Source organism: Dendrobium catenatum, unplaced genomic scaffold (genome assembly GCF_001605985.2).
Source record: "Dendrobium catenatum unplaced genomic scaffold, ASM160598v2 fragScaff_scaffold_662, whole genome shotgun sequence".
NCBI lineage: Eukaryota > Viridiplantae > Streptophyta > Magnoliopsida > Asparagales > Orchidaceae > Dendrobium > Dendrobium catenatum.
In genome coordinates, this window is record NW_021319124.1 from 13,464 (window position 1) to 81,236 (window position 67,773).

General features: G+C 35.7%; 1 protein-coding gene across 1 annotated transcript; it reads right to left on the bottom strand.

The window, feature by feature from the left end:
• Window positions 1-30,778: 30,778 nt before the first annotated feature.
• On the bottom strand, window positions 30,779-52,182 carry LOC110107578 (UDP-N-acetylglucosamine--N-acetylmuramyl-(pentapeptide) pyrophosphoryl-undecaprenol N-acetylglucosamine transferase). Its single transcript, XM_020837853.2, has 4 exons — window positions 51,136-52,182; window positions 50,749-50,857; window positions 33,456-33,591; window positions 30,779-31,189 (listed from the first exon to the last, which is right to left on the bottom strand). The coding sequence occupies exons 1-4, from the start codon at window positions 52,116-52,118 to the stop codon at window positions 31,071-31,073; spliced, it is 1,347 nt and encodes a 448-aa protein (XP_020693512.1). The 5' UTR covers window positions 52,119-52,182; the 3' UTR covers window positions 30,779-31,070.
• Between the last annotated feature and the right edge of the window lie 15,591 nt (window positions 52,183-67,773).

Consider the following 67,773-nt stretch of genomic DNA (forward strand, 5'->3'; position numbering starts at 1 on the left):
ACCTAGAGATTTCACACTCATTTTGCAAGGACTTTATGATCTGGGTTTTGGTTTCCTATAGGCATAAGCCCCTATAGTTAATTACCCCTCCCGATAATGAGAGAGATCTTTTGGTTAAGGCTAGTTGTCGATCAGATACATAGAGATACATAGATATATAATATTAGGAGTATAGTAGTAGCATGGACTTGGATGTTGAAAATTTGATTTTTTAAATTTGAAGTTGCACAATCTTGCACTTAAAGTGAAGGATGGGGGAATGAATAATGGACCCGATAGAGATCCTATGGTTCCGTCATCTCGAGCCATCGTGGTCCCTGGTCTACTTAGTCAGAGGAGGTAGTTAATCCAACCAAATAGAATGATCCTTAACGACAGCCATGGGTTACTTCGTCTAAGGGTATCTTGTATATCTAGGGTGGATGTTTATCTAAGGGGAAAATTTTAAATCCACCTTAGCTAATAGAGGGATTTGTACCCTATCGATTATATCTTCTTGATTCATATCTCAAGGATTTCATGCCACTAAGGAATGTATTGGCTCTGACCATAACCGTAATTTAGTGGGGCTATTTGACAGTAAAATCACTAAATTCAAATAGCATCAGGTCATAACCGTTTATTCTCCAGTGCCATTTGGAGGTAAAACCACCGGTCTGAGGACACGTACCACGTTCTTATTGGTAGAAGTTTTTTTAGAATGGATCATAATGATATTTTTTACTAGGTATTAGCTTTGTGTGAGCTAAAGTAAATTTTAAGTTGTTCACCCCAATAAACTATTGGGGAAGATGGATGGATTTTGCTTTTATTAGTTTAAATATTTTAGATTTGAATGATTTTTTTGGGATTTTGGACTTTGTGAATATTTGGGATGACATTTTTGAAATATTTGAAATAGACCCCTCCGGTTGAGATTTGCATTCAATACGATCATCATCGAGATATTTTGGGGTCATTTCCATTCATGGTTGAACCTTATAAACTCTATCGAGATATTGATAGAGGATTGAGTTTCATAGGCTTTATGTCTTTGTTGATGAATTTCTCTGTTCATAGGTCTTGAATGTCTTATATGAACGTATAAAATAGATATTAAGTGCGACACTCTGATCGTAGTTTTTTTGATAGTTCGAGCCATGTTGACTCCTAGCAATCCATATAGAAGGACCAAGTTCGAACTACATCTACTTATTGACCCGCACAACATCCCTAGACATCACGTGTGTATCCAAAACACGCTCGCTGGGGCCATGCGGGTGTTTGGGGGCATTTTATAATTATTTGATGAACCTTGTCAACTTTTATTTATCTGTTTAGGAGGATCGGGTTAAAATTTATTAACCCGTACAACATCCCTAGACATTACATGTTTTCCTATAACACGCTCGCTGGGGCCCATGCGAGTTGTGATTATACATGTCCTTCTATATACCTATGTGCATACAAATTATGGTGCATATGCGAAGGCATTTTGGGATATTTGACGGGTATTCTGTAACAGTTCGTAGAAGTTTGTGTTTGTCGCAGTACTTCAATATTTATTTGTAGGAGGTATGTTGGATGCACGTTCATTATTCATCAAGAAACATGCAAGTCTCAATAATTTTATCTAACTCAATGTTCAAAATCTGGTTGAACTGAGATTAACTCCATAATGATTTGACATGGCTTTCTTTTCCCATAACTCGTATAAGAATTAATAAGCCATCATCATCATTTTCTATAGTTGGCTTAAATAAAGAATCAATCATTTCAATCTTGGGTGATTGTATTCTTACTGATGTCCAGTACCTTGACATTGGTAACCATTGCCTTGAATTAACAACTTGTTATTTTTACTTCATATCAAACTCTCCTGGTTATGACTGACACGTTAAATGTGAAATGGTCCTTCTACAGTATCATTTAATGTTTCTATTTATGGGGTATCAATGTATGTCATAAGGTGCTGCATTTATCACCTATGTATGTTCGTAGGAGATTACCTTATATCTGTGACATCTATCATCAATATTCAATGTAGGTTCACATTTACTACAATTTTCCTTATATTCGCTTGTAAGTAGTATGTTGCTTGTATGCCAGACAATAATTCGACGAATTATAAATGCTTACATTTGATGTAGTTTAACCACCACTCATTTGCAAGTTATCAGCATATTAGGTATCTGCTATATCTTTCATAAGAGTTAGCAGGTGTTTGTATATCGATCGATGTTGGCGTTATAACTTTTGTCGTCAATGGAGGTTCTGAAAACTTCTTGATTGTTGCTCTAGCAATAAGCTATAATTTGTCACAATGAAGATTATGGTTTCCCACATTAACAAATGCATGGTCATTGAGAAGTTGCAAATAATCACCATTCTCTAAGCTCTATAATGTTAATATTTCTTTCTCCTTGTAGTGGATAGATAAGTATACTTGCCACGGTTTCATTGCCAATAATATAGATAATTATCATCAGCTTTCATACTCACCATGGCTTGTAGAGATTTTAGATCTCCAAGCTTTACTTATGACCATATCATTGCACCACTCATGGATGAATCATTGTATGCATTTGGAATGACCATTTTCAAGATTTCTACGAGCATAATCCTGAAGTCCTACCTGTAGTGCATTGAATGCTTTCATCATTTACCATATTTACAATCATCTTCTCATGAGAATGATATACGCGGTCATTATGATTTACTCCTCATTGTTCAAATAATCAATGCCAAAATGAATGAGTCTTTTCTCATTTATTTTGTTTTTTATTATGTCATTCTTAAGATCAATTAATCGCTCAGAAATTTAGGTACAAGAAGAAGGTGTCACATCTTGAATGTTGAATTTTAATTCCTTGCTAAATCCCATTCATATTCAAGTTCCAAGTTATTTTATTCAAGTTTAAGTTCAACTTGTTGTTGATTTTTCAAGTCAAATTAAAGTTTTGTGTTATTCCAATTTAATTCAAGTATGAGTTCAGTTTGAGTCCAATTCAAGTTCATGTCCACTGTGGTCCCAAATCAAGTGTTGTGTATCCTGGGTCCTCGGAGGCGAAACAAAGAATCAAATGAAATCAAACCTGTCTGAGACGGGCTTACAAGATGGTATGTTGGACGAAGGTGCATATGCCTTTCGTGATACAGCATTCCGCGTTTTACCGCTTTCTTAATATCTATATCCGGCCGATAGCTTTCGCTTCGCGCCTTCATTTCTTTCATGTACCGAGGTCTTTCTCTCAATGAGCTCTTCGCCTAAAGCTCAACCAACAAGTGAAGGGTAGTCAAAGGCTTAACGAGAGGAGGCGCTAGAAGCCTTCTTTCATCGAAATATGCCCTAATATGAATATTGTCAATTAGCTCGTGATCGAAAGATCATTTTTGTCCCATGGATAATCAGAAGCCCGATCCATCCACTCGCAGGGTTGGAATAGAAAGATTTCTTTCTTCTTCTTCATTAAGAAATTTCTTTCCAAGCTCGCGCTGGAAAAAGAAGTTCACGAAAATTGAAAGACTGGGTGGAAGGTGGAACGATTGCGACAGGCGTGGGGCCGGAACGGAAACGAGTAGGATATCCGCTCTCTAGCTTAGCTGGTTCGCTTCTCATGATGATAGGCGATAGGTAGCAAGAAATCTCGTATAAGAATACCCGTTCCGGTATACGTTATTACTTGTAAGGAGAGCCTAGCAAACTCGGACTGCGGACACTTAGCTAACTGGTTCTTCATTAGCCTAACCTAATTCGGTGTCAAATTCGTTAAGCCGTTGGGATACCGCTGCCTCATTGGCTAAACCAATGCACTTTGCTTAACACATAGAATTTGACCTCAGAGGCTATAAGCTTCTGGGCGATGTTGTGCGCTTTCACATAATGCCGCGTCGAGTTGTTTTCAAACAGGAGTCAGTCTTTCTGCATACTCCTCTGGATCAGTTGTGTGGCAAGCCGACAGATTCTGCTACTTCTTCTCTTCCGCTAACCCAGTTCTATCTGGCATGCGAGAGCTTGCTAAGTGTATGGAACGGCTATCTCTCTTGGCGACCTACTTACTACTCGCCCATCTTGTCTCTTCATTCCAAATTCATAGGGAATGGATGAGACGTCATACCAGCCTCAAATCCCAAAAGAGGAACCTAGCGATGTGGAAGACTTTGAGTTACACGTAGACAAAGCCCAGATGAATGTGGTAAGGTGCATGGTCACACAGGAGAAGAAAGAGGAAGATTGGAGGCGAACTTCCATCTTTCATACTTTTTTGAAGTGATTGAACCCGGTCTTGGTGGTCAAATCTTATCCGCTCCTAAGATCCCTTTGTCAGATAAAGGGAAAGATGTTGTCATACCTGATCTTCCTGGGGAATCTGATAAATCCATTCCTTCCTCATATAAGCAGTATCATCTTGAGGAAATTACCTGCTTTGTTGAGTATCTACGATGCTCTTATGATGTCTCCCGAGATGAGACAGTCATTGATTCAAATTCTTCTTGAGCCCAAGACTTTCAAAGTTGCTCAAGAGAAACTCCAACAACCTCTTCCCGAATCAGAGGTCATTTCTATCTGAACTAAAAACTACTGATCATAATAGGCCATTGTATGTGACGGCCACCTTTTATGGCAATCTTCTGAATAGGATCCTAGTTGATCCAGGGTCCTCAGTCAATGTTGTTACCACCAGAACTCTTGATATCCTGTCCTTGAGTTCTAAAAAATTGTGTTCTGCTTCAACGAGAAAGGCCAAAAGACATTGGGGTCCATTACTCTTCTTGGCACTTTCAAAACAGAAGTTCATGTCATTGACGCCAACACTTCTTTTCGAGCACTCTTGGGCCGTCCATGGATCCATGAGTATGGTATGGTTATGGTGCCTTCCACCTTGCACCAATGCATTAAAGACACCCGTAATGGTGAGGAATATTCCATTCCTGGAGATCAGCATCCCTTCACCATCAATGAAATCGGTCTTTATGATGACGCCGAATTGTTTGTTTCTAAGAAGAAGCCGGTAACGACAGCTTACCATCATGTCTCCATCATATAGAGGGGGGAGAATGTCTTCTCGCGGTAGGGGGAGAGGAGCTGTGAAAGACGGAAAATTTCCCTACCTTACCAAATTCTTCTGAGTCTTCTGACGAATCATCCGATGAGTCAGTCGACAACATTCAAGTTTCTCTCGAACTAGAAACGAACTTGAATTTGAAGTGCTTGATAGCATGGTGATTTCCCAATCACCAAGATTCTCTTCACACCAGTTATCTGCTCGTCAGATTCATATAACGCCGCTCCCTTCATGCTGTTCTAAGGAGCTACAAGGATTATCTACTCCTGTTATTCAATTGAACCTAAAGATGAATAGAAAGGAACTTTGTTTTACTCTGTGCCTTCATTTTTCGCTGTAGAGAAATGAATTTGCGAATCTGACTATACCAACGATATGCAAGACCTGCATGTTTCATACTTTGATTCGCCATTAGTTTCTAAATGGCTGAAAAAGAAAATCCTACATGGACGGCCCAAGTTTGTACGAAACAATCATGCCCGAGTTTGTACGAAACAATCAAAAACATTATGGTCTAGGATTCAAACCTAAGACCTATGCCTCATGCTTCATGATTTCAGAAGATGAGGACGTTGATAGTCAAGTAATTCCTGAAATCGGGGATTCTACCATAGATGAATTACTTGAAGTATACCTTGGTGAGGACAATTCCCGTCCCACATAGATTAGCAAGTCGTTATCCCCAGAGCTTGAAGGGGAGCTTCGTACCGTGTCTAGGGTCCCAAAGACCCGTCGCTGGTTGAGACACTGGTTACTTAATCATGCACCTAGTGGCATATGACCTTACCCTCTGAAGTTTTGGTTATTACTTCCTGAAAATGGAGTAATAGACTGTTACCAAGAGGGGTTGTTGAGGTCTTACATCCTGGGTGAAACCTAAGGTGCGACTGTAAGGAGCAGAAAAGTGAGCATTTCACATTGATTACGGGGAGCCCCTTGCCTACCCCCTACGGAAAAAGAGTACCTGTCGTCAAGGCTACAATATCTATCGAACAGCTGATCCATCTGCACTCTGGCGCTCATTCCTAACCGTGTGCCTGTACCCCACTACCGATTTTCCGCGGAGAAACGGTAGGGATCCTCACTCCTGAAAGACTTTGTGACACTAATCCATCTTATAAGTCTTCGGACTCTTCGAATAAGCAATAAATTACCGCCCAGAAGCAAGGATTGAACCTCTCCAAATAGACCGTACTCAATATCCCCGTCCGCCGCCCTCTCCATCCATACCAGACACGTGGCATAGGCAAGGATCATGGATGGTTCAGGCGCAACGCAAGAAGAAATGAGAGGGGACAGAAGTGTCTTGAGAGACCAGCTAGCCGAGATTGTGATCTTGCGGGAAGGAAGAGCCGCTATAACAACGCGATAGAAGCCCTAAGCTATAGCAATAGCGCTATTCTAAAAAAGATTGAAAGTCTAATGCGACAAAGGGCGGTGAGTCGGTCTAGATGGCAAAAGAAGGTAACCGAAGGGAGGGGAAGGTGGCTAGCTTCTTTTCAGTTTAGCTTGGCTTTTCAGCTTGTTTCAAAGCATTTTCAGTGCGCTGAATTCTTTTCTTTTTCTTATAGTAGAGTGCGACCAAGATAGAAGAAGAAAAAGCACCCAGGAGAATCGTAGATTTAGGACCTTTTATGGGATGTGTGTCCTCTTCCATCTCATTTTTTTTTTAGATAGGCGCCACACACTAGAGGATATAAGAAAAAGAAACGAGCTAGCACTCAACTTACGTACGAGCTTAGGCGGGAGCCTGAGCTTTCACCTTTCAGAGTCAGGTCAGCTTGTCTTTGCTCGACTGAAAGGAGAGGAACGAAGTACTCGAGCAAAGCGAGAGGAGACAGGCTCGACTGAAAGGAGAGGGAAGCTAGGTCGGTCAGTAGCATCTTTCACCGGTTGAAGAGTCTCTTTCTCTAGATCTAGAACTAGTCGACCTTTCAAATTGAAGCAGAGGCAGTTGAAGATCCAATTGCAGATCATGTGGTTGAGGTAGAACCAGCTCCACCGATAGCATAGACTCGTCGATCCGATTTGATCATTTCGATAGCAGAGACAGAGATAAACGCTTCGTCAGCAGAGACGAGAGCAGGGCCTGAACTCTTCACTTTAGAAGAGGGGCGAGAATCAAAAGAAGGAAAAATTCAACAAAGCCGCTCGAGAATGCGGATACACAAGTCAAAGCAAAGGGCCCTGACTAAAGGCGCGCAGCGTTGAACTTAGACAAGTTCAAGGCGAGAGTTTCTTCGAAGAAAGTGGAAAGTTTTCCTTTCATTCCAAACCGAGTTATGGGAAAAGGAAAGCTATTGCCTTGTCGCAAAACATAGGCGTGGGTGAGGACGAGGACTTATACCCATTTCATAGAAAAAGCATCTCAACTACTCATACTCAAATCGTTCTGATCTTGTTCTTTTATGAGCCATAGCGCGATACTCCGCTTCTGAACGAGCTATGAAACTTTGCTTCCAAGAGATGAGTTTTTGTCCAATTCCCCTGCCCAATCCTCTAAGTTGGAATAATACAAGGTGCGAGCAAACGCAGTATCGAATTGATAAGAAAGATCAAAAGACTAAATGAATCTGACCAAACTGGAATGAAAGAGAAAGAAGGTAGAATCATGTCCTTGTTAAGACCTTTGCATGATTGGGGAGGTCCTTAGTCGCCTTGCCACCGACGGGACTTTCGATCAACTTCTACCTGCTCAACGGAAAGATGCATTTGCATTCATTCGACCTTCAAGCTGCTACTGACACTTTGCCAGCAGTGCTAACAACATCTATGCTGATTGGCTTGTTCGGGCAATCCTTTGCCGAGTCATGGTTGTTTTTGATGACCGTGACCGATTTTAGGGTAGACCAAAGGAAAGAACACTTCTAACCGAAGAGTGTATCATTTCACAAAGGGCGCTAAGCTTCAAGATGTGAACAAATCGGATGTGCACATTCATGCAAGATCCGGTGCTCAACATTGATCCAAGTCTTTTTGTGCTCCAAGTCATCTGATTATGTTCGAGTTTCCTTTGAGTTTAATGTCATCTTTCAATGTTCATTTGGGTTTATTTTGCATAGATTCAAGTATTTTATCAATTATTTTGTGTCCAAATATAAGTCAAAGTCCAAGCAAAGTCCCCAGTAATTATCCAAGTTAGGTTCTCTATTTCACCAGAAAATTCGATAGCCCCCTGACATCTCCCCCGTTTAGGGGAAATCATGGGAAATTAGGCCATCTCACCACGCTACTTGATCATGTATGGTAGGTGTCGGAAGGCACCGGGCCGTACATCTTCCATCACGCACGCATGCAAACACGCATGCATGCACACATGCATGCATGAGCGCAGGTGAAGCCAGTGGAGGTTCGACGAGGTGAAGCTTGCGACTTTGCTATGAGATGAAGATCGTCCTGCTTGTAGGTAGGATCAGTTGAAGGAGTGGAGTTGCTTGCAAAGGCTACAGGTGTCGGGTTAAGGAGATCGGACCGGTGACAGGAGCTTTAGAAGAGTTGGGTCGGTTTGGAGGTTTGGGAAGTTTCAGATCTATAGGTAAGGGGCGACGGGTTGGTGCGTATCTAATGGAACATGTCGGGATGGATGGGGAGGCTTGAAATCGAGTGGAGGAAGAGGAGGCATCAGCTTCAGTCAGACTCGACCTGGGTGTTGACGTCGGACAAAAGAATGGAAGATGGCATGCTAGAATTGGAATCGGGCAGCAGGTTGGGACAAGTCGAAAGTAGCGACAAGATTTGGCATGGGGGATCGGAAGGAGATGCGATTGGCTTGGGTTGGGAAGTAGAGAGTGTAAGAATGGAGGAAAGAGCATTTGGGTTTCAATCTCTCGGTATTTAATGACATATTGTAGGCACAACTCGAGCAAGATTCCTGCATGCGAGAAGATGGGCGACTGCCCTGTGTTCAGACGACGCCGACTAGCAGACTTGCGACAGGATCTTGCATGATTTAATCAGGTTATCGGCATGGATACATGATTCGCAGAGGCAGATAATGATTTTAGTTTTTTTCTTCATTCATTTTTTGTTTGTTTCCCTTTTTTTATCTGATGTGGAGGTCAACACAAATGTAAGGAAAAATTAATAAGATGTTATTGAGACCTACAATGTTTTATGATGCAAATATTGGTCATTAAAAAACAATGACGACGACAACAACAACGACGACGACGATAACAACAACAACAACAAGCCTTGATCCCACTATGTGGGGGCAGCTAGATGAATACATTTTCTTCATTGTGTCCTCTTAAGAGTCACATTCTCATCTAAATATAATAAAGAAAGATCATTTCTAATATTTTATAACCAATCTTTTTAGGTCTATCTCTACCTTCTGAACATAAGACAAATTTAATGCATCACTTTGCTAACCGGGTCATCAGAAGGTCACTATTTTATGTGTCCAAACCATCTCTAAGGCGAATCTCTCTAATCTTCTCTTACACTAAAGCTACTCCAACCTTTTCATTTATATGCTCATTTTGTATATTTTCTCTTAAGGGTAAAAAACTCATCCACCTAAGCATCCTCATCTCTGCAACAGTTAACTTAATATTATGCTTCTTTTTTAATGGTGAACATTCTGCACCATAAAGCATTGCAGGTTTCACTACCATCTTATAGAATTTTCCCTTAAGTTTGAGAGGGACTTTTCTATCCCTTAAGTTGGTCGTTAAAAGAGAAGTATAAAATTAAATGGTGCAGAGATGAGGATGTTTAGGTGAATGAGTGACTTTAGTCTTAGATACACAACACAAAACGAGTATATACGTGAAAAGGTTAGGGTACCTCTAATGGCAATTATAGATGGTTTGGTCACATAAAACGTCGGCCTTGCATTGACCTGGTTAGGAGAGAAGGTGTATTAGATCTAGCCTATGTTAAAAAAGAATGAGATAGTCCTAGAAAGAGTTGGTTATTAAATATTAGTAATGGCCATTATTTTTTTAGATTTAAATGAGAATTTAACTCTTAGGTGTTGTTTGATTGTATTCTAAATGGGTGTAAAGGATTCCAAATGTAGAGATTTTATAAATTTTGATATTTGGTTGGATGAAAAAGAAACGCAAAGTAAAGTAAATGTAACATAAATCATTATAGTTTATTTTTGAGGTAAAATAAGCTCGCCAATTTTGGTCGAGAAAGGTTCACACCGTGAGCAAGCTCGTTTGACCAAAGCCAACATTCACCGACCACAACCGTTGGCCGCCATCACCACCCGCCACTGTCTCCCACCACCACCACCGACCATCACCGCCTCCGTCCACCACCATCGCCACCTGCCGGTCGCCATCTTCTTTAAACTTTACAATGTATTAATTTAACTTCAAAAAGAAATATTCACTTGAATTTACTTTACACTCATCCAAACAACTCCATAGTATTCCTTTTACACTGCATTTCTAGAAGTACAAGATGCGGCAATAGGAGGGGTGAATTGAAAATTTATTGCTAAAAAAAGATATTACTAAATAGGAGTTCTAATTTTTTCATGTTTTAGATTTTAAATCAGAAAATTAAATTAATGTAGAAGCTAATGCTTAAAACACGATTGCAATAATATGTGGTGAAATTTTAACTTACTCAACAAAGAATTTTACTGTGATTTTCACCAAGCAATTATAACATAAGTAAAATGCAAAATGTAAATAAAGTGCAGTAAGGAAAAAATCACACTAGAGAATTTATAGTGGTTCAGTCACTTGACCTACGTCCACTCCCCGGAGTCTTCCACTTTGGGAATTTCACTACTAAACAATAATTCTCCTTTTTCTCCCACAGCAAGACGGAGAAACCTTTACAAACCTCACTTCCACCTTCTCGGCATGGCGGAGTGCCAAGCGCTATGTCACTCTCCCGGTGATAGCAGCGAACCTTATCATTTTTCTCCCTCCTGGAGAAGGCAGAGTACCTTAGAGGACTCAGACCTAGAAGGATCTCCCCTTTAGAGTGCTTCCCACAATATCTTCTAGGGTCATAGGAGGAGCAACGTGCAACAAGCTAAGAGCAACTATGTTATCTCCCTCATACTCCTCCCTCACAAAGCCCACCTCCTTTCTCTCACAAACCCAAAAATCTTCTCAAGAGCTCTCTCTCAAGAAATCACCTTCTAATCACGTTCCTATCTCACACATTAATCTAAAAAGATAGAAATTTAGATACTTAAATCAGGCTCCAAGAAACCCTAAAATTTTTAATTTAGCCATTATGATAGTATAGTACGATCCAATATCGTACTATACTATCAGTTCAAAACAGCCTTCGTCCTGGTACAAAAGATTATGAACAAGCAATTTTTTCTGAACAATATCGTACAGGATGATATAACATCGTCTAGTACGATATGTAAATTCCTTCTATTCGTACAGGATGATTGCTGGACAATGAAAATTGATCACTATATGTCGTATGGTATGAACCACTTCGTACAATATCATTAGTTAAAAATCAAGGGATCGTCCGGTACGATGTCCGAGACAATCGAAAATAGTCTCAATTGATCGTACAATATGACCTATATCATACAATATGATAACCAATAAGAAATTAATCCTTGAATTACTGACTAATCATCAGGTTAATAAAGTAAGTATTCAAAAACTCGTACTATATGATCAGGTTGTATAGTGCGATCAGTTCAAAATTTACGAATTAAGAACTTACTTAAATTAATCTGGCGGTTAGGATTTTTAATTAGAAACACATCATACAATATGATTTGTTCCCAGATAGCCATTAAGCCAGTGCAGATCGTACAGTACGATTAAAACTCGTATGGTACGATCGACAGAGAAAAAAAAATCTTTATTTTAAAAACCTCTCCCCCTGTTTGTATGCATGGTTGCTCAATTTTGCTTACACTTTGTGACCAGACTCAATAAAGAAAAATAATAAAAAATTGAAAATTATAGGGTATATACTCCAAATCCTACTCTACTTAGTCTTGAGTCTTCTTGTTATCCTGAGTAATTTGTGATCTCCCAGAAATGTTAATACTTATAGACAAGAGCAGAAAACAAAAATATTAATGAATAATAATTCAATCGATATTATTTGTCATCATTAAAATCTCAAATTAGGGGTCATGGACTACAACAATCTCCCCCTTTTGATGAGGTCAAATAATATTATTTATAAGCAAATTAGTAAAGATTTTTATTTTGTTTTTTTTTAATTAAATAAAACATCATGAATAAAAATATTATAAAAAATATATTTTATAGGAATTAAAAATAACATGATAAACAAGACATATTAACTAAAACACACAACAGACTTCTTCCCCTTTTGACATCACCAATAAGAGGAGTAACAAACAACACTAAAAAACAACATAAAACAGAAACAAGTCAAAAAGTATGATCCTGATCAGGTGGAGATGGAGGTGGAGGTTGCTAGAAGTAGTGGTGGATGGATGCGAATTATTGATCAATTGAGGAAAAACGACCTCCAAACCACCGCATGTCCTCCTCATGTTATTGGTGTTGTTCTTGAATGTGAGCATCAAGGAGGCTTTGGAGTTGGTCGAAATGTTCGATTAGGTCATCGTGAGGGTAGGCCGATGCAGGTCCTCAAGGTGGTTCATGCCGTCTTAGTTGAATAAGAGCTCTTGCTGGAGCAGCCTCTCCTTCTTCTTCATCAAAATCTAGTTCATCTTGCTCTTATCCCTGATGAAACAAAATACGGAAGAAGGCATCCATATAAAAAATGGATAGATTGTCGGATTCACCAGGGTATGTTAATTGGTATCTGTTTTGAAGAATGTAACATATGAGGTGGTCAAGGGCTAGATTTTATTTCCTACGGGTGATAGGGAGATGAACTAAGGTCATATTTCAGATATAATCAATAATTAAATCAGCATCATCAAATTTGGTGTATGACATAATAAGGTAGGTAACAACGGATAAGATTGGGGTCATGCGAATTTTGTCGCTAGCTTTGGGTATGATTGAAGTTCGAAGAACGTGTTGAATAATTTTGGCATTTCAGATTAGTGACTGAACAAGTGGTTGGTGTTGATAAAAAGTTACATTCCTAAGGACTAGATTTGCGACACTCCAGTCAAATTCATTTGTAAGGAAGGAATGAGCTCTAGGACTTTCACTAGAGAGCCCAATGTAACGAGCGAGGTCTGCCTTAGTGATTTCGACATTTTGTCGGCAGACGAAGGAGGTGAGAGTTAGGTTTTTGACATTTATAGTGAGATTGGCCAGGAATTCAAAGAGAAGTTTGGAATTATAAGGGAAGGCTAGGGTAAGGAGGAATTGCAAGGTAGTGGACGCGAATAAGCTCATTACCTCAAAATTTAAGGCAACTTGATTCAACATTTGAGACAGGGTAATTTTGCATGCCTTAAATTTGAGGTAGGCCTCTTCATTTTAGGCGGACAAGAAATGGTCGTTGGGACGATGAGAGGATGACGAGCTTTCAAGGATGAGGTGACCGTGCTTTCTTGAGCTGGCCATTTAGTGAAAATAGGTGAGAGTGAGTGAGGTGGTTAAGGAGTGAGTGAAATGATCCTAGGACTCAGCCATTTTATAGAGTTTTTGGACTATCGTATAGTACAATCGAGGATCGTACAGTACGATGTGCAATAATGTCATTTGGATGAACGATTGGGAAAAGGTTGTTCAAATCGTACAGTATGATCTAAAGGAATTTTGATCATCCCGAGGGTCATCGGTATGACCTTTAATGAAAAGTGCAGTACAATACGAACGAGTGTTTGTATAGTATGAACAATAATTATATCGTACTGACCCACTTTAAGTCGTCCTCATTCATTTTGCTAACGTGGATCGTACATTAAGAATAAGAGAAATTAAACAATACGAAGTGAAATTATATCATATCAAACGGTTTAAATGCACAACCACGTGTATCGTACAGTACAATGATAATCGTACAGTATGATATACATAGAAGAAATTGAAGCTGAGTCGTTGGTTGGACAGAGGGTTGTAGTTTGTGTAGTTTTGATAGATCGTACAGTACAAAATTGGATCATACAGTATGATGAAAAAAAATGTCAATTTATGTGTTGTGTGGTGAGTGTGTGATGATCAGAAAACACCTTAGACCAATTTTTTAAATGGTTTTTGTTTTTTTCTTTTTTTTTGGATCACGCACGAATGTCGATGACTCTTGTCCTCAAAGTGCTAAAGGTGTCGTAGGCTAGTGGTTTCATGAAAATGTCTGCCAATATATCTCCTGTAGCTATATATTATAATTATATATCTCTTTTAGTTACATGATCTCTTATGTAGTGATGTCTATGTGTTTTGTTCTAGAGTATTGAATTAAATTTTTAGAAATGCAGATTACACTGGTATTATCACACATGATTGGGATGGTTCCTACAAGTAATCCAAGATAAAAAAGTTGTTGTTTCAACCATAGTATTTGTTCAATACAACTTTCTACTGCAATATATTCTGCCTCGGCCATGGAGAGGGCTACCGAATTTTGCTTCCTATGGGATAAAAAAACTAAAGATTGTCCTATAAATTGGCAGGTGCCAGAGGTGCTTTTTTTATATATTCTATATCCTGCAAAATTAGAATCTGATTATCCTAAAATTTCAAAAGAAGTGTTGTGCCTAGGATATTAAATTCCTAAGTTCAGGGTGCCTAGTAGATATCTAAGGATTCTCTTAGTCGCAGTTAAGTGAGACTCTTTAGAATCAGCTTGAAAACAGGCACAGAGGCACACATTAAATATTATGTCTTGTCTACTAGCAGTTAAGTAGATGAGAGATTCAATTATTCCTCTATAATTTTTCTGGTCTACTGATTTTTCATTCGAGTCTTTGTCTAGTTGAATCGTAGAGCTTATTGGAGTGTTCATGGGCTTTGCATAGTCCATCTCATTTTTTTTCAGAATATCCTTAATGTATTTTGTTTGGCTAAAACTTTTTTCACTTTCCATTTGTTTTATACTAAAATCAAGAAAATAATTAAGCTCTCCCATCATGCTCATTTCAAACTCATTATTTTTTAGAATTCATTACATAAATTTTTATCTGAATATCCAAATAGAATGTCATCCACATAAATCAGAACAATGAGAATTTCATCTTTAACTTTTTATAAAAAGAGTGTGGTTTCCACATACCCTTAACAAATCCTATATCTAATAAGAATGAGCTAAGTCTTTCATACAAGGCTCTAGGTGCTTGCTTTAACCCATATAGTGCATTTTTTTTAATTTGAATATATGGTTTAAAAATTATGAACTTTCAAATCCAGGGGGTTACTCAACATAAATATCCTCTTTGATTACCTCATTCAGAAAAGCACTCTTTGCAACTACTTTATACAATTTAAAACTTTTAAAACAAACAAAGGCTAAGAGCACCCTTATGGCTTCTAATCTAGCTACCATGGCGAAGGTTTCTTCAAAGTCTATCCCCTCAATTTGGATATACCCCTTAGCTACTAGTTTAACCTTATTTCTTACAATGATTCCTGAGTCATTCACCTTATTTTTAAAGACCCATTTTGTTCCAACTACACTCTGCTCTTTAGGTCTCTTGACTAATTTTCAAACATTATTCCTGGTGAATTGGTTCAATTCTTCTCGCATAGCTAGGATCCAGAATTCATCTCCTAAAGCTTGATATATATTTGTGAGTTATATCATAGAGATGAATGCAGAATGACTAATATCCTTCCTAAGTTCGTGCTTAGTTCTCTTACCTTCTAACTTGTCTCCTAAAACTATTTCTTTAGGATGACTATAAGAGTATCTCCATTCTCTAGGCAAGTCTCCCTGAGGTTCTACCCTTTCTCCTATGATTATAGTTTCTACTCCCTAAATTTCCTCTATTTCATTTTCTTTAATTTTAGATTTAGAGGGCTTATCCGATTCATCAAACACTATATGGGTGGACTCTTCTACTACTAGGGTTCTCTTATTAAAGATTCTATAGGCCTTACTTACTTATGAATAACCTAAGAAGACACCCTCATCAGACTTGGGATCAAATTTTTCTAAGGGAAGTTTGCAATTAATTAAGATAAAGTACTTGCAACCAAAGACATGTAAGTGTGAAAGATTAGGTATCCGACCCTTAATGAGTTCATAAAGAGTTTTATTCATCTTCGATCAAATGTTCTTCCTATTTAAGACATAATATGTCATGTTTAGTGCTTCTGCCCAAAAATATCTAGGAAGGGTGTACTCAGCTAATATTGCCCTAGTAGCTTCTACCAAGGTTCTATTCTTTCTTTCTACTATTATATTTTTTTAAAGAAATCTAGGAGCTGAGAAATTATGTTATATTCTTATCTCTTGATTGAATGATTCAAATCTTTCATTTTGAAACTCTCCATCATGATCACTATGGATTATTGAGATTTCGCATCCTAATTTTCATTGAATCCAAGTGGAGAAAGTCATAAATTTCTTAAACGACTCATTCTTATGTGTTAGGAATCATACCCAAGTGAATTTAGTGAAGTCTGTCTACAATTACAAATTCATAATTTTCCACCTAGGCTAATTGTGCTAATGGGTCCAAATAAGTCAATGTAAATGATTTCTAGTGGCCTAGATGTGTTCACATCCTTGATAGAATGAAATATAAATTTTATTTATTTTCCTAGTTGGCAGGCATCACATAGATGGTCCTTAGTGAAGTCTAACTTAGGTACGCCTCTAACTAGATTTTTCTGAGTAATATTTTTAAGTGTTTTCATACTAGCATGATATAGTCTCCTATATCATAGCCACGAGTCATCTATTATTATTTTTAAACAAAGTGAATTTAAATTTTTAATGCAATCAAGATCTAACATGTAAACATTATTCATTCATTTTCCTTCTAATACAAGTTTATCATTTAAACTAATCAGGCATTTGTCAGAAAAAAAAAATTTATGTCAAAACCTTTGTCACACAATTAACTAATGCTTAATAAGTTATGCAATAAACCATCAACTAATAAAACATTATCAATTAAAAAATTCTTAGCATTTCCAACAATACCTGATCCCACCACTTTCCTAGTGGTGTTGTCTCCCAACATTACTTTGCCTCCGATCCTGGTCTCTAGTATAATGAAGTTCTTCATGTCTCCAGTCATATGTCACGAGCAACCACTATCTAGGTACCATATGCTCTCACTAGGTCTTTTGTGAAAGCATCCCTACAATGCCATTCAAGGGTTAGATTTGAGAACCCAAGTGAGTTTGGGTTTCTCCTTATCCTTGCAAGAATGAGATGTATATATGCTATGCTATGATGAATGTAATTTAGGTCTCCATAATAGGTGTGTCCTATGGAGAATCGTGCACATGCGGGCTATGTAACCTAGCATGCCATAGGAGAAGCACCTAACACTAGGAAATGGGTTCACTAACCTATGTAGATGGTGATGACTCTTCCTAAAGTTGTGTGATGCATGTAATGCCGAGGGTTTGCTTGGTTGGGCTAATGTGGAAGATGTCTTATCTTTTTCAAGTGCTATGATTTTTTCTTTAAATATGTTATTTTAATATTTCAATCCTGCAACTTCCCATTTAAAAGATGTTTATTGTGATCTATCTCTCATGGAAGTTCCTCTAATCTCATATACTTCATTTCTAATTCAATATGCGATACTTTTAAGGATTCAGCATGGGTAAAGACTGCCCGGCTCATTGCTAGTGTGCATCAGATAATTCAATATGCTTCTTGTTTAATACATCAAACTCATCAAGCAGGGACATGCAATCTCTATCTAAATCAAAATTTTCTTTAACTAAGTTAGCATGCTTAGTTTGTAAAATACTAAACTCAAGGTTAAGACTAGCATGCATTTTCTTTAACTTTTTATACAAGTCATGGATTTTCTCAGAAATAACCAACAAATCTTCATACAAAAGTTGACATATCTCATCTTAATCCGCTTAATCAATATTATCGTTAGCCATTAGACACAAATTCATTACCTCCTCCTCTGCTTTTTCTTCTGACGGTTCTGAGGCAGAGTCGGCCCAAAATGCCTTTTATGTCTTCATCTTCCCTTTCTTATATTTCGCTTTCTCCTTGACTTTTTCCTTAGTTGGTTGACTATTTAAGTTAGGGCAATCAGCTCGGAGGTGACCCGATTTCCTGCACTCAAAATAAATTGTGTCAGATGAAACTTTAGTAGTTATTAAACTTTTACCTTTGTTCCACTTATTCTAACAATGCCTTTATTTTCTTTTTAGAAAATTCTTGAATTGTCAGGTCATCAAGGCTATGTCTTCTTCCTCTGCTGCAGAACTTTCACTTTTCAAGTTGTTTGCTTTCAATGCCACCGTCCGCTCCTTTTCTCCTGCATCATTTTACCTTTGACTCACTCCTCGCTCATATACAATGAGTGACCTAAACAAATTGTCAATAGAATAAATATTTAAATCTTTAGATTTGGTAATTACAGTAATTTTAACATCTGTTGGTGAAATTTTGAAAACAGGTTTAAAAAAACTTGGTTTTCTTTAATAATTTTGAAATTAAAGTTAAATTCTAATTCTCAAATCGAATTGCCCCGTTAGAAAAGGTATATCACCTCGAAAGGTGAAAATAGAATTTCTGGACGGTATTCAGATTTAGAATTATGAATCTCATCTTCATAATTGTGACCGGATACTATAGAGAATTCATATGGTCCCGAAGGGCCAGGATGAGGTTCAATTAAATATCTAGCTACAATATTCAAGAAGTGTGATCGCTAAGTTCACATCCAAAGTCTTATCAAAGAAAGATGTATCTCCCTAAAGGGAGACAACACCATTCAATGATAATTCTTTGAATGTGATAATAACGATCATTTTTTTATCTTTCCCAAAGGAATCCAATATGAATTTTGAAAAATCAATTTTTAAAATTAGGTGCGTGTGTGGTTCTAAATCTCCTACGAGCACAAGCCCTCGTAATTAATTACATCGTAGAGAGATAAAGTCCCCTACGAAAACTCTCGATTAAAATAGTGACAAAATTTTGTTAGATTTTCTAGGAGTGATATTAAAAAGAGGTGAATTTTGGAAACTCAAAAAAGAATGGGTCAAAATTGAGCAGTTATTATCGAAATCAAGGGAGAAAAAGTAGGGGACACTTTGAGATTCCAAAACCATTTGGAAGTATCCAAACATAATCTAATTGTTGGGTTGTATACTTTAGAATGAAAGAAGATTTAATTAGAGTTGTGTATTTTATTGGAAATTTGAGATTATATTCCCGAAGTTTGGGGTCTTATAATCAAAGATTCGCCCCGAATCCTAAATCTAATTTTGGATATTAGACCACAGTCGTCTGAACCTAACTAATGCAGTGTAAAACCTAGACTTACCCCGGCCTAGATTGGGGAGCCAACTAACCACCTAATCGATTTTAAATACATAAGTCTGGTCTTTTATGAAAGAGTGGTAGGGACGTTTTATTTAAGATTTTAGGGAGCTGGGGCCAACATCTAGAGATTTTCCTAATTGGCCCCTTTGACTTATGTTGGGTGCAAAATGCTAAGGACTGATGCAATTAAAATTTTGACACTTTTAATTTATTTTTAATGTAATGCATGTCAGTTAACAACCTCAAATCAAGTATGCTTGAAAGTTAAAAATAGACTTAGAATATAATTTTTTAGAAGGCTGGACTTCCCCAGGTCCGGCACCTCGTCCTCATAGGTTAGACTATCCGAACTCTACCCGCATATGGGGAAGGGTCTAAAGCAAGGAAAGAAGCAGTGCAGAAATATGCATGCGACCCCAGGGTCGCATGCATATTTCTGCACTATTCGTTATCTTTCTATATTATTTAGACTCACTAAATTTTAAACTTTAAGATTATGAGTATAAAAGTTTTCACACCCTTATGAGTCTCACGTATCCAGGCGAAAACAAAAGCAGCATACAAACGTCAAAAAACTAAGAAAAACAGGTAATTATATACACAATCATCTCAACAAATCAAATATAAATGAATTAATTAATAAATGTCCATAGGCAAAGTTGTCTTGCTTATTACAAATCAAAATTTACAGAAAATAAAGTAGTCGGGCACCACTAACAACAACTCGGATTCTAAACCTAGAAGTGACGCAAGTAGTTTTAAGTGGGATATTCTTTGTCTTCAAATCTTTAATCTTGTTCTCATTCGGGCTCCTTTCCTTCAAGCTCCTTTGGTTCTTCATAGTAGGCTACCCAAATGGATAAGAGGGAACTTCCTTTGAGGGGAAGGCTACTCTTTCCTCTTTGGGTAGTGAAGAAGTGATCCAAATTTGAATCTCCAAATAGAAAAAGGCCACTCCCCTAAGGGGTGTCCTTTTTTCTTTGGAGTCCAAGCTTTGGACTTATGTAGCCCAACTCAAAATCCTACTTTCACAATACTTAACACTTGCTCAAATTACATTTGTATAAAATAAAAATTCTAAACTCTCTTGCAGGATATTCCTAAGTAATTAATGAATCAAAAACATTTATTCCCAAGCAGTTATATATGTGCAAAAAAGTAAGTAAACACGCTGGCCATGCTCTTTTTTTATTTGGGGGCTTTAGCAGTTGAAGTTTCTGTGCAAGCATTTATAATAATTGAATTTTTTTTATTTAGCCCCCCTTTTTTTATCGCCCTGCATAAGCGTGGCCACCTGCAGAAAATTATGTGAACATCCAGATTGTCTGTCCTAAGGGTAATCTAGTCGCCAAACACATCAATCATCCTCAGAGTGCAGTAAAAAAATAAGCAGACATAGCAAGGCAATTTCATCCACAACATGCAGTAAAATCATAAAAAAATCCGGCACAAGAGTAAAGTAAACACCGGCCTAACCTAGATATAGAGTTGGTTGTCCTAGCAAACCATCTAAATTGTGTGTAAAAGGTCGTGTGACTGGAGTAAATCCTAGGTTGGGTGATTAGTTAGAGTTATCTAAAAATTTGAGTTTGTTGAGGCACAATGGAAATTTAGATTAAAGTTTAAATATTAATAAATTAAGAATTTTAGTTAAATATATTTTAAGAGTTAATTGATTACTACCTTTGTTTCACATCGAGGTTGTGAAGTTTATTTCACTTTCTTTGGGGCTAAGCTAATAGCCTCGTAAGCCTGGGTTACCTAGCAGTAATTAGGGTTGATTATGTTAATTTAAGTTGGTTGAAATTAAGAAAAGTGGATTAATGTTAAAAAGAATTAATTACTAGTTTTAAAAGATTGGTTGAGAATTTTATTAATCTACTTAGAAAATTCTTGAGTATGAAAGAGTTAATGGGTTTTAAGAGATTATCCAGATGAGTTAACTAAGGGGTCAAAATTTAATTTTTAGAATTAGAGAAAAATTTGAAGGTTTCAGATTTTTAAAAAATATTATACCTCATTATGAGTTGTTAGACAGGTAGCATACCAGATTTAGAGTTTTTTATGAAAAGTTATGATTTTTAGAAGTTTTGACCTATTTTAACCTATGGTTGATCAAAATGTTGACTTTTAGACTTTGACCAGATTTTAGGAATTTGACATTTTGAGAAAATACTAGATTTTAATTAGAGTCATTAGCCACTGAGTTTAATTGATTTTGAATTTTGTATAATTAGTTATGAATTTTGAAAATTTATACATTTTATTGAATTTTCTAATTACCTTAATTAAGAAGCCTTTTTAATAGTTTGAACCCAAATGAATCCTAAACTTCTTGAAATCAACCCCAAAGATCAGAAATGACATAAGGGGAGATCAGCAAGTGTTTAAAGTTTTTTTTTTTGGATTTTTTATAATTTTTAATCAATTAAAATTGATTAAACACTAATTTTAACTAAAATTAAATTAAAGTTGATTTTAATGTCAAATTAAAGGATTTCAATTTTCACCGATTAAGAGTTAAAATTTGGTTCGTTAGAGGTATTATGGGTATTTTTTGGAATTAATCTAAATTTATGATGATTTATTGAATTTTCTATGTCCTTAAAGGCGCTGAAATTTAACATGCTCAATTTTCTAACCTAATGATCTCCAAATTAAGTAAAATTTAAACCAAATGTACCTAATGTCACTAAGTTTACTATGTTCAAGTTTCACCCCTATTGCGTGTGTGTACAATCCCCTATGAATTTTCTAATTTTTCTAGACATTTTCTTAATTATTTTTCCTAGGTGTCTCTACTATTTAAATTGGCTTGAAATTTGGTATGCCTAACCCTGACATACATGCAATCATACCATAGACATTTCACAGCAAAATACAAAAAATTTTGGGAGTTATGAATTTTTAAAGTTTAGGGTTCAAAATGGACCCTTTACCTTAAAAATTCACATCATAGAAATCTATTGAGTATCTGACCCTATAAAAATTATTGAACATGCCTAAGATACCCAATAATCTTCCACCAAAATTTGGACTTCATTTGATCCCTGGATTGTGAGAAAATTATAAAAAAATGAAATTCAAATAAACTCAAATATCTCACAATAAAAAAACCAAATGAACTCAATTTTAATTTTAATAAATACTACATTAGATTATCCTTCCAACGAGCCTAAGAACGCCCAATTTTGTGGAAAATTTGATTTTCTGTGAATTTTGGAAGATTTGGAGCATTTAAAGCATTTTTATTCAATTCTGGGTCAAATTAACTTTCGACCAATCATTGGTTGAGGCGACGTGGCGGCGCAACATGGTGCCACGTGTCAGATCCGGGACGGACCCGCGTTCGAACCTGAGGAGGACCGCGAGGGCGACGTGGCCGATTTTGGACCGTCCGATTGCGCCTTCAAATGCCCATATCTTTCAAAATACTCGACGAAATTACACGTAATTTGAACTGTAGCTAGAGGGCAATATGATCTTACAATACCTGGAGTTTGGAGGCTCCATGCATTGTAAAATTGCTACAGTTTCAAATTAAAATTTAAAATTAAAATAAGCATAACTTACAATCCAACCGTCGAATTCTTGGGATCTTAAGCTTGTTGGAAAGCTACAATAATTCTCTATAACTCTTATGAAGATACCAACAGCTGGATCTCGTCGGATTGAAAGTTACACTTGAAACTCCTCTTTCTCTCTCTAGAATGCTCTCCTCACTAAAATAGTGATGAAGAACCCACCTTTAGGTCAAGTTTTCCCCCACTTTACCTTTGGCTTTTGGATTGGATTGTTGAGATTTGATTTGGGGTGGTTTTGGATGAGTGTCAAGTGTCCCCTATGCTGCCTAAAGCTAGGGAATAGGGTTGGTGGTGAGTGTGACTTCTCTTGATCCATGGGAAAGGGGACCACACCTTTTTTCCCATTTGGATGAACCAATGTCAAGCCTTGTTTAAGGGGCTGGTTTAAGCTCTATTAAGGGAGGGAAAATGTCACATCACCAGCAGGTTTGAGTTGGTTTTAGACTAACCCATGGATTGCCAAGGTGGCTTGGTGATGTGGTCATGATTTGGTCTCTTTCCATGTGCTTAAAATGAGTTTGTTGACTCATTGATCTTTTGACTAGTCAATGATGACTGGGATAGGCTTGAAGAAGGTCAAGAGAGTTGTAGGAAATTATCCTAAAGAGTTTGGAATCAAAAGGGTTGAAGCTTTGAGCAAATACATGAAGTTGGAGAGGGTTTTGACCTTTCCAAATGGGTTGACCAAGTCAACCCAAGAGAAGGATTGACTTGAAAGTCTTTAGACATGTCATGGGTATCCAATTGAATGATTTTAAATGGTTGATTTGATTCAAATGGGTTGAATGATTGAATTTGACAAGTGTATAGGTTAAGGGTTGACTTGGTCAACCTGGTCAAACCATTAGTTAAATTTGATACAAACAAGTTCAATGAGTGTTTTGAGATCAATGGAAGTTATCCCATACATTGGGTAGGTCATTTGGGTTGAAAATGGATGTTTAAATCCATTAAGGGCATTTTGGTCAACTATAGTTGACTTGGTCAACCAAGTCAAACCAAAGAGTAAGTTTGTGTTCAATGTGTCCCTAAAGTCATTTAGGATCCATTGGAATGACATTTGGAGAAGATTTTAAATGTTGATAAGTCAAATCAAGTTGAGTTTAGGCCAAAAGTCCAAAAATCCCCCTTTAAGGTCATTTTGATCTCGAGTCAATTCTGGGTCAAATTGAAACTAAAAAGATGTGGATTATTACTTAACAAGTCAATATCAAGGTATTAGGAGTGATCAAAAGATTTGGAGGGGGTTCCAAAGTGAAATTCCACTAGGTGAAAAGCACAGTGGTATTGATTGTAAATATTTGAAGGTTTTGCAACCTTTGGAGTTGAATTAAGTTTATGCGGTTAGAATCCTCCAAATGAGCTCAAATTTGGAGGGTTACCTCTAGAGACATGTCATATCAATATGAAATTGATAAACTCTGAATCAGACGTCATTTGATTGAGTTTTAAAGTGTTTGAAAAATCCTTGTAAAAGGCTTTTAGGACAAGGCCTTTGAACCTAAGATTTTGGTCTGGATTTCTGGGTTTGAATTGGGCTTTGAGTTTCAATGAGTGGAGTTGAATTACTCATATCATCTATAACCATTTGAGAGGATTATGAATGATAGGATATGATTAAAGTTTGATAGAAGTACAATCAAGGTTTGAACTGAATTTGGGATCATGATAGGTTTAAAGTGTTGATAGATTTGAAATCTAGATTTGATTTGAAAATTGAATTGATTAAATTCTAGATTGGTCTATAATGATCAGAGATCTAGATTGATCTAAATCTGGGTTGTTCCTAGAGTTTGGAGGGATTCTAAGATCTAGAATCTAGAAGGGTTTTAGGATCTAGATAAATGTTAAAGTTTGGAATCTAGAAGGATCCTAGGACCTAGAATAGACCCTAAGGTTTGGAGTCTAAAAGGATCCAATGACCTAAAATAGATCCTAAGGTCTGAATCTAGGAGAATCCTAGAATTTAGGTTGATCTGGAAGAGTCCTAGGGTCTAGAGTAGATCCTAAGGTCTGAAGTCTGGAAGGATCCTAGGACCTATAATAGATCCTAAGGTCTGGATCTAGGAGAATCCTAGAGTTTAGATTAATCTGGAAAAATCCTAGGGTCTAGAGTAGATACTAGGGTCTGGGGTCTGGAAGAATCCTAGGGTCTAGAGTAGATCCTAAGGTCTGGAGTCTGGAAGGATCCTAGGACCTAGAATAGATCCTAAGGTCTAGATCTAGGAGAATCCTATAGTTTAGATTAATCTGGAAAACTACTAGGGTCTAGAGTAGATACTAGGGTCTGGGGTCTGGAAGAATCCTAAGGTCTAGAGTAGATCATAAGGTTTGGAGTCTAGGAGGATCATAGGACCTAGAATAAATCCTAAGGTCTGGATCTAGGAGAATCCTAAAGTTTAGGTTGATCTGGAAGAGTCCTAGGGTCTAAAGTAGATCCTAGGGTCTGGATTGATTTGGAGTCTGGAAGGGTCATAGTGGCCTCATACAAAAATGAGGTAAACAACATCATAGGAACTCGATAAGCATCTAAGAATCTTATTAACTTTTCAGAATTAGAAATTTCTCTACGTAATGCATGCAAGTATGTCACTATTTGGGTGAACCTAATGCACATGTAACATATAGTTTTGTTTGGTTTCATACGAAAGAGTTCATAATCATGCAATAGAATGTTAAATCTAGACTTTTTAACCCCACTAGTTCCTTCGTACGTGATGCACTATCTATCTCAAATCTCCTTATCATTAGCACAGATAGATACTCTCATATAGTCCTCATATTTTAATGCACAAAAGAAATAATTTAAGCACTTTGTATTTAATTGCGCTAGATCCCTATTCTCATTGCTCCATTCATTAAAAGGTACTTGAGTTTTCATGTCATTCACAAGTTTAAATGGTGCAATGTAATCTTCTTTAACCAACATCCACATACGATAGTCTGTAGACTGTAAAAAAGTAGACATTCTAATTTTTCAAAAATCAAATGGAATATTGTCAAACAAAGGTAGATGGGTTATAGAATAACCCTCCACAGTATTATGATTACAAAAATGAGTCATGATGATTTTTCAAGGTTTTCTAAAATACTATTTTTGAAATCTTGCTCTGATACCAATTGAAAGTACAAGATGCGCCAAGAGAGGGAGAGGGGATGAATTGAAAATTTGTTGCAATAAAAAGACAATCCTAAACATGAGTTCTATTTTTTTGTGTTTTTAAAATTTAAACAAGAAAATTAAATTAATGAGGAAGTGAATGCTTAAAACACAATTGCAACAATAGGTGGTGAAATTTTAACTTACTCAACAAAGAATTTCACTATAATTTTCACCAAGAAATTATAACAAAAGTAAAATACAAAATATAAATAAAGTGCATTAAGAGAAAAATCACACCAGAGAATTTATAGTGGTTCGGTTACTTGAACTACGTCCACTCCCCGGAGTCCTTCACTCTGAGAATTTCATTACTAAACAACAATTCTCTTTTTTCCCCCACAGTAAGGCGGAGAAGCCTTTACAAACCTCACTTCCACCTTCTCGGCATAGCGGAGTGCTAAGCGCTATGTCACCCGCCCGGTGACGGTAGTGAACCTTCTTATTTCCACCTTCCGGTAGAGTACTTTAGAGGACTCATACCTAGAAAGATCTGCCCCTTAGATAGCTTCTCACAAGATTTTCTTTGGCCACAGGAGGAGCAACGTGCAACAAGCTAGAAGTAATCGTGTGATCTCCCTCATAAAGCTCACCTTCTCCTTTTTCTCACAAACCCCAAAATCTTCTCAAGAGCTCTCTCTCTCAAGAAATCACCTTCTAGTCACGTTCCTCTCTCACACATTAATCTCAAAAGACAGAAAATTAGATACTTAAATCAAGCTCCAAGAAACTCTAAAATTTTCAATTTAGTCGTTATGATCGTACATTACGATCCAATATTGTACAGTATGATCAGTTCAAAACAACCTTCATCCTGGTACAAAGGATTACGAATAGGCTTTTTTTTAACAATATCGTACATTATGATATAACATCATCTAGTACGATATGTAAATTCCTTTTGTTCATACAAGACGATTGGTGGGACGACGAAAACTTGTCACTGTACGTTGTATGGTACGATCCACTTTGTACAGCACTATTAGTTCAAAATGAAGGGATCATCCAGTACGATGTCTGAGACGATAGAAAACAGTCTCGGTTGATCGTACAGTACGACCTATGTCATACAGTACGATAACCAATCAGAAATTAATCATTGATTTACTCACTAATCACGAGGTTAATTTAAGTAAGTATTCAAAAACTCGTACTGTACGATCAGATCATACAGTACGATCAATTCAAAATTTATGAATTAAGAACTTAAATTAATCTGGCGGCTGGAGTTTTTAATTAGAAACACATCGTACAATACGATAAGTATCATACAGTATGATTTGTTCCCAAATAGCGGTTGAGCAAGAGCATATCGTATAGTACGAATAAAACTCGTACAGTTCGATCGACAGAGAAAAAATTTTCTTTATTTTAAAAAAAAACTCTCCCCCTGTGTGAATGCATGGTTGCTCAATTTTGCTTACATTTTGTGGACAGACTCAAGAAAAAAAATAATAAAAAAGGAAAATTACAGGGTATAGACTCCAAATCCTACTCTACCCAGTCTTGAATATTATTGTTGTCCTGAGTAATTTGTGATCTCCTTGAAATATTAGTACTTATAGATAAGAGAAGAAATAAAAAATATTTAATAAATAATAATTCAATCTACATTATTTGTCATCATCAAAATCTCATATTAAGGGTCATGAACTGCAACAATTTCTTTTACACATTGTTACTTTTTTTAGCTAACCAAATAGCTCCTTAATATAACACTGTGAAGAAAAAATGATTCATGTAGATGACCCCATGTAATGGGATAAAACCATGATATTATTTTGTTGTTGTTGGCAAGAAATGAAATTTGTGATCAACATGCGTGCATATAAACCTATGATGCACCGACACTCTGCTTAAAAGGAGAATACAGTGTCGAACACAGACACACGCCCAACGCGGCAGGGACATGTGTCAGACACGGGATTAGCGTGTCAAATTAAAAAAAATTGAAACGGACTTGCGTGTCCTAATATTTAATAATTAAATTTAAGTAAATTATAAAATCTTTACATATCAAGTATATCTGGATCCGGTATTCACGTATACGCCTTAGGTTTTCAATTTCACACTCTCGTATTCCTTTACGACGCGACCAGACGAGTAAGGTGAGGTCTCTAGCCATAGTCTTCGTCATTTCTACGCGCACGCAAGGCCAAATCAAGCACGTCTTCTTCGGCCTCCTCGTTCCTTCGTATTTGGCCAACCTCCATTCATCATTTTTGCATGCAAGCGAGCCAACCGAGCACGATTTTAAGCAATGTAAGTTTGATTGAAGTAGTTTTCTCTTCTCTTCATTTTCGTTCAATCATTCATCATCTCTTCATTTCCCATTGAAGTGTTCCAACTTGTGACACTTGTGTGTGCTCTATCAAAGGCATAGGAGGGAGTGTTGAAGGACGAGGAGGGAGAGTGGCGTGAGCCAAACGACTGAAGCCTGGTATATATTTTTGAGCATCTCCAACCGAACGCGAAACGAGCATATGGCATCGTTCGGTCGCTCCAGCCGAACGCCAAATTTTCCGCCATTTACTTGCGTGTGAACAGTGCAACATCAATATTGGCATTGCACTGTTCACCTACGCTATTTTGCTCTCTTAACCGAAAAAATGCGTGAAAGGGAGAAGGATCGTTACCTTCGCAAAAACACATAAAATGGCGTTCGATTGGAGCAGCACTACGCTTTTTTTCCATGGGATGATGACAAAGGTATATCTAGATAAACCCTAATAAAATTATGCATTTTAATGTTTTGTATTTGTGTGATTGCTTATGTTAGGAGTTGTTTTATTTTGTAATTTGAAATGCAACATAATGCAGAATTCAGTGTTATCTTGTAATATATAAATTTCATTTTATTGTTTGTTGTTAGCCATCAATATGGCTGAAATTTATATAGAATCCTTACTGGTTGAATTGGCACAAAGACTTCAGTAATAAAGAAGACAGTTTTGAACTATATGGACATTATCAGTAAGATGTTCCAGAACCAACCAATCCTTAGCATGTTACTCTGTTTAGTTGCTAGCTTTTTAAAGCCTACCCAAAAAAATTTCAAGTAAAAAAAAAAAAAAAAAAAAAAAAAAAACTTAAGTTGCTAGCTTTTACAACATAAGGCTAATTTAATTTTTATTACTATCTGTTTTGTTTTCCTCTAATTTAAAAATTAAAGTGTTTGGTTAGCTAAAAAGTAAATTCAAAGTATATTTTCTCCCAATTTATTAAGACTTTATTTCTTCCATTTCACCCGTGCTTTTAAAAATAAAATAAACTCTAGTGCTGGTGGGATTGGATTAGGCGAAGGTTCAAAAGAGCCTTGTGTAGAAACTAATAAGCCCTTATGAAATTATGTTACAAAGTTAAGAAAAAACTTTTAAATGAGGGGAAAATATGTCATTCAAATGCAATTATTATAGTGTCACCTACAAATGATTATATTCTAGGGTGAAAGCATATCTACTTAAGATTGATGGTCATAGAATTAAAAATATGTCCTAAAATTACTACTTCACAATTGATTGAGTTGAAAAGACAGGTTGTTAAAGCTGAATTCAGGATCAAAAGGGCACTTCCTAAAGATATACCTTTGTCATCATCCCATGGTTCATCTCACACTTCTTCCTCTTCCGTTTGAGTTGATGGTTCATCTCACACTTCTTCCTCTTCCGTTAGAGTTGATCATGTAGTTCATTTAGGAGTGAAGGATATGTAACAAAGAAAAGAAAAGGAGTTGCCAGTTCTTTAGAGAAGGTTTTTAACATACAGATGTGAGAGCAATTTGATGGAAAAATTGCAATGATGTTCTTTTTAGCGGGACTTTCTTTCAACCTTGCAAGGAATCCTTATTATAGAAATGCATACACTTTTACATGTAATAACCTTACAAGTTATGTTCCACTTGGATTCACTGTAATAAGATCAAACTTATTTAAAAGGAAAAAAGCAAATATTAAGACATTACTTGGTCAAGTTTCATCATCCGCTTGTTGTGAGAGAAATTGGAGCACATACTCATTTATTCAATTGATGAAGAGGAATAAAATTACTCCACAGCATGCTAAAGATTTAATTTATGTGCATATAAATCTTCATTTTCTATCAAGGAAGACCCCACTTTATCTAGCAGGTGATAACAATATATTGGATGCTGCTGGAGATGGGTTCGAGTCCCTTGATGATATGGGAATATTGGAAATTGCAAATCTTTTTCTTGATGAACCAGGGTTGAAAGCAATAATATTCAATGATTATGATATTGAAGGCCAAATATAAACTTTTGAAGCTAATCCTATCATTCCCTCTACTAAGTAGTTAAAACTTGATGTACTAAATTAATTTTTGCTTATATTTTTGTGATCATATTTTTGTAATCGTATTAAACATTTTGTACTAAAAATTTTATATTATAAGCTAAACAAACTATCATGACATTGATTTATTATTATTTGTCATTTCTAATATGATTTTATCTTAATTTCTATATACTATATTAAAAAAATTATTATGCCGTGTCCACACCATGCCGCACACATCCTATATTTATTTTTTTTTTAAAAAAAGTCATGTCCTGTGTCAATGTCGTGTCCGTATCCGTGCATCATAGATATAGACAATCAAGATAATTAGAAAATTTCCAGAACCAGATGCTATTAATTAACTCCTAGAATTTCTTTTTTTTTTCTTCATTTACTCCACAGTTTAGGACTAAAAGAGCAACAAAGCTACCATGAAGGGTAGGTTCAGACATAATATAAAGAAGCAAATGAAAACAAACAACTAGTCTCGCTGGAACTAATGAATGATGCAAAGACAAAATAATGTTATAATGAACCTATTCAAAATCAGCTAATTTCTCGGAAAAAACGCTAAATTTGCTATAAAGCACCCAAAGCGAAAAAGAATGAAATAAAACAAGTAAATGGAAATCTCAAAAAAACTGAATACATCATTTTCAGCAAAACTTCACTTTTGGAAGGATACTTTAACTAGGTAGAGGATGCTTTGAGCAATATCAATAGCAGCATTGGGAAGCGCAGATTTTAGTGCCTTTTCAGACATCTCTTCCATTAAATCCTCATCCCCTGAAAATTAAACACCATTGAAATATATCTATAGCTAGAAAAAAAAAAAAAAAGGCTTTGCTGACAAAAAGAGAATCATCTGGAGCTGTTCAAATGAATCAAACCATTATTTTAATATATGAAATTTGAGGTGTATACAAGAAAAAAAAAAAGGTTTATGGCGTCTATTCTATTCGAAAAAGTAGGGAATGCAAGCACCTCGATTCACCTATATTTTGTTTAAGCCAGCCCTAAGCCAAGAAAAAGTTATTCTGAAAATCATCCTGTGTTTACGGTAAGGCCATATTGCAGAACCATCCCACTGCCAAAACTCTCTGTTGATTACCAGAAAAACTTCCGTGCTTGGTAGAACGTTTCTGCTGTAGTTACTCATTTACTATAAAGCTAATGAGTTATGAGGATTATAACGATGGCATGCTGTTGAATGCATATTTTCCTTCAAAAAGTACATAAAATGCAAACATATAGTGTCGGAATTATAGAGCCAAACTTTTACATACTAAAATATCACCTATATATGACTAAATCTACTTTCAAATGCAAATTTTCTATCAATCCTTCTTTTTTAGGCTACAGGAATATTTTGAAAATCTTGTATTAATGTAATATATATATATATATATACATCTCTAAGCTCATTCATCATTACCACCAAAAATGGTCTTAAAAAGGGGTTTGCATCACACAGCCAGCAAATACAGAGGAGAGACGGATGGAAGTAGGACTGCCAACTGAGAGAGAAAAAAGGGAGATTTTATTTTATTTTTTGTGCTTGCAATAGAGAGACCTACTACTTCAAAATGAATGAGATGTTGCTAGTTTCAGTTTCATTAGAAGGCGAAACTTCCTAGGTAGAAACTCTGGAATAGAATAGGGTAGGGCTAATAACACTAGCAAAGTCTTCGCCTTATTCAACCCTTATCTTTGTAGTTGCTATTTGTGTTTTCTCTTGTTCATTGATAAAAAAAAAAAAGATATTTTTATTTTTATTTTCAATTATATGAAGAAGTTTTTTTAATGTACCTTTCTTTTATAGCTTAGTAGAATATTTGCTATGTATGAGATCATGGATATAAGTAGATCTCATCAAATCATACAAATTTATCTTATGTTTGTGATAAGTATTTTTTTCGTAAGTTTGCTTTAATTTTTGCTCAATTTTAAGACTATCTTAACAAATAAATTTAATATATTATACAACACAATTGGAACAAATGAAAAGTATGGATTCATAAAGCCAATACTGAATAAATGATAAAGCCAATACTATATAATTGACATAAGACTAATCATAAAGAAGAAGATGGCGTATGATTATTTTCAAGAAGTAGAGACCCTCCGTTGTTGCCTTGTTTAGAGGGTTGTTTGTTAATTTAAGTGGCATGAATCAACAATTCTATATATAATGACTGTAAAAGATGAATTAAACACGGAATTTTCTATCCTAAGCTTGATTTAAAGTTATACATTTCATGTATCGTAAATGAACTCAATCTCAAGCTATACGTTAGTTAACACATGAGATCACCGGTTATGCCAGTCTAAACAATTTAATCTAAGTTCCGGAGTAATAAGTGAGCTAATAGATATATTATGCTTATATTCTTAAGGAAAAGTGAACGGACAAAAGCAATTTGAAAACAATAATGATGATAAAAATAATAATAAGCATAAAATACCATAAACTAGTGACACTAGATCTATGTGATTAAGCAGAGTTCACTGACATCCATGACTGTGAAGATTGAAGAGACAATTGTCTAGATATGATCCTTATTATAAATATTTTTCCCCCACTTTTATCTGTCTTACTTTTTTCTTCTTTGAATCTCTCTAATCTCTCTATTCTCTGGATTTTTATCTAACCAAATCAAAACTAAACAGCTTAAAATGGTTAAGATATAGATATATAAATATATTATACTTTTTCATCATTTTCAACCCTAGTTTCCTTCCTATATGTTCCCAGCTGCAAAGCAGCTACTGCCAAACATGCTGTGGATGCCAACCACCTCTGCATGGCCTTGCTACCGCTAAATCAATACTGCCAGACTTCAAACAGAGGCGGCACCAAAAAGATAAATCCTGGTGTTAACTCAAAGCTATGGTCCTAAATAATTCGAATCAAGTGAAGGACCTCATATTACATATCAGTTGAGCACAACACATATCCAATGTTCATGCATAAACTACTTCAAAAATTCAAAATAACTATAACAGTATTTTTAGGTACTATGATGAAAAGAATAGATGATATTCAGGTTACCTAAAACCGCATCAATTGTAGTTGCAAGGCTGCTAGAGTCAAGTTCATCTTCAGTTAAAATCTTTGATCCAGCTACATCGGACATTATAAGAGCATTTTTAGTTTGGTGATCTTCTGCAACATATGGCGAAGGTATCTGGAGGAATATATAAGCTATTACAAAAAGAAATGTATATGAAAGAAGTAATAAAAAAACTTGATCTGTAAACGGAGCATTAAAAGGTTTGAGCTCCCATGGCGAAGTTCTATCCAACAACCTTGTACTTTAAGGAAGAACTACAACTCATTCAGATTTAAAGGCTCAAGTTATCAAAGGAAATTTCTTAAGATCAAGGTTCAACTAAATTTTCAAGAAAAAAATTTGAGAAAAAAAAAAGGTTCAACTAAATGGCGACAGTTTTTGTAATTTAAGATCTACTAATAATTCCTCTTGCTTGCTTTTTATGTGCTTAAAGTAAATCATCATTATTATCACCACCATTAGACTTACCCCAACCATTTACAGTGGCTTTTTCAAATTCTTATTCTCCATTCATTCTAGTTTAGTATTGCTTGATGTGTTGAACCTATTTTCTACTTCTTCTTTTTTTTGCACAACTTAATCCAAGTTATCTTTGGCCCACATATTTTCTTACCTTATCTTTTTATAGTAACTTTATCTAACTTAGTGGTGCATCCTTTGTTGATTCTATAATTTTTATGATAGTGAATATATGACTGGTGGATTTAATGTTTTGGTACCAATGATTGCAGGATGATTTGGAAACATTATTCATATAGTTTGGTGCAAGGGTGCATTAGTGAACAAATGCAATCAAAAGCTCTATGAAAACTTGAGTTAGTATGTGTAGGTAAGTAAGCAAGCCAAAGTGAGCGAGCTTGCTATGTATTCATATTCAACATCTTTAAATTTCAATGTATTTGCATTTTGCAGGTCGATTTCGAATAAATAAAAAGAGATAAATAATGAGCCAAACAAAATAGAATCATTCTGTATATATGCTATCTAATTAATAAATCTAAAAAAATAAAATTAATAATATATAATTCAAATCTGTACATATAGATTATTTTTGTCAAGGTAATAATGAGCCAAACATGATCGAATAAATCTTGATTTGCATTTGGCTGGTTAACAAAATGATTTTAAATAATTGTTCAAAATCAACTTGCTTACTTAATAAACCTTATTTGCCACTGGAGCTATTCCAACTTTCTCACATATATACTCATTTCGCATTTTACCTCTAAGGGTGAAGCTACTCATCCACCTGAGCATCCTCATCTCTACAACACTTTCACCACCATCGCATAGAATGTTCCCTTAAGTTTGAGGTGTACTTTTCTATCACACAATAGACCCAATGCATTCCTTCACTTCAACCACCCAACATGAATTATATTAATAATATCCCCATCTATTTCACCATCAATTTGAACAATAGATCCGATATATCTAAAACGTGTACTCTTATTAATGACATGATCTCCCAAAATCACATCAGGCGAGCGGGCGGCTGTGGGCTCCGAAAATTCAGCCCCGGCCTCCGCCCGCTATACTTTTTTTCGGGGAGTTTTAACGGAATTAAGTTATGGGGTAAATTTTGGGAAGGTAGATAGGTTTGTAGATAAGACACTACCCAGAAATTTCGCCCTCATTTTGCGAGGACTTTATGATCTGAGTTCTTGTTTCCTATAAGCGCAAGCCCCTATAGTTAATTATCCCTCCTGATAACGAGAGAGAACTTTCAATTAAGGCTAGTCTTCAACCAGATACATTGTATCCATAGATACGTAGCATCAGGTGTATAGTAGCAGCATGGGCTTAAAAATTTGGAATTTTAAAGATTTGATATCTAAAATAGAAATAAGTAGATGGTGGGGGGAATGGATTATGGACCTGATCAAGATCACATGGTTTCGTCGTCCCGGACTATCGTGGTCCCTGGTCTACTTAGTCAGAGGAGGCAGTCGACCCAACCTGACAGAAGAGTACCTTATAGACATGGGGTGGATGTTTTTCTAAAGGGACACATTTGAATCCACCTTAGCTAACAGAGGGCTTAGTGTTCTATCAATCATATCCTATTGATTCATATCTTAAGGATTTGATGCCACTAAGAAATGTATTGGATCTGATCATAACCGATATTTCGTGATACCATTTAACGATAAAACCACTTAGTTCAGAGGACTCCGGATCATAAATATTTATCCTGCGGTGCCATTTGGTGGCAAAACCGCCGGTCAGACGACACGTATCACGTCCTTATTGGAAGGAGATTATTTGAGAATGGATCCTAGTGATATTTTTTACTAGGAAGCTCTTTGTGAACTGAAGTAAATTTCAATTTGTCCACCTCGGCAAACTGTTGCAGATGGTGGATGGATTTTGCTTTAAGAGTTTAATAGTATTGAATTTCAATTTTAAACATTTGGATTTGACATTTTTGAGATTTTTGGATTTTGGATTTTATGGGTATTTGAGTGACATTTTGAAATATTTGAAATTAACCCCTCCGGTTGAGATTTGCATTCAACGCATCCATCAACGAGGTGTGGGGCCATTTTCATTTGAAAATATTTGCATTTTATGGATGAACCTTGTCGACTCTGTCAAGCTGTCAACAGAAGATCGGGTTTCGTAGGCTTTATGCCTTTGTTTGTGAATTTTCTTTATTAAAGGCCTTAAAGGCCTAATATGAATGTATAAAATAAATATCCAGTCAACCTCGCGGTCGTATATTTATTTAATGATTCGAGCCTTGTCGACTCCAATCTAATTGCATAGAAGGATCGAGCTTGAACTTGGATTTATATACTGACCCGCACAGCATCCCTAGACGTCACGTGTGTTCTCACAACACGCTCATCGGGACCCATGCGAGTGTTTGGAGCATTTTATAATTATTTGTTGAATCATGTCGACTCCTATTTATCTGCTTAAAAGGATCGAGTTCAATTTATTGATCCGTGCAGCATCCCTAAACGTCACGTGTGTTCTCACAACACACTAGTCGGGGCCCATGTGGGTCTTGTGATTGCACTTATCCTTTTTGTGTACTTATATATATACAAATTATGATGCATGTGCAGGGGTACTTTAAAATATTTGTAAACTCTTTCTGTTTGCTTGCATGAATGTTGCGGATCCAGTGGAGTGACGTATCAATTTCTGAATTAAGTTGTTTGCTGCTTTGTTATAGATTGTCATGCACTACTCACTTATTTATGATTTTATGATTAAAAAATAATCAAAGGAAAAATAGATAATTTATTTTATTTTAAAAATTAAACAAATTTTATTCTTTTTTTATTTTAACTTCTATTAGAAAGGGCCAAAAGTAGTTTTAAAAACTTAAAAACAAATTACAACTGAAAAAATAATAATATAATCTACATCTTGGTATGCTAATCAAAGTATTCGTGAATATTGCAATAACTGTGATGCATAAAAAGATGTCAGAATCTCTCAATAGTCAACTTGAACAACTAGTAAGAGATAATAAAGTTTACAGATGTTGTCTGCATTAATTCTGTATTAGATTGATAAGTGCTTTCAAATAATAAGTGCTTTCCACAGGTGGATCATAGTGCACTAACGAATCTCCTGCTTTATTTGCAGACGTATCATACCCTTTGCATGTTGTACATGAGAAAAGCTTTTATACTTGCTTGCGGATACCCTTACAATTGCTTGTAAATACTCATATTTGCAGTGGATTCATATTTCTTGCTTGCATATGAACTATTTCTTTCACTGTCGTATGTGGACAAGTAAAGCTGAGTACAAATCTTCTAGTTTGACCCATAGGTAGACTAACGCATGCATGATGGATCACTTACTATTATTTGCAAACAGGGGTTCACATTTACAATAATTCTTCCTACACTTGCTTGCAGGTAATGTGTTGGATATGGAAAACGATTCCTTGCAGCATTTTGTAAGTAATTATATTGGTCGCCAATCAATCGCTTGTTGCTTGCGATGGATCTCTACTTTAGACAGTCATTGTATAACTATTGACTTGTATGTACTGCAAGTATACAAGCCTTGCCCGTGGATGATATGTTGCATGTATATTTATATCCATGGAATGTCAATCATCCTCGCAAACTTTCTGTTGTTGTTGTTTGCAAAGACCACCATGTCTTCTTGCAAGACTATGGTGGACACTACACATTGACTGTCATTATTTGTATGCATGAGAGATCTCCTACACTAGTTTGTAGGTACTTGCATTTGTTGTAGTTTTTCTATATGTACGATAGCCTTTAACCCTTTGTTTGTGAACAATGTACGGCATATCCATGCTTGTAGAGGGACCCATTACACTGTAATGCATCTACTATCATCATTTACAACTGGATTAATGTGCTTATTTGCAAACTGTTGTTGCTCACTACATGTATTGCATTTTCTATCAGTTTCTTTATTTATGCTGATCGACATCAGTTACAAGCAATTTATATTCACTATAATGTCTCCAAGCATATTTTGTTGGTGGGTTATCGTCCCCTTTACATGTCCACTATCGCATTTACTAATAACTCCATTCACTTGCTTTCAAGCTTCTTTATCTAGATTCAGGGACTAACTGTCAAGAACAATACAAGCTCGATGTTATTTGTATCATTCTTTTAGTGGATTGACTTATTCATCAGGAGCTTTCTCTTTTTTTTTTTAGTGAATCAATACTGTCATTGTGCGTTTTCTATATCCATTTATAAGCAACCTATTACATTCATCATGGATTCCCTTACATGATGGATGGATCATTATATTGCTTCTCCTCTGATACACGTTTGTAGGTGGTCACATTCGTCAAAAAGTCCTTTTCGCATATGTATGTAGTACACATATCTCTCATAAGATAGCCAACATTGGTGATATGCATGATATCTCCTCAATAGTTTCCTTGCAATTATTTGCAGATAAGTTGCATTCGTTGTGAGTTTCATTTAGGTGATTAGGGTCATTTGTCAATATTTGCATTTTAACCATGAATTCATCATCTTGCAAATTATAATTGCATTTGACATGTCCCCTGCTGTCCAAATTACAAATTCATATTGTTGTCATTTAATTCAATCAAGTTCATGTCATTCATAGTTTGCTCAAGTCCGTCGAAGGTTCAATATAAGTCCCTTATTCATTTGTGTTAGAGTTCAAATGATTCAAGTCATATTCACTTAGTATTCAAATTAAGTTCAAGTCTGAACTTATTTCATTTAAATTCAAGTATTTTGTTAATCATTTGAATTCCGTTCAGCTTTAGGCTCAAGTTCAAGTCCTCTGCTTTGTATTCAATCAAGTTCAAATTATGTTTAGAGGTTCACATGTTATGTTGTCCTATGAGTTCAATCAGGTCCAAGTGCAGTCTTATGTTCACCAGAAATTTCAGCAACATCCCAACGCCTCCCCTGTTTAGGAAAAACTATGGAAAACTGGGCCTCCCGTCATGCTAGAGAAAAGCGTGTATTGTAGGTGTCCTTGGACACCACGGTCATGAAATCTTTAATCCCATCACGCTAGTGAAAGGTGTGTATGGGTCTTCGGTACTTGTTTTAAAAGAATAGCAGATGTTTCCCCACAGGTATAGAGCCGCGTATGGGTACTTAGGATTGTCCTCACCATGCTACAAGAGTGTGTATAGGGCCTACCCGCCTCGTCGTAGGTGTCGCACCGGATTTCCTTCCCACCACGCTAGAGAGAAGCGTGTATAAGCAGTTTGCCGGCTCGACACGAACGCCAAGAACAGGATTTTGGGACCAAGAGCCATTTACATACCTCGTTGAGTGTGTCACATCGGGTTTTCTCCTACCATGCTAAGAAAAACATGTATAGGTGGTTGACCGGCGCGTCACACACATCGAGGTAAGAGATGAGCATTTTTTAAAATTACTTATAATTAATTAACAATAATAATAATTAATTAGAATAAATTATAATTAGATTAATTAATTATAATTAACTATTAATTAAATTAAAAATAATTAAACTTAATTAATCATGATTAAATAATAGTTAATACTAATTACTTATGATTAAATATAATTAATTATAATTAGATTTAATTAATTATACTTAATATATAATTAATTAATAATTAAGTATATTAAATTAATTAAACATAATTAAAATTAATTAATATGGTTAATTAATTATAATTAAAATAGTTAATTATAATTACATTTAATTAATTAAAATTTATTTATAATTAATTAATTAAAAAGTATAATTAACATTGATTAAACATAATTAATCTTAATTAATCATGATTAATTAAATATTAATTATAATTCTTATAATTAATATAATTAACTATAATTAAATTTAATTAATTATCACTAATCAATAATTAAAACAATTAATTATAATTAAAAAACTAATTATAATTTAATTACAAAAATGCCCAAAGGGCTGTTCGGCAACAAGATTTGGCAGAAGAAGCCAGCAGCAAGGAGAACGTTACCCTCACGGCCAGTGAGCTCCTGCCTTTCCTTCAGATCAGCAACCGTTAGCTTAAAACAGAATCACTCATCTACACCCTACACATGTAAAGCACCACTCCACTTTATGCTAACATACACATGTAGACAGCCTTTTTCATGTATATATTATACAGGAAACTGTAAATGTAATACACACTTAGAATTACAATGAAATGGCCATTGAGTAAAGGAAAGGTTCCTCTCTACTTTATCTTCTTCCCATAAAGTTTACATTCTTAGCTCTCAGCTTTTACTCAAGCGGTACTGTGGCTTTATGGTATCAGAGCTCTTTTTAGTCAAACGGCTATTCTTTAACATGAACAGTCCACTACCTCCCAAGCTAATCCTCCAGCCACAGAACTTATCCAAGTCAAACCCCAAATACCCTCCTCTCTTAAATTTGTTATCTCTAACATCAAACACAATTCCAACCCCTCTATCCAATGACAACTATCCTACATGGCGCTCCAAAATCCTCAAGCTCTTCCAGGCAAACGTTTCGCTCCATATCTTGATGGAACACTTACACCGCCTACTCGTCTTCACATTGGTCCTTCCACACTTTGAAACCAACCCAGCATACAATCATTGGTTATTGATAGATCAGAACCTCGCAGCAGCCCTTTGCTCCACTATCACAGCTGCTATTCTTCCATATGTTCTTCACCTCGAATCCAGCAGTGATATTTGGCTCATTGTTGAGCATCGACTGCAAGCATCCAACAGATCCAGTGTTATACAGCTCAAAAATCAACTACACAATATTTCCATGTCCAACATGTCAATGTCCCAGTACCATACCAACATCAAAACACTGATCTACAACATTGCCGCTTCTGTCTCCTCCGTCGACCCCGAAGAAATTATTCTGTACACATTAAACGAACTGCCACAGCAATATCAAGCCTTCAAAACATCAATTAAAACCAAACTCACTCCCATAAGTCTTTAAGGCTTATATTCCCTGCTAATCAGTGTGGAAATCAATCTATCAGCAGAGTCGTCAAGGTACAATCGACAACCAGACTCTCAATCAACTCTCTATACCTCCAGAGGATGAGGATATAAGGGCCAAGGTCACAACCAATCTGCTGCACAATGCTCCAGCAACCAACAACAAACAAAGCACCAAAACTCTACTCCAATCACCTGTCAGATATGCAGCGAATGGGGTCACTCAGCGTCCACCTGCTAGCATAGAATGAACCCAAACCATATAACTCCAAATCCCACTACACTCACTGCATACAATGACACTGATCACTCAGACTAGTATTTAGATTTTGGAGCATCATTGCACCTCAAACCTCACCTTGACAACATACTTGACCACCTTCTCAGAGAGTCACTTCTACTTATCCCTATCCATAGTATATTCCACCATTCTACTAGCCACCATCCCCTCAGCCCCTGGCAACTGGACATTTCACTCAGATAGCCGCAACACTAACCATTGATGGACGCATGCTAATTCAGCCCGAGGGTGACACATATGTAATGCATGTTTTATATTATGTACATATTTGAGAAATAATATTTTAAACTAAATATTTTGTGAAGGTTTTACCCATCAAAGCAACCCATGCATAAGATATGGGATATCATATGGAACAGGTTTGATGCTCTATAAGTTTCTTGGAAAAAAATAACAAAGTGCGCGACATAGGGAGTTCGAGGTTAGTAAGTTACAATATTGGTAACATTGTCCATCCTTTATTATGCTAACAAAAAATAATTTATGTTCTAATTTGTTATATACAACGAGATTTCTGCTGGTTTCCAGAGCATGGTACTCGTATCAGAACAAATTTTGAAAAACACAGAGCACACACAAGATATGGGATAACATGCGGAATAGGTTTGATGCTCTATATGTTTCTTGGAAAAAATAACAAAGTAAGTGCGCAACATGTAGTTTAAGGAGTTCGAAGTTAGTAAGTTACAATATTGATAACATTGTTCATCCTTTATTATGTTAACAAAAAATAATTTATATTCTAATTTGTTATATACAACGAGATTTCTATTGGTTTCCAGAGCATGGTACTCGTATCAAAACAAATTTTGAAAAACGCAGAGCAACTTGCCTGTGAGAAATGTTTACATGCATTAGAAGGATAGATGAGCGATCACTTTGGATTGGAGATGGTGTATGAGCTGAGCTTAGTACTTCTTGGGGCAGCCCAGATTATACAATGAGGGAGTAGAACAAACAGAATCGAGCTTCTAACGATAAGAGCCTGGGTACCTCCCTCCATACTAAGGGCTCAATTCCACATACTGAGGCACAGGCTACAATTGATAAGAATTTTAACAAATTTTAATATTTTTTTTTTGTTATGCACGCTAATTTGAGTATATTACAGAAGGAGATGCTGGGTAGAGAATCCACTGTTGTTGAGTCGCACAGTCACACCCACAGCGCCAGAAGGACCAGCAGTGGGAAGATAAGCAAGCAATGAGGGCCTATGTAAGTATATAAGATTAAAAATTATTAAAGAAATGTTATAAGAGATGATTATATGATGATTATTATTATGTTTTGTAGGATGAGTATACACGGCTTTGAGAGAGCCATATTGCATCTGGTGAGGGATCCTCTAGGGTTACGTAGATATTTCTGACTATCGCACTTGGTCGCAGGCGGTAGGCTAAATGCAAAAGAGACAAGTTTATGAATTAGGCTCGCAAGCCTACATATATGAGGGAATGTCCTCTTCTTCCTCTAGCTACTCTGCAAATAGCCAGGAGAGATTGTATAGCAAACAGGTGGCTAGTTTGACAACAAAGCTAGAAAATATCCGAAAATCACAAGCGAACATTAATATTCAAATACTGAATGAGCTTCAGAGATTGAGAGAGCAAATTGGTGGAAATCAATCTGTGCCTGCATCGGCCGAGCAGGAGAGTGAGGATATAGATTCTGCTTAGATTATCTTCCTAGATTTTTTTTTGCATTATTTTAATGCATAAGAACTATATTTACTTTAACAATATTGTAATAATTGTTGAACAATTAGAATGTGATTGTCTATATGAGCAGTTGGAATGTGAATGTAAAACAATGTGTTCCTTCTGTTTATTTTAGCAGTATTTGTTGAAATATTAGCATTATTAACTATTACTTTTAAATTGCTTGAATTGTTATTGTGAAAAAACTTAATAACTGATGGTAGGTGCTTTTTTGTGTGTATACTACAGGTTTCTGTCGGATTTGGGACAAATTTTTGTCGCAAACTTTGAAATGATGAAGGTGTATCATATTTTTAACGAAATATTCCGTCACAAATTGCGGCAAAAATGTTGCCGCAATTTGTAACGGTATTTTTGCCATAAATTAGGGAGGCTTTTTCGCAACAAATCCATTGTGATTTATGGCGGAATCTGCGGCAGGTAACTAAAATGAGGACGTTATTTTCTGGAATTTAAATCCGCCTTAAATCTATCATAAAAATTTTACAATGCGACTTTTACCATCGGAATTGGTTTTGCCGCAAATCAAGATTTGTGATGGATTTGGATTGTTTTGCGGCGGATTTGTCCGCCACAAAAAGCACATTTTCCTGTAGTGCATATAATCATCGCATTACTTCTAGCATCAACATGGCTTCTATCATATCAAGATAATTCTATGTGATCATTAAAAGGTATGTCGGGTGGAATTATTTCTTATTTCTTCCATTCGTTTCTCACATTCATATGTTTCTACTCTCAGCAGCAAAATCTTTCTCTCCATTTTCCCAAAACAAAATCAATAGCACTCAATTAGTCTTTTATCAGCCAATTTGGATTTTAATTCCTTAGACAAAATTATAAGCAGCCTCAGCGTTATTTTGTGTATCTTTCACTAATAACAAAACAGGAAACCAAAAGAATGCATAAGGAGCTCACTCACAACTTAATGCAATAAAAATTTGCCTCCTCGGCCAACAGGATCTCAAGCACACGAATAATACAGATCCTGCAGCATCTATTAGCACTCATATTTATAAAAGTTCAAGGAGGAGAATTCAAAATCTAAATAAAATTTAAATTTTCTATTGAAGTTATCAAAAATAATAAATTTATAACATTCAAAGTTTAAGGAAGTGAATTTTTAATCTAAACCAAGTTTAAATTTTGACAAGGAACTATCCAAAAATAATAAATTTCTAACACATATTTTAACCTAAGTTTTTTTTCAAAAATATAAGACTAATTTGGATGCATCTTAAAACCACCTATGTTGAATTTTCTTTTTATCTTGGTAAAAATATTGAACAAATATCTTAATAACCCTCTTATTTAATTAAATAATGTGGCAATTTTATGAATCTTCTTTCTAACTACTCTTCAAACCAAGCTACCCAAGGTCCCAAAGCCTCAAAGTATGAGTATCGCACAACCACAAAGCACAAATGACACATGAGTTTAATAACTGCATAAAATCTCTAAAGCACATGCATCTAATATATATAGAAACTGAATATGCAACTAAGTCCCCATAACCCAAAAGCAGTGCAATGGTATGCCCGCATTGAGATAAATTGTGTAAAATAAGATCGATCCACCTGATTATTGCCATTAACCAATGTCTTCATTTTGGAACTTGGACCAATTTCTATGAAGCAAATATTTTCCAATTCCCCAAATCAAGGCAAACTAATATAGACAATGATGATGAAGCAAAAGGTGTTCCATTTGAAATTCCACCTTACAACATATAACCCATCATACATGTCAATAGCGTCAAATAGCGCACATCATTTAGCATAGTGCTACGAAGCATAAAACCTCACACCATTTTCTTGGGCAGTGATAGAGGTTAAAAGGACACATGCTATTTGCGTCATGCATAGGAAATAGTGCATAGCTCAAAATCCCCATAGCACGCATTATTTTAATTTTCAGGATTTAGGGTGTAAATTAAATTTTAGAACTAACTATGGTTTATTTAATTATTTTATTTTATTTTGATTTGCATATTAGGACATGGCATCGAAACTAAAGTCTTACACTCATAATCCACTCACGCAAGCCGCTCTCAGTCTCTCACCTTCAAACGCAAGTCGCTATCAATCTCACTACTAATGCACTACTCTCAGTCTCTCACCTTTATCGATTTGTAAATCATACAGGCTCTTGGTCTCTTGATCTCACACAACAATGCACTGTTCCAGCACTCTTCGGTCTCTCAGACAAACCTTCATTGCATGTTTTATTAGGGCTCTTAATCTCACCTTCAACGGAACTCTACTTCAATACATTGCTCTTACCTTCAATGCACAATGGCTTCCTAGGCTTCAATAAAGGAGAAGGGCTCTTAGTTTCATACTTTTCTGAACCAGCGCTTCACATCTAATTGAATTCACTGAAAGGTCTTGTTGAAAGAATTAGTGTTTATTGCTTTCTTCAAATGCATTTTATATGGTTAATTAACTAATTATTGCCTTTTAATTATATTTTATCTTGAATAGCATATGTTTGGGCATAATTGAGATAGGTTTGTTGAGCTCAAGTCTTATTTTTATCATTAGTTACATCTATTAAGTAACCAAAATAATATCAAATCTAGTTTCTTTAATTATCATGATGATTTATATTTCAATCCAGTGGTCTTTTATATTTAACTATATTTATACCTATAATTTTTTAATATTTTACATTATGTTTAAAATAGCATGCGTCATTTCATGCATGTTGCGTTATAACCCCACAAAACCTTTATACTATGGTGCGCTCATCATTGACAAGTAGGTAATCCACAAACCCTCTTGACCTATGTGACAATCAAAGCATCTATAGATACTTTAAGGATCTTAGCATCACATGAGAACCCACATACGGCTTGATTGGGAGACTAAAAATATATCATATTCTTTATACGATTTGGTACATACTTTAACTCCCATCAATGCTTCCTCTACTTTAACATGCCAAAATCAACTCTTTTTTCATTGCAATTTGCAATATTTCTGATATAAATGTAGCCACTAGCACATGTCTCATAAATGAAAGATAATTCCCTACAATGATGCATATAGTACTAATAAGTTGAATGCAAAATCCATTAATCATTGAAGTAGTCTCCAACAACTACCCAAAAAACACCATATAAATCTGCAACTGACCTATTTTCACTAAGACTAACATTTGCTAACTAATATAGTGGATATGAAATCAAAATCATATTAATTTTTTTCCTTCGAGCAATCCAAAATAATGAACTATGACAAACTCTGATGTGATACTACCAGGACTTAGCGAGAAATTAATAAGAGCAGTTGTTTAAAGCTTTCCAAAATAAATTTATCGTTCGCAACAAAGAAAGATTTTATAAATTCGTAGTTTTCAACTTGCTTAGACAAAGAAATGCACTTTAGATTAACCAAGACATGTCGATCAAACTTCAAAGACAAGAGTAAGTTTTATGAGCGCAATAACAAAAATCCACAATCTAATAATGAGAGGTTTCACCTTGATGACCTCCTCACTCAATCACTCGTGGGGTTAGTGGAAGAAGATGTTCCACACTAGAGAAGAGATCACCACTAGGAAGCAGGAGCACCAAAACTTCGTTTATGGAAAGGTAGCCGGCGACGGATGGATTGTTGGACGTCCCACGATCACCCACGATCCGATTGGGAGGTGTTCCTCAACTGACAGTGCCAACGTGAAAATGATGTGTTCTATGTAGTCTTCTATGTAGTCATCGACGTCCAAATTAAAATCGAAGAAGAGAGATCGGAGGATGTCGGTTCAGCCTTGAGAATCCTCTACGAATCTGTGATCAATGGCGGGGTCGGCCATGCACTAGCAAAGGTGGAAAAGGGTTGAGTTCTTCTCTTCTAAAGAGATAAAACTCATGAGAAAAGCAAGCTCAAGAGAGAAGGGGAGGAGTGGCGGTCAGCTAAGGAGGAGGGGAAGTTGTTGGGCTAAGATAGGATTAGGGTGGTGTAAGGGTGTGGGCTCCGAAAATTCGGTCCCGGCCTCCCCGCCGCGCTGATTTGTTTGTTCTTTTTGTTTGGCGAGAGGAGTTTTAATGGAATAAGTTCCGAGGAAAAGTTTGAAAGGCAGATGGGTTTGTAGATAAGACACTACCCTGAGATTTCTCCCTCATTTTGTTAAGACTTTATGATCTGAGTTTTTGTTTCCTATAGGCGCAAGCCCCTATTATAGTTAATTACCTCTCCCGATCACGGGAGAGAACTTTTGATTAAGGCTAGTCGTCAATCAGATACGTAGAGAATACGTGTTATCTGGCATATAGTAGCAGCATAGATTTGGATTTGGGGATGGGTTTGAATTTGGGTATTTGGAAAGGCTTGGAAAGTTTGATATTTAAAATATGAAATTTCACCACATCGCACTTAAAGCGAATGGTGGGGGAATGGATGTTGGACCCGATAAAGATCCCATGGTTCCGTCGTCCCGGGCCATCGTGGTCCCTGGTCTACTTACTTAGAGGAGGTAGTCAACCCAACCTGACAGAAGGATCCTTGTAGTTGCCTCCCGGCGTCTCCCCTATTTAGGGGAAAAATACGAAAAACTGGGTCTTTCCCACCACATGCAATAAAGGCATGCATGGTAGTTGCCCTCATTCGAGGACACCGCGGCCGTGAACTTTCTTCTCACCATACGCAATAAAGGCGTGCATGGGGTCTTTGACAGTACCTGTTACAAGAAAAGAGCAGTTGTTTCCCCACAAGTACAGAGCCGCGTACGAGTACTTAAGAGTTATTCCGGCCACACTAAGAAAAGCGTGCACCAGGCTTACCTGGCCTCGTTGTATGCGGCGCATCGGATCCCCTCCTACTACGTTAAGAAAAGCATGCATAGGTGGTTGACCGGCTCGTCGCACACACCAAGGATAGAGTTTCTGGGGGCCGAGGGGTCGCTCGCCTACCTTGTCATAGGTGTCGCACCGGGTTCCCTCCAACCACGCTCAATAAAGACGTGCATATGTGATTTGTCAGCCCGACATGCAAGTCGAGGCAAGAGAGGGAATATTTATAATTAATTATTATCATTATTATTATTAACTAATTAGAATTAATTATAATTAAATTTAATTAATTAAAATTAATATACAATTAATTATATTAATTATTATTAACATTTAATTAATCATGTGATGATTAATTAATAATAATTATAATTATAATTATTAATTAAATGTAATTAAATTTTAATTAACTATCATTAATTTATAACTAAAATTAATTAATGATAATAATAATAATAATAATAATAATAATAATAATAATAAAAATAAAAAACTCCTTCCCCTCTTCCTCTCTAGTTCGGCCAAGGGATAGGCCGAAGAAGCGCGCTAGGGGGAGAAAGTTACCCTCACGGCCCGTGAGCTCCTATTTTCCCGTTGTTTCCTTTCTCGGTTCGAAAACTTAACACTTGCTTCCGATCCTACAAGAAGGGAATGTCGAAGGGGAAAAGCTGAACGACCACGTGGAAGTAGAAGAAGCGGTCGAAAAGGAGAAAGTTCCTTCACAGCCGCGAGCTCACGTGACTGTTACCGATCAAAACGTCGGAAGTCCGACCAAACATGCAAGGGAATGATGTCGGAGGAGCGAAGTCGCCCAACCACGAGTGGGTCGAAGAGGCAGCGAGAGGGGGGAAGATCGGGAGAGAGAACGGGAGCGAGAGCTTCGGAGCGGAGGCTGAAGGCCTCGTTCCATTTCTCTTTTATCGGTGCGAGCGGATCGTGCGATGTGGGGAGAAGACGTTGGCATGCGAGTGACGTGCTACCTGCTTCAACGACGTGCGGGATATGGCTTTGACAGAGCAGGTATGATATATTTTTTTTTTAACATTACAGGTCAACAAAGGGATGAATTAGAAGGTCTGAAATTCTATTACAGATTTCAAAAGGGTGGAGGGAAATAATTTGAAACTCAAAATTATTTCCAATTGAAGCCTATAGGGAGGCCAGCGGCATGTGGGGAGAGGGAGAGGGGAATTGGGAGGGAAAGCCAAGTTTCCAAGTTTACAAACTTAAATTAGGGAAGAATAAAATAAATCAAATCTAATTAAATTTTAATAAGACTTAATTTTAGGAACTTTCCTAATTTGAAACGGCTAATTTAGAAAAGTATTTGAATTTCAAATTTGAATTTCAAATTGGATTAAAATCTCTCCCAAATTAAGTGGGCTAATTAAGGCAATAGTTAATGATCATTAAAATCATCATCAAGAGGGCAATGGTGAGGTGGCCGACGGTGAAGCAAGGGGAAGGGGGGAAACCAGTAGGGGGCGGATGAGGGGAGGCCGGCAGCTTATGTAGTTGGTGAGGGTGGCGGGTTAGGGAGAGAAAGGACCAGGGTTTGGAGGCTTCAAGCCGGCGGCCAAGGGCTTGGGCTAGGTAAATTAGATCCACGAATTAAGCACTTTTCTAATATGGATATGTCAATTTAGGAAAGAATTCAAAATATGAAATTGAAATCAGATTTTGAATTAGAGTTCCCTCCTAATCTTCATGCTCCACTTTTAGAAAGAGGCAAGACAATCAATTTTGGATCTATGGGAGGGGAAGGCCGGCGGTTAGGGTTTGGGGTTTGGGTGGTGTTTGGCTAAGGAGGAAGGGATGTGGGTTAAGTGGAAGGGATCGTGTTGAGGTTGATTGGCGGCTTGAGGACTTGAAGTGGCCGGCGGGTGTTTGGGGAAGAAGAGGTGGCCGGATGTAGGAGAAAGGAAGAAACGATAAGAAAATACTACGAGTACTAACCGCGAGTCCCAGAATCCACCGGCGACTGACAGGTGTTGCAAGGCCCTCTCCTAGGATTTCTCCTCTCAAGAACTCACAACGAGATCAAGTAAGAAAATCTGAAAATTTTCATTTATAATCATCATTAACCTCATAAGAGGAAAAAGAGGGCTATAAATAGGCCCCATACAAGAACAAAACAAAAGATCAAATTACCCCTTGAGGTTACATGCATCTAGTCCCTCAAGTGAGGATAAAAACGGAAAAGAACACTAAAATAATAAAATTACAATAAATCAATCAGAAATAAAAGATGCGAACGTAGCCATAGATCTTCGATGTCTCATCGCGCTAGAATATCCTGTAGATGTCCTCATCAAACTCTTAAATCTTGTCTTATCCAAAAATTAAAGAATAATTTGCATTTATCCTAAAATTGTATATTTAAATTTTGCACCGAACCTCATAAAATTATCTAGTCAAGTATCCTATTAATTACTCTTCCGCTAGCTCAAAGTGACAGAGTAAGGCTCTTAATGAGTGTTACTAGATGATATCAAAAAGCTTCTATTTATGGGGAGCTTGAGGTTGATGTGAAGGAATCTAATGTGAGAAAAAAGATTGCTATGATACACATTGGAATAAGAAATACTTCCACAACATAACTTAAACAATAGTTTTTTCCTAGTATACTAGTCTTGGCCCTTGCCTATTGTTTTAGTCAATAGATATCTATTCATTAGTATATTAAGTGTCAACTTAGGCCCTCAATATTCCCTCAACTTAGCTTATCAACATTTGCTGATTATTGAAGATGCTGAAAACTACTTCAAATAAGCTAAAGTTTTCAAAATTTAACAAGAATTTATTTCATTCTAAAACATAGCTTATCAATAATCTTTAAGCCCTGAATGTTAGGAGCTCCACTCCCATATTGCTTGGAAAACAAATAATATTCAATAACAAAAGTAACTGAATAGCATTAAGACAATTTGTTTGAAAAAAATATAATTATTGCTATGAACTTCATTAATATCTGCAAAAAAATAGAATTGTATGGATCATCAGAGTGAGGAGACCAGTTTTTTGTTTAAGTACCAGAATAGACGGTTTCCCCGTAGTCAAGATCTCTGTGCAAGTCATTGCTCCAGCACGAGAGACAACAAGATCGGCTGCTGCATAAGCTAGATCCATAGCCTGCAGAAAACTTCAAGTTTGGTAACATGTTAATTTCAGAACTAAAGTAGTGGAATAAATGCTAAAACAAAGAGAAGGGCATATTAAACAGATGATCTCAGCAAATTCCTGTTTTTTTAGTTTAATTTCTCCCAAATTTAAGGAAAGCTTGAGCCATGAAATACAAAATGCAATTTCACACTTGAAAAAGTAAATAAATAAATAAACAAAGAAACAAATAAAAAATAAATAAAACAGGAAACAAAACAGAAGCATCAACGGTAAGGAATCAATGCATGGAAGACTCACGGGGTCAGAAGCAACCGGCGGTGATTCTTGACCAAGCTCTCCATCTCATTAAATCCATCCTTCCCTGTTTGCCATATTATGAATCTGTTTCTATGCTTCAAAAGCATATCATAATACATATTAAGAACAGCTACATTGATGGGATTCGCTCCTTGTGATCCGCCAAGCACGAGTACCACCTGAGCTTTCTCCTCCATAAGCTTCACAGCATTAGGGAAGAAATGCGTCCTCGCCACTGCTTTCGACACATAGCTTCTCAACGAAAGCCTCACAGGATTCCCAAAAACTGAGCATTTCTCATTGGGAAAATGCTTCAAACACTCATTGAAAGCAAGGAAGACCTTCGAGGCGAAGGGAGAGGCTATCTTATTGGCGATCCCCGGAAAGGCATTCTGTTCCTGAATCGCGATCTTCGTGCCAGATAGCACAGCGGCGAGGTAGACTGGCGCGGCAACGTATCCGCCTGTACCGATTACAACATCAGTGCGGAAGCGGCGGAGGATTTGCCAGGCGGCGGCGATTGCGTGGATGACGTGGAAAGGGAAGAGAAGATTCTCAGGCGAGGGAAAGGGGCGTGAGAGGCGGGAGGCTGGGATGGCGGTGAAATCATAGCCGGCGGAAGGGACAATGTTGCTCTCTAAACCTGCAGAGGTTCCGAGGAAGAGGAACTTCGCGTCAGGGCAGAGGCTCCGCAGCTCGTCGGCAATGGCGATGGCTGGGTAGATGTGACCGCCGGAGCCCCCTCCTGTGAAGACAAAGCGGATGGAAGAAGCGACAGTATTGAATGAAGGAGATGAGATGGCCGATGCGTCTTGATCGCTTTGGCTAATGGCGAAGCAACAGGAAAGCAGGAAATTTCGGCAGCTTCGGTGACTTGAAGGTGTATAACTGCGGCGTCGAGGGCTTTGATTTGGCTGGAGGACGGAGTAGTTTATCTGTTGAGAGGTGGAGAAAGAGAACGAAAGAGCTTGAACGGTGGCCATATTGGAGCTGGCGACTGAAAGATTGAGTCAGGGAGTTTATGTTGAGCGTTTACTGAAGAAAGGAACCCGACGACTTGGAACAGCCGGTGTACGGTGCATGGATTGCTTGTGTACGGTGCATGAATTGCTTGTGTTATAAATAAAATAAAATACACAACTCTCCTTGGCCTATTGGTTGAGAGCTTAGGCTTTCAACTAAGAGGGCCAAGGTTCGAGTCCATGTGTATGCGTTATGTGTATGAGTTTGACTTAAATGGCCTAAATGTCCCAAAAAAAAATAAATAAAATAAAATACCCAAAAAAAATTAAATAAAAGAGGATTCATATATAAACTATAAATATTAATGTTTACATATTTAACATATATATATATATATATATATGTGTGTGTGTGTGTGCAGGGGGGGGGGCAAGCTTATAAATAACTGTCGCGGGTGCAAGGGGGCAGCGCCCCCACCGGGGTTCGACCTACCCGGTCAGGTCGCGGGATCAAGGAGCAGCGCCCTTGCGGGGGTTTCTGGGGCAGTGCCCCCGGAACAAATTTTGGTTGTAAGGATATTTTTGGAATTAAAATTTAAAAATAAAATGATGAATGCTCTTTAATATTTGTTTGGGGGCAATTGTCTAAATATCATAGTATTTTAAAAGTTTTAGGGGAGGGCAATTGCCTAAAAACTCTTATAATAAAAATTAAAAAACCTTAAAAACTATACAATAAAAAAAAATTATTTTTTTAAGGGGGGGCAATTGCCCCCCCTCACCCAAAGGTGGTTCCGCCCTTGTGTGTGTGTGTGTGTGAGTGTGTGTTGCAGGCTAGTATATGCACGGCGATAGAGTTAGAAATTTTCGTTTTAGCGTTATGCGGATATCAAGTACATATACAAAAGAAAAATAAAACACCAGAATTTTTACGTGAAAATCCTAGAAAAGGAAAAAATCACAGAGTCATGCCCAGTTGAAATGATTTCGCTAGTGTTTGATTCATCCTTGAAATTGAGGACAATCAGATTACAGTAGTAAACAATCGGATTGAAATCTTAAGGTTGGATGGAAGTCCAGAGTCAGATCATGCCCGGTTAGAAATCTGATGTTAGTTGACAGTCGGGCGGAAGTCCAGTGTTCTTCGATAGCCAAGCTAGCAGAAGTCCGGTGAAAATCGGTGGTTGGGCTAAAGTTCGGTGGAAGTCGAGGAGGAGCCTGGTGGTAAGAGAACTCTCTTCCTTCTTTTCTTTCTCTTTTGCTTGGGTTCCCCCTCATGAGAAATGAGAGATCTATTTATAATTTTCTGAGAGTGGCATGGCTAATATATAGGAGGAAGAGCAAATATAAATTGAGAATGATTTGACTAAAAAGTTGCTTTATAATCCAGTAAGAAAGCTATCTCAAACGAAGTCTTAATTGTATTATTTTATAAAAATTAAAATATACAATATTTTATTTAAATATCCGAGTTTTTAAAATGCAAACTACTCTATTAATAAAAGAATGATAGTCCTCACCAATAGTCATTTATTTTCTAAATTTTTTTAACAGTAAACAATAATATCATTCAAATTTATTATATATAAAAAACAAATATCTTTGATCATTAACTCACGAATCATTTTAAAATTATATTTATTTTATATTTAATAAAATTAGACTTTTGAGTTTTGCCTCTATTAAATAATAATAATAATAGTACAGTGATGTGATGCAATGGAAAAAATGTAGAACACGCATTCCTTTCCTGCGATCACAAGCCAATCAGTACTAGCAGGAGGAACATTGTGAGAACTTAGACATCGGTTTATGTACTCTTGAGCTTGAACATGCACGTTTAAACTTTTTTTTTTTTTTAAGAAATTATTATGTGTAGATATCGGATAGAGAGAATAATTTGATTTTCTCTTTGTCTATAATAAAAGCGCAACAGCTATGCTTTTACTGTAGAATGAGAGAACATCAAACAGTTCTCTCATCAGGTTTCCTCGCACAATAATTCATCTTCTATTTGGGACATTTAGGCCTATTAAAATTTTATTTGGGACAATTTTCTTAATGTTTCTTAAGAAAAAATCATGTCAAATAAAAGTTTTGTTTGAGACGACTTTCTTATTGCATATTAAAACAATTTTTAGTACAAACATTAAATATTTTGTAAAAAAACTATTTTAAGAAATAAAAGAAACTCATCCCAAATGAAGCTGAAGCCTTAGACAAATTCACACATACATCATATATTCAAGACTAGAATCCAAGACATCTTACTTGATAGTGAAAACACCGAACCAATTGACCAAAGTGAGCTACCCATTTGGTGAGGTACAGTATAGGTATCAAATATGTTTTACCTGCTCTAATCAAAATTCACAAAAATAAGAGCAAGTTCACGACAATTTTATGAAGCATAAATAAAATTATTGTATGGTTGAATTCCACTTATCACGTCGTGCAATAGGTGATTGTGAGGTCACTCCATAAATGCTAATAGAAGAACCTATCATATTTTCATTGATCTATAAACATTGTCTAAAAACACCTTACGAGAGATCTACTAAAGCATAGTTAGCATTGGGGAGCCTGCAATTAAAGAAATAGTCCTACATTTAAGTTATAGGTAAAGTCAAATGAAGTATAACATTGTTGTATGCATATTTGGACCTCAGAACAAGATGCATTGCTATGGAAATTACATGCTAAAGCCATGAAAACACATAGTTATGAGGCTTGAGAGTTTCTAACAATTTCTAGATGAAACTTTATAGAGGAAAGATTTGTAGAGATAGATTGCCATTTAGTGAGATCTCACTTCCTTGAAATGAGGTACAATTATATTTTGTGCGATAAGTTAGCCATTAAGATAGTCAATGATAATAAGCCTACAATAAACTATGACCATGTCATACTATATCATCAGTAAAACTCCCATAGAATGGTTTCCTATTAGACATTTATGATAAGCTTACAAATCATTCATCACTGAAAGGTAAGAAGTTCTTATCTAGTTTAGACTAGTAAGAGCTATAGTGATAATTTGAGTATTACATCGGATGTTGTCCCACACAAATCTAACTCCAATCATGCATACATATGTTGGGCAATGAGAGAAAATTTGAAAGTTAAACTTTAATAGTTATCAACAAATGAGAGTTGTGTATGCTCTAAATGATTTCTTTAATGTGTTATCATAAATTAGTCTACAATATTAAGTTCCTTATTAGTTAATATATCTAAGTTCTTATGATTTTATCATGAATTTTGGCATTTATTTTATTTTTTTTTAGTAGTAAGCTAACGAAAATGGGGAGTAACCCTTCACGGTTTAATATGTCCGAACAACCACTCCTTAAATTATGCTAAGAAAATGTAATATTTAAAATAATTGAAAAACAGATAAATTTCATCATCTCTAATTTAAAAAAAATGCTTACATGAAATTATCAAATATCAAGCATGTGAAAACTAATAAAAAAACTACTACTAGTCTTGTGCACCTAGGGGGTATTACATTTGTCCCTAAGGTTCAATGCTATGTGTTGCGAATCTGATTTAACGGAATATAATTTTTTATGATAGCAAACACTTCTATTTCTCTATGACTGCTTTGCCTACTAACGTTTTAGGTCCACAAGATCAAACTGCAAATTGAATCAGCTCAAGATTGGGTAGATTAGGACTGAGTTAGTTTGTAATGTACGACAAGTGTCTTTTACCTTTTCTTGAGTCCATTATAACATTGTGTGTCCTGATGTTAAGTAACCTTGCACACATACACACACTTGGGGGAAATTTTTTTATCTGTTTGATTAATATTTTCTATTTTCGATCACATGATCCGGGACAATCCAAAAATTGGCCTAGACGATCAGTTAAAAATATAAACCCTAATTAGGACATCCTGGTTAAGGAAGCCGTAATTAAGCGCATCATCCTTGATGATATTATCATCAGCTGGGATGATAGACTCTAATCAGAAAGAATCAGCCACGAGATCTATTTAGGCATCTTTTATTTTTAGACATCATCAAGGGCATCGTCCTAGACGATATAGTAAAATTATGCCTAAATTAATATGGTAATTAAGAAAAAATAATTAAGGTTTGATTGCTCAATTATATCGGCCTAGACAATCGTAGAATAGTCCGGGATGATTAGTTTACAAATCGTAGTTCTTTCTGAACGATCAAACATTGTCCTGGCTCCATTCAGGATGATACTCTGAACGATATGTACTGAATTGAACTAATCATTCGTGATAATCATTAGATCTGCCTGGACGATCAAGTTATTTTTTGCGTCGTCCAGATATCCATTCAGGATGATGTTCTTAACGATATTCCTCGTTTTGTGCTAATCAGTCAGGACAATCGTGAGATTGTCTCGGACGATCTAATTATTTTTCCATCGTCCAGACATCCATCCAGGGCGATTGTCTGGATGGGCGATTGTATGGATGATACTCGTCGAGTTGAACTAATCGTATATGATGATGTATTATCATCCTGGATGATATTTGACGATTAGTTACTAATTAGGGCTAATTTTGAGCCCTTGTTTAAAAATCTTTTATTTTATCTAGAAAATATCTTTTGTTGTTGTCATAACCTAAGAGAGCCAAGAGGAGAGGGAGGCAAGGGGCATAGTCCTAGACGATATAGTAAGTTATAGCTAAAGTCAAATGAAGTCTATCATTGTTGTATGCATATTTGGACCTCTGAACAAGATGCATTGCTATGGAAATTACATGCTAAAGCCAGAAAACACATAGTTATGAGGTTTGAGAGTTTCTAAATATTGCTAAATGAAACTTTATAGAGGAAAGATCTGTAGAGATAGATTGTCATTTAGGGAGACCTCACTTCCTTGACATGAGGTACCATTAGATTTTGTGCGATGAGTTAGCCATTAAGATAGTCAATGATAATAAGCTTACAATAAACTATGACCATGTCATACTATATCATCAGTAAAACTCCCATAGAATGGTTTCCTATTAGACATTTATGATAAGCTTACAAATCATTCATCACTGAAAGGTAAGAAGTTCTTATCTAGTTTAGACTAGTAAGAGCTATAGTGATAATTTGAGTATTACATCGGATGTTGTCCCACACAAATCTAACTCCAATCATGCATACATATGTTGAGCAATGATAGAAAAATTGAAAGTTAAACGTTAATAGTTATCAACAAATGAGATTCATGTATGCTCTAAATGATTCCTTTAATGTGTTATCATAAATTAGTTTACGATATTAAGTTCCTTCTTAGTTAATATATCTAAGTTCTTATGAGTTCATCATGAATTTAGGCATTTATTTTATTTTATTAGTAGTAAGCTAATGAAAATGGAGAGTAGCCCTTCACAGTTTAATATGTCTGAACAACCACTCCTTCCTTAAATTATGCTAAAAACTATAATATTAAAAATAATTGAACAATAGATATATTTCATCATCTCTAGTTAAAAAAAAATGTTTACATGAAGTTATCAAACATCAAGCACGTGCAAACTAAGAAAAAATTACTACTGGTCTTGTACACCTATGAGGTATTACATTTGTCCTTAAGGTGCAATGCTATGGAGCAAGAACTAGTCTCTTGTAGAGTTGAAGTTATGGTACCTCTTCCTTTACATTTCATGTTATTTAGCATGTATAACTTAGTTGAATTATGTCAAAAAAATGTGGATAGTAGTGCGGAATTAGGGAAGGCAACCAATATAGTCCTATATATATTTTTTATTATTATTTTTTATTTATTTATTATTATTATTATTATTTATAATATAGCCCTATATATGACTCTTCCAGGGTTCATCCATAATGGTGGAGAACTAAGATGTTGTGTCAGCATGAACAGTAGTTGTTGCTAAGTGTGAACTCTCCCTCTACACTCAAACACAGGTTAAAAAGAAGATGCATTATAACATACTATAACAATGTAGACCTAAATAGATCTTATGAAGATGTACCTAGAATGATAAAGAGGTTCACAAAAATTAGTGTACCTATATATGGGCCATGATTTTTGTAAATAGATGAGCTTGCAACCACAGGTAGAGATATCTTTTCCTATTATTCACAATATCTTCATCCTCGGATTAATCATCTATAATGTGCATAAATTTTATCACACTATATAGAGTGCCTCTACCCTAATGATGGTTGTGTAATGATAGTTGGTTATTATCACCTCCAAATATAGGTTGTAGAGCATTCTAAGTATCCAAGAAGATTCGAAGATGTTACATGAGTAAATAACTGACAAGTTTGTCCAACTAATGTAAAAAAAAAATAGATTTATAATATTATTAACCAAGATTCTTTCATTTGTTAATTGGGGATAATAAGTTGAGGGTGGTTCTATAGAAGCTCTCTTAATAAGTACATGAAAGTCTAAGATTTTTACCACTACAAGTACCTCCTATGGGCTATGTCATAATCTACTTAGTGTTGATGTGAATGCTAGTCACAAGGGCATGTCTGCTCTCCCATAGTTGAATATATCATTAGTAATAGTCCACCCTTCCCTACCGATCTACATGTATTAATCTAAGCTCTATTGGCTTAATGTGGATCCACTACACCTCACCAAATAGTCTAGTGCATGCTACTTAATGTGGCATTAGTTAATTAATAGAACACAAGTTTGTCTTATTCTCTAACCCTTGAGGCATATATTAGCAACTCAAACCCAAATTTGGTGTCTATAAGGCTCCCACATAACTTATAATTTAATGAAGTCAAGGTTTAATGATGTTCAGATGAAAAAAAATCTAAAAATGAAAAATAAAAAATTAAATATTTTATGCCTAACTCTTGAAGAGGCCATCTATCTCACCTCAATAGAAATGAATGTCCTTGGCATGAACTTCTTTAACTTTATACTCATTACACTTACACTTAATATGACATGTTAACCTCATACCAAAAACCATAGTTATACCCCTCAAGATCCTTAGGATATGGCACATGTAGTGTAAGCCTACACACAATTAACTATTCCCACTCCAAAATATATAGAAAATGAAGGAAATTAACCAATCATGATTGCTTGAGTAGGTCTATATATTTTGTTCAATTCTTGATAATGATGGGCTACTATTGTACTCCTTTAAGAAAATCCTAGGAATCCCTCTATATCCTTAAGAAGTGGTAGATATTATAAGTGTACATAACTTGATGTTTATAGTAGCTAGAAATATTTTATCATAAATAGAGTATAGGCCTAGATATATCTTCAAATTCAATACCGGGAAGGTCCTCAAGCATGTATAAGAGTGAACCTACCCTATCTAGAAAGTGGAGGTGACCTCCACAACACCTTGCTAATAATATATGACGCCTTCCTCGGGGTGTCAAACCTACAACTCATAACAATAATTGGGCTAAGGAGTCTACCTATGACCCTGAATAACATTATTCAACCTATAATTGGCAAGACATTGATATAAACTTCAAGAATAAAAACAATATCATATAATGTAATCATTATCTCACAACAAGAATATAGAATATGTTGGTCTTTGATGGTCATTTCTCGACTAATGCTATAATCAAATGATAGTTAAACTTTATATACTACATATGTATAATACACTCCAAACCTATTTGTTGTAATCCATCAATGAATCATGGGCACAAAACACACCACTCTTTAGTATTAAAAAGGTATGAAGCTGTTATAACTCAAAATTTTGAAAACTACATTTTTATCTACAAAAGTCAAAATTTTATTTAAGAGTCATTATAAGCCCAAATCAAAAATCGTCTTCATCATAATACTTTATTATTGTATTTTAGTTTTCCTAATTTTTTATAATTTTTGTGCACCTGTAAAATTTCTTAAGAAATTAGCATCTAACGATATAAGTAGGGGTTTTGGAACCATCATGTGTCTATTTTTTGAACCAATTTCATCAAATTTTTTTAAATAAAACAAGTTAATTTATGAATATTTTTTTCTAAATTTAAGAATACCTAAAATAATTTCTATGAGTTTTATACTAAAAATTTATAATAATAACATTGTTATATTATTATTTTATAAATATTTAAAGTCATTTTAGTTTAAAAGTTATTTAAATTTCTTATTTCTTCATTTCATGCGTAACAGAGTACGTTTGGGGGAGAAATAAGAGAAAAGAGAGAAGAGAGAAGGAAAAAAAGCTAGTATTTGGCAGCTGTAGAGCAATTTTTGTCCATCGACCAAGTTGAAAAATTTGCTTGCCTCAAGGTAGGTTACATCTTGCCTATTTCAGATTTCAATAATTTTGTATTTTTAGTATTTTTTTGATCAAATGTGTATATCCATTATTGAAAATGGCAATAACTTTATTTTGGTAAAACTTTCATATCATAAATTTTTGTATTTTATAGAGATTCTGATTATAAATATTTTTTTGGATATTCTAGAAATTTTTTTACTAGATGATTTTGAAAAAGTACGATTATGTCAAGTGACACGATGCTTGAGTCTGTTTATGTATTAGGTATAAATAGTTCTCCTATATATTTTTAGGAAGTTTTTAATAGAAGACTAAAGGAGAGCTGAGAGTGCTAGACCAGAGAATAGTGAGATACATCAATTAAAGTGGCTAGTTAATATTGTAGTGAACAAACAATCAATTGGAGAGGAAATGAGGGTGAAGAGCAAAGTTGTAAGGGGAGATTTTCTTTTGGAAGGGTCTATCTGTAGGATATGTTTGAGACTCTTCATTCCATGTGATATTTATTTTTCTCTACTTGTACTTTCTTTCTTAAACAACTAATAAAATTTGTGTTGCTCAATTTTAATTTTATAGCCATCTAAACTCACAATTTTTTACTATTGATGTTAAAACCATTGTAATTCTTAATATAGACTATTGTGTTTTAAAGTATGAGAATTATTTTTAATAACTCTTGCTCTTTATTTAATTTAAACAGTAGTTGTGTATAAAATTAATATCTAGTGTGATACATTATTTTGACTGTGAAATGTTGGAATAATTAGAAAAATTGAGATGGAATGCCAGCATTGTCAAGACCCGGCCCGATGAGCTCACATGGGCGAGGCGGGAAAAAAGATCGGACGGTAAGTTAAATTATCTAATCTCTAAATATATCTCCATAATAATTTGAAAGATCCTCTAAAATATCAAATTGAAAACACATAAATATAAAATAAGGCATGACCATAAAATTACCTTTCCTCGGAAGCGCCTCTCCTACGATATACATTACCGCCTCTTCTACTCATTTGATTTATTTAAACTTACCTGAAAAATGTTAACAACTAACATTAAGCTAAAGCTCAGTAAGCAACATACAATTCTAAATAATAGTAATCAAGATAAACTGAACAATATACTAAATGCCAATTTTATATGAATATAACATAAAAATGATTTCATACTAACATAATATTAAACATGTCATAACATGAAGCCTTATTTTTCATTTCATTTCCATATTCATATCATTATAATTAGCTTTCTCTTTTCGTATATAATACAACCGTATAGGAGTCATCGTCTAGTACCATAAAGGTACTCCTTTACCATTTCATTTTCCATATCCTTTATCATTTTATCGTGCACGAGTACAGCGTCCCCAGCTAGTACCATCAGGGGGTGAGCTCCATTATTTCAGCATGCACATACAAGCATTCAAATAACATTCATATCATATCATATCTTTTCATCTTATTTCATATAACATATAAACTTATAATATAATGCCATAAAATGTACATGTAATTGTATGATCATTCATTTGATGAGAGTTAAGAGGCATGATTGGGCTATCAAATCATATAACATGTGAGAAATAAGAGGTATTACTATAATTAAAGAACTGTACATACTTACAGAAGTTTGGAACTGATTTCTCTTACTAGTCCTTCTTCCTTCGATGTCACCACGATTAATCACCCATAAGTATCAATTTCTCGTTTATAAAATCAACAAAATAAATCAAAATAGAATTCTCCTTCTCATTCTAAATTACCCTAAGTTCTCTCTCTCCCTCACTATCTCTCTATCTCAATTAAAACTTAAAGCATACATATATTCTAAAAATCAATATTTTGCATAATTATATATATTAACTAAAATAACACTTTACCCTAAACCTAAATTAATTTAAAATAAATTCTATTTTCGGATTTAAAATAAATTAAAATTATAAAAATGGCATTTTGTGGAAAAATTCTAATCTATAACATTAGAAACCTCCATATGATTATTTGAAACTATAATCTTCAAGAAATTTTCTAAAATTTCAAAATTAAGAAAAAGCCTTAATTTTTCTATCTCAACATTTTGAAGAAAAACCTCATTCCTATGCATAAAATCATCTCTTAATTTATCCTAACATTCTCTTAAAGAAAAATAATGTTTCCCCTCAAACCCTAGATTTTTCATTTCAAAAATCTATGGTAAACATAAGGATTTTTAGGTTTAGAAATGCACCTTAGTGTTCCTTAGGCTTTCTCCTACAAATTCCTTCCAAGAATCTAGTCGGAGAAGTCGCTGGAGTCGCCGCCCGTAGCCTTGCGTGCGTCCGCCTTCTCCCTTCTGCGCGCCTCTTTCTATCGGTCAAACCGTGCGTGAAATGAGAGGGGGAGGCTCGGTTTGCTTAATAGGGAGAAAGGAAAAAATGCCAAAAGACTCATATGCCCTTACTTAAACTCTCTAAGTCTTAATAACCTCTAAGGGTATTATTGGTATAATGAGACTTTTATGAATTTTAATTTCTAAATTAAGCAAAATTAAATACAAGTTTTATATATCAAATTTCTTAGAATTTTGTGCAAAATTTTTCAAAATTATTTCCATCGAAATCCTACAAACTTGAATTTTTCACTTAAAACTTGCACGACGCTTTGAAAAGCGTGCGAGGTCTAAAATGGCATTTCTTCGGGTTTTATAATTCTCCCCTCCTTACAAAAATTTCTTCCCCAAAATTTACACAACTTCTAGTTACAAATAAACCAACAGCTTCCATTTCAATTATCATAAACTTCAACATTGAAATAAAACAAACTAAACTTCTGAAATATCATAACAAAATAATCTGATCAATTCCAAAACATTTGACACAACATAACAAGACAAACTACTAAAACCAAAACATCAAGTTTATCCTTACAAGTCACTAAAAATAAACTATAAAGCCATCTCAATTGTCATTGTCAGCATCTACAGATTCATCGGCTCTTGCTGAGTCAAAGTGTAAACTCGCGGTCTGACATTCTGCCTTAATTGATTTTGCACTGAACCTACAGCTGATGGTTCTATCATCTTGGGTTTTTCATAATTCCTTTGTTAAGGTGCTTCAACTGATCTCATTTCTCCTAAAGTCTTCTGAATTAAAGCAGGACAATATTTTGCTATGTGTCCAGGCTGATGACACCAATGGCAAGTGTTGGAACCAATCAGACATTCACCTTTATGTAATCTGCTACACTTAGCACAAGGTTCAGTGACTTTACTTACAGTTTCACCACTACCTCCACTAGAACTAAACTTGGGCTTCTTCCCATTTGATCCCTTAGTCTGATTGCTTTGAATATCTAGGGCTATCAATTCCTGACACGACCCGCTAACCCGACCCGGAAAATCTGGGTTCGTGTCAACCCGTGAAAGAAATGGGTCGGGTCCAGGTTGAAGGATTTGACCCATTTATATATTCGGGTCGGGTTCGGGTCAACCCTTCAACCCGCTAAGCACTCGTTTACATTTTACAAGTTGTTTCGTAATTTCATTTACTCGTTTTAATAAAATCCGTGATTTCGCGCCAGATAGGCTGTTCGAGACTTCGAGAGTCGAGACTCGAGAGGGTTCTAGGATTTCATTTCTCGGTTTCTCCTTGCTCTCACGCTCTGGCTTTGGGGTGGAGTCGTGGAATTGACGAATCGTAGAGGAGCTGAAGGAGGTTTCTTGATATCTTTTTCTGATCTTCTGAGTTCTGAAACATCTGGCTTCGATCCTTCAGAATTCTTCTTTGAATCCTCTTCCTTTCTCCATTTCTCATTTGTGACTTGCAACGGTTGGTAATATCTTGAATAACTCTTAAATCTTAATTATTTGAAGTGTTGGTTTGATACTTTGATGGTGGTCGATTTTTTTGATTTCTATTTGACCTAATTTGGTTGGCGTGAGTCATTAGTCGTGCGAAAGCGAAACTGTGAATCTGTGATGGCCTGATGGGTTTTATGTTTATGGAGTATGCTCTATACTACACATTTTATTCTTATAAGTTCTTCTTCTTCCTTTAGTTCCTTATGAGTTATAGTATAAGTGTATAACTGTATGTGCCATGGCCGACTTTTCTAGTTTTCTAGAGTATGCTGCACATTTTCTTACTAAAAAGTTCTTCTTCTTCCTTCTGTTATACTGTTAGTTAGAGTGTCGTTTAGTGATTTACTATTACAGTTTTCCAATTTTCTTGCTGTTGAGATTACGGCTTGCTTTGCTGTTGAGATTACGGCTTGGTAGTTGGTCGCTTGGGCCTCTTGGAGTTGTCGAGTTGCTGAGTTGCTGTTGCTGTAAGCCTGTGATGCTGTATAACTGATTGATTGTATTCATGTTATTATGAAATATTGGAATTTTCTTGCTGTATAACTGTGATGCTGTTGTTGTAAGCCTGTGATGCTACACATTTTATGGGAATGTTGATGTAAGCCTATTGATGTTATGAGTACAATTTTGTATTTTTATGTTTAGATGCAGGATTCTAATACAATTGTTGTGAGTAATCCTTCTGAGCATAATGAAGTAAATGAACATGTGCATGCTCCTGTTGATAATGAAGTGGAATGTGATAGTGATGAGTTGAACAATCCCATTCCAACTGAGGGAAGTGTTCATAGAAAGAAGAGGAAGTTGACTTCTACGATATGCAATCAATTTGAAATGTTGCCACTTGCAGATGATGGAAAACATCGTTGCAAATGTAAGAAATGTGGTGCAACATACTTATGTGATAGTAAATATGGTACAGAAAATTTAAGACGCCACTTGCAAAACTGTAAGAAAAAGTCTCAAGATATTGGTCAACTTATACTTCAAAGTAACTCAAGCACTTCTATGTCGATGATTACAAATAAATTTGATTATGAAGAATTTCTTTGCTTATTTACTGCAAGTATAGTCAAGCATGATTTACCATTTCAGTGTGTGGAGTGGGAAGGTTTAAGAACATTACTTTGTTACTTATGGTCTGATTTACAGTTTATTTCTAGAAATACGGCAAGAAATGATTACAAGAAGATGTTTAATAAGAAAAAAATTTCAAATTGAAGCCCTTCTACGTAGTTGTAAGGGTAGAATATCTTTAACTTCTTATCTATGGACTTCCATCAACACAGATGGTTCTATTTTCTTGACTGCACATTTTGTTAATAATAACTGAAGGTTGCAGAAAAAAGTGATAAATTTTGGTTTCATGCCGCCTCCACTTGATGGACTTGCATTATTGGAGAAACTTCATCAATTTTTGGTTGAATGGAAACTTGATAGCAAGCTTTTTAGCATCACTTTAGACAATGCTTCTGCAAATACTGTTTCTGTTGATTTTCTACGAAATCATTTGAATTTGAAAAATGGTCTTCTATGCAATGGTCAGTTTTTCCATATTAGGTGTTGTGCACATATTATAAATCTTATTGTGCAGGAAGGATTGAAAGAAATTGATTCATCTGTTATGAAGGTGCGTGAGAGCATTAAATATGTTAAGGGTTCTCAATCAAGAAAACACAAGTTCCTTGAATGTGTGAGTCAAAGTTATCTTGCAGATAACAAAGGTCTAAGGCAAGATGTACCAACTAGATGGAATTCAATTTTTATTATGTTGGATAGTGCAATTTACTTCAGACGTGCGTTTATGCATTTAGAGTTGGGTGACTCTAACTACAAGTGTTGCCCTACAACTGATGAGTGGGATAAAATGATAAACATTTGCAAGTTTTTGGTACCCTTCTATGAAATCACTAATTCAATTTCTGGATCTAAGTACACTATTGCTAATATGTATTTTCCAGAAGCGTTGGTATGCACAAAAGATTGGTTGTTTGGTGATCAAGGTAACAATTATTACTTTATTGAATTTAGTGTATAAGTGTATAACTAGAACTATAAAAGGTAACAAATTCATATACTGCTTTTGTAGTAGATACAAAAGATCCAGAGCTTGATGCGGTGATATATGATATAATGGGTTTTAATTTCGACGGAATTCAAACGATCAACCCTACAGAATCAGTGAATTTAGCATCTTAACTCTTATCCTTCACTGCTTTATGTTCACTGCTTTATGTTCTATGTTGAGACAATCTGGACCATCTGGTTTTTTATCTTCACTGCTTTATGTTATTTATGACTAATGACTTTATGTTAAGCTTGCTACTACAGTAGCCGGTGTTGGTGGCTTTATCTGTATTCTGTCATTATTTTGATTAATTTCTTCTTCTCTGCTTTATGTTAATTTTCTAATAGTCGGTGTTGGTGTTGCTGAATGCCGGTTTAACTAATGGTATAAGTGTATAACTATAACTGGAGCCGGTATAGCAATTTGTTTTGCTGTGTTGGACAGTTGGAATTTAATTGTTGGAGTTGTATTGTTGGAGTGTTGCTGGGTTGGAAAGTTGGAATTTAATTGTTAACCTTGTATAGTAATTTGTTTTGCTGTTATTGGCATCGGAAATTGAATGTTTTGGGATCTGGACAGTTGGAATTTAATTGTTAACCTTGGACTGTTGGAGTATAAGCATATTGTTGATGTTATTTAAATGTTTTGGGCTCTGAGATTCTGAGAACAGTCGAACAGAGAACTAAGACTCTGAGAATGGAATTTTTCCTATTGAAACAACTAACCTTCCAGCTGTTATTTGATGTTATTTGATGTCTGATTTGTTAACCTTGCAGCTGCTGAAGTGCAGCTTGCAGCTTAGTGTGGAATTTTTGCTTGGAAATTGGAATCTGAGCTGCAGCTTGCAGCTGCTGAACTGCTGAAGTGCTGAATGACTGATGTTTATAAATTATAAGGCGATGATGAAGAACTTGGTGAAGTTATGCATTAGTTGTAACACACAGTTAGATGTAATCGAGTTATAAATTGGTTTGGTTTGAGCAGATACTATTTAATTGAATTGAACATTACCAATTTGTAACTTTGGATGGCATATTTTTTGTTCTTGCTGCAGATGATATTTCTTTACTAGGTTCATCCTGAGTCTACAGCCCTACGGCTTTCGCCTTTCGTTGTTAGTCTTCTAGGGTGCTAGTAGTCAACAAATTGTTGCTTTTATTTGTTTATTTTTTTGCAGCCTTGCAGGTTAAAGGGTGAAAGACAAAAAGGAGCTCGCCAGCGGCCAGGCGGCTGGCACCAGCCACCAGCTTGAGCCTTGAGACTTGTAATCTTGTATTTTTATATTTTATTGTAACAATGTATGTATTTAAGACTTTTAGTTAAATTTGTCAATCAGTAACTTGTAATCTTGTATTTTATTGTAATAATATTTGTATTTAAGACTTTTAGTTAAATTATGTATGCATTTTTTCTTTTAACAGCAAAAATAAATATATAAAAACAATTATCGGGTTGCCGGGTCGGGTTTACTCGGGTCGGGTTAACCCGACAACCCGCGGAAGGTAGGAAAAATGGGATTGTTTGGATCAGCGGGTTGT

Excerpts from the sequence above, each read along its gene's own strand:
- LOC110107578 (XM_020837853.2), bottom strand. The coding sequence starts at position 52,118 with ATGGCCACCGTTCAAGCTCTTTCGTTCTCTTTCTCCACCTCTCAACAG. Across the intron at positions 50,858-51,135 it reads CGCCGGTTGCTTCTGACCCC|TTTTCTGCAGGCTATGGATC; the intron begins GTGAGTCTTCCA and ends CCAAACTTGAAG. Across the intron at positions 33,592-50,748 it reads CGGGGAAACCGTCTATTCTG|ATACCTTCGCCATATGTTGC; the intron begins GTACTTAAACAA and ends ATATTCCTCCAG.